Source organism: Lygodium microphyllum, chromosome 13 (genome assembly GCF_053477565.2).
Source record: "Lygodium microphyllum isolate KBCC chromosome 13, Lygodium_microphyllum_v1.1.10, whole genome shotgun sequence".
In the NCBI taxonomy this organism is placed as follows: Eukaryota; Viridiplantae; Streptophyta; class Polypodiopsida; order Schizaeales; family Lygodiaceae; genus Lygodium; species Lygodium microphyllum.
In genome coordinates, this window is record NC_141147.1 from 92,548,402 (window position 1) to 92,620,490 (window position 72,089).

The 72,089-nt window shown below is 43.5% G+C and overlaps 1 protein-coding gene across 2 annotated transcripts; it reads left to right on the forward strand.

The window, feature by feature from the left end:
* Nucleotides 1-10,580: 10,580 nt before the first annotated feature.
* Nucleotides 10,581-48,765, forward strand: LOC148026903 (RmlC-type cupin). Of its 2 annotated transcripts, none has more exons than XM_087691427.1 (4): nt 10,581-10,904; nt 36,271-36,395; nt 47,270-47,625; nt 47,756-48,765. In XM_087691427.1, exons 1-3 carry the CDS (start codon nt 10,646-10,648, stop codon nt 47,471-47,473), a joined length of 588 nt encoding a protein of 195 aa, XP_087547553.1. In that variant the 5' UTR covers nt 10,581-10,645; the 3' UTR covers nt 47,474-47,625; nt 47,756-48,765. The 2 variants fall into 2 exon arrangements, with proteins under 2 accessions (XP_087547553.1, XP_087547554.1); XM_087691428.1 differs by having other exon boundaries at nt 36,277-36,395.
* Nucleotides 48,766-72,089: the final 23,324 nt, after the last annotated feature.

The following is a 72,089-nucleotide window of genomic DNA, read 5'->3' on the forward strand; positions in this document are numbered from 1 at the left end:
TGCATTACAATGTGGTTGAGGAAGCACAAAGTGCTTGGCAGCTTTAGAATAAGATCAAGAACCTCTATGACAAGAAAAGTCCAGCAAGTCAGATGTATTGGCTAAAGCAACTTATGGACCTGTGCATGAAGGAGAATATGACAATGTCTACTCATTTGAGCCAGTTCCATGCTATTCTCAAGAACTTGACTTCACAGGGCATTACCTTCAATGTTGAGGTTACTCCATTGTTTTTGCTTGGGACTCTGAGTGAGTCATGGGATGTATTCCGCACTGCCTTATGTGCTCCTGCTACTATTTTGAACTTACCTGATGTAAAGAGTGTTCTTCTACAGGAAGAGATCAACTGTAAGAACTTGGATGCCTCCCATGTGTCGCGTGTTTTAACTGTTAGAGGCAAAGATGGTAATGGAAAGAATGATCGTGGGTATGGATGTGGCAAAGACTCGCAGAAGTCTAGGTCTAAGTTGCATGGTAAGTCATGCAACAAGTCTCATGGGAGAAATACGAATGTGACATGTCATCATTGCGACAAGAAGGGTCATATATGCCCACAATGTCATGAGTTGCGCAATGAGAAGCACAAAGAGAAGGGGAAAGACAAAGTACAGGAAAAGTCCTATGATCATAGCAGTATGCCTATGAAGTCTAGTGTGAAAATCAAGGAGATAAATGTCATGCAGTTTGATGATTCCGATGGGGAGTACGTACTTGCAACTAGTTCTTGTGATGCTACGCCATTGACTAAGGTTCACTCTATGTATATGCAATGTTGACCTTTGGATTCTGGTGCTTCATTTCATGTTACACCATGCCATGAGTGGTTCCATTCCTACCGCACTATCTCTGGTTTAGTTCACTTGTGTGATGACATATCACTTGCTATTGTTGGCATTGGGGATGTACGGCTGCAATTCTCTACTAGCAGTACTTTTCTGTTACAAGATGTATGTCATGTACCTACGCTTACACGCAGTCTTATGTCTACATGGTAGCTTGATGATGCTGAGTTTCATGTTTTATTTGGGGATTCTGCATGGAAGATCACACGTGGCAAACTTATGCTTAGTAGAGGTGCCAAGGCTGGCAGCCTTTATCCTCTTGTAGTTGATGGGTCCTCTTTTGACCATGTTTTGTCAGTGGGTTCCATCCCACGTGTATTTCTTTGGCATGCCCGTTTGGGCCATATGTCTTTGAAGGGAATGAAAATGCTTTCTGCTTTGCATTATTTACCGCCTCTTGACTATTCATGTTTTGATTCATGTGAGCATTGTCTTTATGGCAGACAGACTAGGAATACGCATAAGAAGTTTGGTCGGACATGCATGGGTGAGCCCTTGGCATTAGTACATTTGGATGTCTATGGGCCCATGCCCTATCAATCTATGGGTGGTGCAAAGAATTTTGTGACATTTATTAATGATTTTTTGCATAAAGTCTAGGCTTATCCCATTAAGCTTAAGTAGATGTCTTGGTTGTGTTTAATAGATCACCTTCTAGTGGTTTGGATTTCTAGGTTGTAGAGGAGGTATGGACTACGAAACCTTCGTCTTATGCGCATCTACGAGTCTTTGGATGTGAGGCATTCTGCCATGTGCCCAAGGACAAGCGAACTAAGTTGGATCCTAAGAGTGTCAAATGCATTTTCCTTGGCTATGGAGATGCAAGTAAGATGGGTTACCACCTCTTGGATCTGCAGGCGCAAAAAGTCATCCGCAGCCATGATGTAGTCTTCCATGAAGACAAGATGCATAGGCAGCCTGAGAAGATGGTAGAGATACGCAAGGTTATATTCTAGGAGGAACCACATGTCTCCGCCACAGCTAGTTGGAGAGCTTGCAATAGCAGTTGGTACACATGGCCAAGGTGTTGGACATGATGTTAGACATGCAGCAAAGCTTGCAGTGAGACGATCTACTAGAGCTAGACATCCACCTGATCGATTTGAGCCCTTGATGCACTATGTCTTGGTTACAGATGCAAGAGAGCCTCTCACCTGTGATGAGGCTATGCGCAGGGGTGACAGTCTCTCTTGGGATAGAGCTATGTAGTCTGAGATGGACTCCTTGCATAAGAATATGACTTGGGATTCGATTGCATTGCCTAATAGCAAGAAGGCTTTGCCATGCAAATGGGTGTACAAGCTGAAAAGTACCCCTGGGTACCCCAACCTGTCTTATAAGGCAAGACTTGTTGCCAATGGTTTTAAATAGGAGCATGGAGTTGACTTTGATGAAGTCTCCCTTCTTGTGGTCAAGATGACCACCCTACACTTGGTTTTGGCCTTAGTCACACAGCTTGACTTAGACATATATCATATGGATATCAAGATTGCATTCTTGCATGGGGATTTGCATGATGAGATTTACATGTAGCCTAAGGGATTTGCAGAACTTGGCGAGGAGCACCTAGTGTGCAAGCTGAAGAAAAGTCTTCATGGCTTGAAGCAGGCACCTAAGGAGTGGTATCATAAGTTTGATGCCTTTATGTAGTCATAGGGTTATAGCAAGAGTGTTATGGATCAGTGTCTTTACACGAAGAAAGCCCGTGATGGCTCATTGCTTATTTTGGTACTTTATGTGGATGATATGCTGATAGCAGGGAAAGCTCACGACGAGCTAGATGCTCTTAAAACTTAACTGAAGAAGATCTTTGAGGTAAAGGATTTGGGACGACAAGCCTCTCACATTCTTGATATGCGCATTAAGCGCAACAGGCATCAATGACTACTCTACCTCTTACAGAGGGAGTACATTCATAAAGTCCTTAAGCATTTCCTCATGCAAGACGTCAAGCCTATTGGCTGTCCATTACCTTCTTATGTGAAGGTTTCACAAGTTGATTGTCCGCAAACAGATGAGTAGAGGGCCGAGATGGCCAATATCTCTTATGCATCAGCCGTGGGTAGTTTGATGTATGCCATGATAGCCACTCATCCAGATATTGCATTTGTAGTTGGTGTTGTGGCATGCTATATGGCTGCACCTGGCAAGAAACATTGGGATGCTGTGAAGGGTATCATGAGATACCTAAAGGGCACAACAGAGATGTGTATTTGCTATGGCAGCAAGGATATAGGAGTTGTGGGGTACACAGACTCCGATTATGCAGGACATGTAGATAGTAGAAAGTCCACTTCTGGCTTTGTATTCACCTATGCTAGAGGTGCTGTCTCTTGGATGTCCAGGGTTCAGAAGTGTACAGCTCTCTCTACCACTGAGGCCGAGGATATTGCAACCACTGAGGCTTGCAAGGAGGCCATATGGTTGGGCTGTTTGGTTCATGACCTTGGGATTGATTCTATACCTATGTTGCATTCGCATTCTATGAGTGCTATTCAACTAGCCAAGAATCTGGTCTTCCATGTGAAGACGAAACACATTGAGGTGAGGTATCACTTCATGTGTGGGGTCATGGAGGACAAGTCTATTGACCTTGTCAAGATCTCCACTAATCTTGCAGATTTGCTCACGAGAAGCCTCACTACTGAGCACTTTGCCTTCCTCATGAGATTGATGGGCATTGGATGAGATGATGTTTTTCCTCATCTTATTGTACATGTGCACATTGTATTGTCTTTTCTTTTTCTTTTTCACTCCTAACTGGGGCAGATTCACCTTTCAGTGGGAGGTTGTTGGGGGTAAATGCACCTTTGCCTAGTCACTCGTGTATTACTACATTGACAGTACCCACCACTGCACACTGCAGGTGGCAGGTGCCCATCACCATCACTTTATTCTTTATTATTTAGTGATAGTTTGAATAAAGGAAGGCCCGATCACACATTGTGACTATTGGAGTTCCCATTTGGTCTCTCTCTCTTTCTTGCTCTTGCTCTCCCACCATAGCTCTTCCAAGCAAGCTTTGATATTTCTCACCTTTCATCAAACACTCCAAACAATACTCAAGATGGAAGTCTTCAATGCCAAGGAGGGTGCCAAGCAAGTGACCATGCATTCAAAAGATCAATAGGAGCTAGAGGATATTAACAATGTTAGCAAGAGGGGTATCCAAATTGACGCAATTCATGCTAGTTGCTCCTTAGGTCCTATAGGCTATGGCCGAGCTTAAGGCTCACTTGGCAAGGCTTAAACTAATGTCCAAAAGGTCCTCAACGAGTCTAGAAGGTGTAGAGTTGATCAGTGAAGCAACATGGCTGATGCATACCTCAATGAGTGGCTACCATGAATATTGAAAGCTCTCTTCCCATGCTGAAGTGAATGTTGGTGAAGCTCCTTGAATGTCTACTCTGATACCAATTGAAAGGTGGAGCAAGAGTGAGAGCACAAGCAAAATCAAGAGCTATGGAGGTTCAAGCAAGAGAGAACATGATGGTATGTGGGAACTCCAATAGTCACAATGTGTGATATGCCTTTCCTTATTCTATTGTCATAGAAAGAATAAAAAATAAAGTGACAGTGATGGGTGGTCGCCATCTATAGTATACATGTGTGCAGACACTATATACAAAGTAAATGTAGGTGGCTAAGCACATGCATCCTTTAACCCCCGATGGTTTTGTCCTCAAAACTAAAATTTATAAAAAAATATAATGGAAGCTCTCTACAAGATGTAAACCTTATTGAAGAAGCATCTAAATGACTATGATGAAGACCACTCTTTAAAGAAGCACAAAGAGAAGATCATCATTGAATGTCTCGCAAACTATGATAAATAGGAAGGATGGTAGTAAAATGGTCATAACTTTGCATAGATAGCTCCAAATTGCATAAATGAAGTATTGTGATGAAGTGTACAAAAGTAACATCTCCTTAAAGTATAAAAATCCAAATTTGATTGAGTTATGGCAACACAATTTCTTGTAAAAATTTAATGCAACAACCTATTCTTCTCACTAAATTCAATCTTCCTCCTACAAAAGCCATGGGAAAGAATCATGCTAGGATGATGGTTGGCAAGTTGACTCCTCTACACCCCCATCCAAGCATAGTGAGAAATAACATATAAAACCCCACCCAGGTCAAATGGAAAACCATCTATGGGGTCAAAAGATTCATCATGGCTATTATCATACATATCATGTGACTCTTCATAGTAGGAAGGACTGACTTCAATTTGCAACAAAATGCCCTCATAAATCTCTTCATCATCTAAATCTTTGATGAGGATCATAAAGCTTTGGAATTTTAGCCTTGCACTTTTTCTTGTGATTGAGGGTCCATTTTCTCCCACATTTGTAGAACAATCCTTTTGCAGTGCATGTCACAAAGTTTATCACTTGACAATAGCTTTAGATGAAGATTTGGCTCGAATTTCATCCCTTTAAACTCGCTTTTTACCTCAACATTAGACCTACAATAATCCCTCTATTTTGAAGAGTATATAATAAGAAAAATAGGCACACTACTATAGGTATTGTTGAAGGTATTTGAACCCATGTTTTCTTGCATTATTCCCTCACTTGATTAACTAAAATATTGCCATGGTCTTATGGATTGATTTGATTAGGAAACTCCCACTATGTTAGGACGAAAACTTAACAAATCCCTCTTATACTTTTGCCTATATCTTTCAACAAGTTGAATGGCCTCACGGATGATGGTAGACTTCATAGCTAAACTTCGATGATAAGGCAGGATCAAGACCGAAGATGTATTTATTTAATTTGGCTACATTCGACATACCTTCAATATGCATGGAAAGATTCAAGAATAAGCTAGAATAATCTCTAACTAATAGGTCCCTTTGTTGAAGTCTATACCACTATCTTTCTAGCTTTTTCTTTTCCATCAGTGAAATGAAAACTTCAACCATATCTCTTTTAAATACTTCCCTTGTTGGAAAAAGTTTGCCCGATCTTCCTAGTGTACCTCCACCATGTGTATGAATATCCCTCAAAATAGAGTGGAGCATAATAGATCTTAGCTTCCTTTGTATGAAGATACAAGTCGAAGTACATTTCTAACTTGTTGACCCACTCCTCCAACTCCACACAGGGGATATGTTATCACCCTTGAAGTTTGGGATATCAATTTTCTCTTCGTACTCGTTATCAACATGATATGGCTACTTGTTACCATATTGCTGTTCATAAGAGTGTTGCCTATGTGGTTCTTGATTCCATGAATTTTGCCTATGCATTTACAAGGCATTTGCTGCCCAAAAAAACCATTTCCATGAGTTGATGGTTGTCCAAAAGAATGGTATTACACATTTGCTTGATCGTGCGATGATCATGTCTCATCATGGTTGTCTTCATGAGTGGGATGATTATTGACTTCAACTCCTATGCATGCTTGTGGGCTATGGATAGAAAGACTTGTAAAATGGATCACATCCATGAAAATCTTCATCTTGCCTATAGTTGAAATGAACTCCCTCATGCTCATCATTATCATCGAAGTAAATTGAGGTCTTGCCTTGTACTTAACTTGCATTTGAGGTGGCTAATAATAATATCTCAACCTTAGTGGCTCACTTATCTCAAAATTAGGTCCATGATACTGATTTATTTGTCTTAACAATGTAGGCTCAATTGGGGCTAAATTTAAAATATTGGGATTGATGTAGAAGTAACCCACTACGCAAAGTGAATGTAGAAATTAGCTTGTCAAGCTTTAGTTCATACTCCTATTAACTTGTTGAATCCCTTTATTCATGTGCTTTATTTTGTTGGACAAATATTGGTAGTCACTAGAATCTTGATATGTATTATTGCCCTTACCTAAGTGACAACCATTTTTCACATAAGACATATTAATTCCCACATCTTCTTGCCCATGATTGAAAGCATAATTAGAGGGATTTTTCTTATTATGATATGCCCACAAATCCTCAAATAACATTTCCTTGTTCTTGGCCATACATGTTAAAGTGCTAACTATGTGATCCACTGTTTATGTTTCAGCTATAACTTTTGATTTGGGTGTCCAAATGACAAGCTTTTTTATTCTAAATGGAGAGTATAATGTCCCCTTCAAGTTAATTATTTTAGCTTTCTATTAGAGTTAACCTACAAATTTCTATAGCCACTTTTCCAAATCTATCCAAAACAGGATAACAACCAAATTGGACCTTGTTTGACACATGTAATCCCTATTTTACACCTATAAAAACATGGGAAACAATGCAAGCACTTGTATGGACTATATGGCACATGCTTGAACTAATAGAAACTTGTGGAGATTAAAATAATTATAAAAATACAATGTGATAATCCTTGTAGCACCTATAAGCACTTGTAAACACCTGTAGGATTGTAGCACTCTTTAAAACCCTATAACTCCACTATTTGAACATGTAATAAATCCGTGATTGCTTCAAAACTGCCTTCAACTACTATGGATCTTTAAAAGGTCTTCATTGTCCACTCGAGTACTTGTGGTGAGGCATATATTAGTAGTCAAGGCTCCCTAAATGGGCTCATGATCATTGGGGAGTGTGAAAAGTTCCACCTTGGGCATAGTTGTGCATCCCTTCAGAGTCTTTAGTAGTAGGGGAGGGTTACCTCACTATTGTCCTACTACCTTGTTTGACATCTAACCTTTTCCTCGTTTGGAAAATTAGTATGGTAGCTCAATGCTAAATTAATCAAACATGGATAGCATGAATTGATTGGGAAATAGACTTTCAACCTTTTGTGAGATGTAATAGGAATAGAATGGAGAGGTTAAATGGATAGGAAAAAAGGATTACCATAGGCAATTAATGACTTGCTACATTATCACTTACCCTTCTTACAATAAATTTTAGTTTATCAATGATCAAGCACAATAAATCAATGAAGGTTATGGATTAGAGTAAAAGGCTCAACTATAAGGAAGTCCCTAAGCAAGATTTCAATCAAAAGTACATTACAAGAAGTAAATAGGCCATTGATTTGATCAAAGAATGCATTCTAACAAAGGGAATAGCTATAATCCAATGAAAGACTCAATTCTTAGGTCTCCTTAGCAAGTGGACCAAGGCTATAGCCAACAAGTGGTTTATGAATGAGAGATTAATAATCAAGAAAATACATGGTTATAAGCTTGTAGTAGACTTGATGCTCGATTCCACACACATTCAACGCAATAGAAGCTCAAAGCTTGATGCAATTCTCTTATTGAATAGCCCTCAATGCATCTCAATGCTCAAGAATGAGAAATTGAGCCACTTGATATAAATTCCTCAAATGAGAGTGACATAATAGCTTCATGGCTCCAATATTACTTCCATGCTTTGTCTCTTGCCAAATGCTTGAAGTATGATTGTTGTAATAAACTCATTGATTGAAATTGAAGGCTTTCTTTAGTAATCTTTAAGATTCATGAATATATGTGAATTGTCTTGCTGTCCTTAGAGCTTGGAAGAAGAATGTGGCTCAAGATAAGAGGAAAAACGCTAAATCTTAGCATATAGACTTGCCATGAGTGGTATAGAGTAATGATATGATTGAAAATTGGATTAATTTGTGAGAATCTATAAGCTTTGAACAAGGCTTCATGGTGGCATGGGTACCCTTCTTGTTGTCCATAGTTAGTATTTATGAGAGTGCTAGAATGGCAAGAGAGTAGAGAAAAGCCTTCAATATTAGTTAAGGTAGCTCTCCAAAGTAAGAACCATGCATAAGAACTCAACAAGGCTTGAAATCGTGATCGAGCTTGAGGTTGTGTTGCTGAAAACGCTGCTTGGACTCAATGCATTTTGTGCTCAATGGTATGACACTCTCCTTGCTTCAAACCTCCACACAATGGTTATAAGTAGGTTCCATTATGCAAATAGAATAGCTAAAGAAGGCCCTAAAGCCATAGATGCCTAGAAGAAGAGAGTTGTATCGAAACTCACCATGAGAGCTCAAGGAAAAGCTTGAAAAGGGAAGAAGAAAGCCTTGCTTCAAAAAGTAGAAGAGAGATAGTCTTTTCCAAGTCTAGTGGGTCAAAAAATGGATTGTAAAGTAGTAATGACTTGCCAAACTTGTCAAATCACCACATTTTTTCTCTAGATCTTATCTAAGAGCTCTAAAATAACCACAGTTTGCTATAGGGAAGCTTGACTATCACAATTATGGTGTATAGCTAGATAGTGACTAAATCTTTAACTCGTGCACCTTGTCTTCAATGCTTGGAACTAGATAATGACTTGACAATGACCTTCCAGTTAGGCTCTAATACCACTAAAAATAATCATAGTTCTACAGTAGAAAACTAGAAGAATTTCATAAATACGCATAGATACCAAACCATAGCCATGGCATGGAGCATTCTTATTGCTATAAATCATGACACAAGGAAGCCATGGCTACAAATGCAAATGAAGGTTTACAATGAAAGGAGTATGAAACACACCTCATGTTGGTGGACATGGATACTCACCTCTATGTATGGTGGGAGGTCCCAAGGAGATTCTTGAGAAGATGGTCTTTAGTTTAATAATGACAAAAGATACACAAAATGCTACATTTCTACTATTTATACCTAACCCTAGTTCTCATGACTTAGGTTCATTCTCCTAGAGCTAAGGTTAAGGTAAGTGTGCTACATGACAGGAGATATTATCCTTTTCTATTGGCTTGGCAAGGACTTCAACTTTGCTATCCATCCATTGAGAGAGCCCATGGACCAAAACCTAAGCATGCCATTTGTGCACAAGCATGTCTCCTCTATAGTAGCCAAATGTGCTAAGAATTCAAAACTCTTGCCTTGTTTATTTTGAAGATAGTAAGTTAAAATCCTTTCCTAACATAACTATAATTGCCACAACATGACATATGCTTGGTAGCTGCTTTACAAGAAGTTTTTACATGAAAAAGTAGAGACTAGCTAGGGAAAAATCAATGTGCTTGAGATGAGATAGTGAGAAGGCCATCAAGACTTTGAGGATCCTCCTTCCTTCAACCATCTTAGATTGTCTTGCATCATTATGGAGTAGAAGGTTATTTCGAAGCTACTCTTCAGTGCACTCCATATTGACAATGTGAGCATATCAAGGTCCTTAACGTCCCTTGACTTAGCTTGCTTCCTAGAACCATTGAGCCCCTCCCATGGATCAATTACGATCGGTCAAGTGGGTGCTTACTAGCAATTGATTGAATGAATATAAGGAGATGGAGGGCCAAGTGGCACCCTCATGAGAGTATTGGCTCATTAACGTACACCAACCCACCAAATGGCATTCATGGACATTTAAGTTTTGCAATGCTCATAAAAGTTAGGTTGGTTACACACCACGTGATGGACACCCACTTTGCAAGTTGTTAACCAATCAAACTATTGATTTAGGGGTTAGGTGTTCACTCTCCTTTACACAATGGAGAGGGCATGACTTGATGAGTACCAACTGGTAATTTCCCCGTCCACTTCTGGGCAAAGAGTCTCCTTCGTCATGTTACAAATCGATAGACAAGAGTATACTTATGCATATGCATTTAAGTTTAAAAAGAGTTTACTATTCTTAATTATTTTTAAAAAATGTATCCTTGTGATGTGTAAAAGTGTTGTGATCATGCCCCCATCCACTTTCAAAAATTGCACTCCCACACTCTTAGGAGGGGTTGGGACAACTTTGGGAGTTTTTATAGTGCGAAATATATTTAAAGTGATATATTTTCTTAGTATATTAATGTCACTTTGTCATCCGCCCCCCTTAGCTTGGGTGAACCGCTCGCTCTGGCAACACCTACGACTTGGCGAGTCGACAGTCCGTAATGTCGCGACCATTGATGCTTCTACTTGGTATGGGTCTGCTGGCCTCTGGCGCTTGCATTGTGGCCTACTTCGCAGTCACTGGGACTTCTCACAACCTTCTCCTCCTCCTCAACAACAGAAAGCTCCTCATCCCTCCGGCCAGGACCTCGCACCTCTCTTCGGATTGCTGTGTCAAGTACAAGGCCTCCCTTCTCTCACCAGATAACCGGGGCTGGCTTCTCGACCCCGTCGCTGCAGCTCTTCGTGCAGGCATTCATGGTGAATCCATCTGCTTCTGTACCTGTCTTTTGTTAGTTCATCAGATAAGCAGCGCTAAGGAATTTGGAAACGTTGTCTTGTGTTTTCAATTAAACCTAAGAGCAGAAAAACGAACACTTCAGGCGATTTTGAAGCAACCACTGAAGGGTAGAGGATATGGTAGAGGAGGATGAGGCTGCCTTCACATTCTTGACTCCTGGCGTGGAATTAGAGTCCTTCTTGTCCAGCTTCTCAGGTTAATGCTTGGCAATACAGTACTTGAATAGAGTCCTCCTTGTCCATCCTCTTAAATCTGATTAAGTTGCACATTGAGGAGAGACCTCTCATCTACATAGCTGGCCCAAGCACTTGTGACGGAACGAGTTCTTGGTGCTGGATCTCAACGCACTATGCTTGGGGATAGCCACACTCACTCTCAATCTAAATTCACCTCGTAAGCCGGCGATGGAGGTGGAAGAGGGGCTGCACTCTTTGTCGCAGCTGCTTGCTCTGCTATGGTTGTGGCTGGGACTTGCTTTGCTACGATTACACTCTTTCTTTTTGGGACCATTGTATTGTAACAGGATAGAGTGGATGGTAGAGGATTTGGTTAGGAGAAGGTGACAAGAAGGGTTGGTAGGGGATTAGAGGGTAAGGTGTAGGAAGTTGAAAAACAAGCGTATCGCCGTAGAAGAATTCATCGGAGAGCTACATCCAAGGCAAGGGAGCTTTATCCAAAGTGGGGGATGATTGTAGGTAGTTTTGTTGAAATCAAGGTGTCTTCTTTTATTCGTCTGTTGTGTCTATGTGATGCTCTACCCCTCTTTATATACTAGTCGAGGGAGGGGGCTGTGCTCACTTTTAGTGTTTTAGCTTACATTATCAATGATGTCAGGAGGAGAGAGTTTGTTTTGGAACACTAGGGTAAAAAGCATGGTGGTACTTTATATGTCTTGAAAAAGTGAAAAATAAGCTTCTAATTCGTTTGGAAACCAAAAAGAGATGTAGCATCACCTCATCGTAATGGTTGTATGGCAGACATATATCCCATTGCATCCCTCTTACTATTCATGACTAAGGCAGTGACTAAGGCATAGACCTTGATATCTTGGTCTTGGCATACTTGGAAATGGGCTACAAAGACTTTGTTGGCACCATTGGCTGCAAGGAGTATTTTATTGCATGAAATTTTGGTATATTACACCAAGAGTTTGTTAGTAGGCATGTTTGTCATGCTTTGTCATCTCCTATCTGTGAGCCGCAGTCTGAGTCAGATGAGGACTTTAGGAGCTTTGACATGTTTGTTAGGTGTTTTGATGGAGGAGGTAGCTCACTCTAGAGTAGCCATTGTGTTGGCCCAGGCATGGAGTAATTGTGCAATTAGTTTAATGAAAAATGAATGAGAATGAAATAATTAATTGATGCATAATGATACTTGATCATGAATGAGAAGCAGTGTATTAATGAGGCGCAAAGTGTCTTTTTAAAATAAATAAAAATCCTAATGGCTTAATCGTCATAGGAAATCCTAATCCTAGTGTCACTTAGTACCTAGAATCCTAGTGTCACTTAGTGCCTAGGACACTAGGGGCAACAACTGCATTTAATGATAGTGGTAATGAACTTCTATATGTTTTGGGTGGGCATGGAACATTGGGTTCCACGCAATGGCCAAAGCACTCTAGTTGTTAGTGTAGATAAGTGTTGGAGCGGTTTGGTGCATATGAAGATCTATAAGTAACTTGTGAGCCAAACACTTTTCATTGTGGTTGTGAAGGCTACTCTGTACTTAGCTTCACAATTGGAAGTGGCAACTGTAGTTTGTTTCTTGTTGAACCAAGAAACAAGAGATGTACCCAAGAAGAAGCAATTGCCATTATGAGAGACATGAGAATGTGAACATCTAGCCTAATCACTGTCAGAATATCCATGCGAAGAGAGTGAAGAATCAGCCTTGTAGAAAAGGCCAAGATTCTAGGTGCCTTTAAGATAGTGAAAGACATGTTTCACTACTTGCCAATGAGGTACTGAAGGACTGTGTATAAATATGCTCGATTGGGAGACAACAAATTGAAGATCGGGCCTCGTGTGACATGGATAAATTAAGCATCCAATAGCTTGTTGACATAAGGTAGTATCAAAGGATATGTTACCATAGTCGGAAGTGAATTTGAAACTAGGCTCCAAGGGAATAGACATGGGGTTGTGATCCTCAAACCGAAAGTGCTGAAAAAGTTGGCCAATATATATGGACTGTCATGATGATGCCCCCCTCAATGGTAGCAAATTGGATATCCAAATAATAGTGAAGTAGATCAAGATCTGTCATGGCAAAGGCTGAAGGGGGGAGTGAGCAATGGAAGTGCAAGACAGAAGCACGAGCAACAATGTTGAGAGTAAGAGAGATTGTGATGGTACACAAAGAATAAAGAATATATTTATATGTAGGGCATAATAAGGGTGTGTTTACCCGTAAAACTTTATACAAGGAGATGAAGTTATATGGGTGTGTTCACACATGTATAACTTTATGCATGGAGACGAAGGGACTTTACACTTCACACACCTGTATAACTTTATACACGGAGACAAAGGGACTTTACACGCAACAACCTCCCACTTAAAGGCCCGAAGTGATACCTTTAAGCTAATCAACTCCCACTAATTGAATGCAATGCTCATGCTGAGCCTTTGTAAGACTCTTAGTGAGAACATCTACAGGGTTATCTTGGGTTTTGATTGTAGTCAGTGTGACAAGACTATCATCCAAGGCCTATCGAATGAAGTGGTACGGAACATCTATGTGTTTGGTATGTGCATTGAATATGGCATTCTTAGCTAGACATATTGCACTTTGGCTATTGCAACCAGGCACTGGAGTATGTGAAGAAAGACCAAAATCCTTGACCAAATGGGCATGCCAAATAGCTTCCTTAGAAGCTTCTGTGGCTGAAATATATTCAGCCTCTGTAGTGCTTAGTGCCACAATTTTCTGCAACCGTGAATACCAAGAGATAGCCCCACTAGTCAAAGTAAAGACATACACACTGGTAGATTTCCTAGTGTCAAGATCTCTTGCCATGTTTGAATCACAAAATCCCTGCAACGCTAGTGTACCCTTTCTATAGCATATACACTTCTCTTGTGCACCTTTTAAGTATTTGAAGATACATTTCACTGCTTCCCAATGTGGTTTGCTAGGGTTAACATGAATCTACTAACAACTCCACTGCATGAGCAATGTCAAGGCGAGTTGCAACCATAGCATACATCAAAGATCCACAAGCTGGTGCACAAGGCATGCCCTCGTAGCACTAGCAATTGCAGCATCCTTTGGGCAATAAGCTTTGCTAAGCTTTGTATGTGGCGGTCAAGGCACACCAAGAGGCTTAGCATCAGCCATATTAAACCTATCAAGAACTTTGCTAATGTACTTGTGTTGTGCGAGAAACAACAAGTGCTGCGCTCTATCTTTTTTAATGCGCATATCCAAAATGTGTTAAGTTGCTCCCAAATCTTTCATTGAGAAGGGTGAACTTAGCTGCCTTTTAAGAGCATTCAAAGTACTCATGCTTTCTTCCAATTAGCATGTTATCCACATATAAGACCAGCACAATAAGACTTCCATCATTAGCCTGTTTAGTGTATAATTATTGATTTGCATGACTGCGTTTAAATCCATGGCTGAGCATGAAGGTATCAAACTTTTTGTACCATTGTCTAGGGGCTCATTTCAGCCCATATAAGCTATGTTTCAGAGTACAAACCAAATGCTCTTTCCCTAGAATAGCTAAACCTTCTAGCTATTTCATATACAACTCTTCATCCAGGTCACTAGGAAGAAAAGCAATCTTCACATCCATTTGATCTAACTCTAAATCCAAGGATATAGTGAGAGCAAACAAAACATGGAGCGTAGTCATCTTCACCACTAGTGATAAGACCTCCTGGAAGTCTATGCCTTCCTTTTGTGTATAGCCCTTAACAACCAATCGTGCCTTGTACTTGGGCTTCCCATCAATACATTTCACTTTGTAAATTCATTTATTAGGGATAGCTTTTCTATCCTTGGGCAAAGATACAAGTCCCATGTGTTATTTGCATACAGAGACTTCATCTCTTCTTGCATATCAAGCTCCCATCTTCTCTTGTTTTCACATGATTGTGCCTCTCTAAATGTCAAAGGCTCACCCTCATTAGTTAACAAAATGCAATCCAAGGATGGCTGAAACCTCTGTGGCTGCCTTTTGACACATGTAGACCTTCTTACCCAATGATTTGTATTGTCAGGTAATGGGCCTACATCCTCAGGTATGTGCACACCATGACTAGGTTGCTGATTTTCAGCATTTCCTTGCTGCTGTAACCTGTTTTCAGCATGTTCTTCTTGCTGTCCTATTCCATCTTGTGCATCTATTTGCTGTCCATTATCTTTTGGCTATAGCACAATGGGTTGTTGCTAATTTTCAACATAAAAAAAAAGAGCAGCAAAAGGAATAGAATCTTCAGCTAATGGCTGCTGAATGGCTGGCTATTAATGTTGAAATTTGACCTTCTTTTTGTCAAAGTCATCTAGTGTAGCTTGTTTTAGCACCTTTGCCTCATTAAATACTATGTCTCAGCTATGTACTATCTTCCTGCCCTGAGGAAGCCAAATTCTATAATCTATCTCTCCCTCATCTCCATATCCCATGAAGATGCCCTTGATGGATTTCATGTCTAGTTTGGTCCTTTGATTTACAGGTACATGCACAAAGGCATCACAACCAAAGACACAAATGGTCATATAAAGCAAGTTTGCTCTTCATCAGGAATACCTTTTTCCAATGCATGATTTGGAGAGCGATTGCATACATGAATTGTAGTTTTAAGAGCCTCTTCCCAGAATTGTTGTGGGAGATTAGCTTTTGATAGCATACATCTGACTCTTTCACAAAGTGTGCAATTATATCTTTTAACCACGCCATTTGATGTAGGATTATAAGTGTCTGTCAACTCCCTCTTAATGCCATGCATCTCACAAAACTTTTTGAACTCATTAGAAACATACTTGTCCCCATTATCTGTTCTTATAGCTTTTAACTTAAGCCCTTTTTGTGTGGTAACAAAAGCATAAAACCTTTTAAAAGCATCCAACACTTCCTTTTTACTCTTTAACACATACACCCATGACTTTCTCTTGAAATCATCAATAAAAGTGACAAAGTACCGTGCACCCCTATATGAATTAACAGGCATAGTGCACAGATTAGAGTGTACTAAATCAAGAGCATTGGACTTCTTAACAACACCAGAGTAATAAGGAGACTTCACATGTTTTTCATTTATGTAATCATTACAAAATTCGAGACCAGAGCCTTTTACGTCAAATCTCCCTAAAGAGGAGTGAACTTGAAGGGCTTTTTGGTTCATGTGAATGAACTTTAGCTAGAGCCAAGAGCTTGCTAGGTAATGCTTTACAATGCAATTAATATCAAGTCCCTCTTTTGCTGCCTTTAACAATCAGCATAGATCCCTTGTGGACCTTCCAAGATTCACCACTAAAGGTAGTAACATGTCCTCTTGCATCAAGTTGCCTAATTGATAGTAGACTTTTCTTTATGCTAGGTATATATTTGACATCCTGTAAAATCAGCTCTTGGCCGTTTTCAAGGACCAAGTGAATGGTACCTACACCCCCTATCTCACATGCATAGTTGTTGCCCAAGTAAATCTTGCCTAGGCAACTTGCAGTGTATTCAAAAAATGGCTCCAAAGAGGGAGTAACACGAAAAGAGACACCGTTGTCGACTGTTCATGATTGGGACAGCCCATCATGAGCTGAAAGTAAGGCATCAATCACCTTCTTTTTGGTGATGTGCATATCACTTGTTGTTGCCATAATATCTACATCATTGCATGAGGCTGCAACAAGTATCTCTCCAGTGTTAGGAAGCTCTTTAACGACCACACTAGATGCAACATTTGCCTTTGCAACTTCTTTCGAGGAAGAGTTGTCATTATCTTTTTTGTCATCCTTCTTTTTCTTTCCCTATTGTTTCTTTCTTTCTCACTCTTTCTTGTAGTACCGATAATCAAGCTTTTTATGCACTTTACACCCATATTGATAGCAAGTAATATCCTGTTGTTTGCCCTTGCTTTTACTTGTACTTTTGCCTCTATTTGTTGCATTGCTCCTCTTCTTTGACCTACCTCTAAGATGATAGGCGGAACCACTACTTTCTTTATTGGACACTTTTGATCTTCTCATTGAGGATAGAGCCCCTAATACCATCAAAGGTTAAAGCAGTGTTGTTGCTAAGGGAAACAACCAAAGCCTCTTAGCTGTTGGGCGAAGTCATCAACAAGAAAATAGCCTTCAATTTATCACTAAAGGACTACAAACCGAGGTCTTGCAATTGACTCAAAATCTCTATGAAATCACTCAAATGCTCAGATGTTGGCTTAGACTCATCCAACTTCATGTTCACAAGCTTGCGCATGAGATGCACTTGATTCATTGGAGTTGTATTTTCATAAGTATCCATTAACTTTTTCCATATAGCATAAGCCGTATCAAGACACTTAATGTTTGTAAGTGCATCATCAGATACAACCATTTTAATGTATGCAATGGTCTTCTTGTTGAGTCCAACCCAATCCTCATTTGCCGTAGCTGCAAGCTTAGTTTCGAAGAGAGCATCATCATAGTCCTTAAGAAACAAAATGCTTTGCATCCTATCCTTCCACACATCAAAGCTAGTGCCATCAAACCTCTTGATTTCAAGGAGGGATTTAGTGTCATTGTTGCTAGAAGCATCAGCGGTCATTTTTCACCAATGCACCAAAAACAAATACTGTAATTTATAATAGCAAACAACAAGCTGAATATTCAGCTAATTTCAGCCCAAAATTTCAGGAAATAAGAGCAAGATTTAGTGTCATTGTATGGCTGATTGTGCCCAAATACATGTACAGCAGTAGAATGGATGACATTTAGCAATATAACTAAAATTTCAACATACATTACATGCATACATCATTGCCAAGTGACTCCCACTTCAGCAATATCACCAAAAATACATCTGCAATACCAAATCTGGAAATGATATCTAAGATTGCTACACCCTGAATATTCAGCAATACATCAACTGAATAGGAGCTGCCTAACATGTATATTGCATACATATGTGCCCAAATCAACTTTTGATACATAAAAAACACAAAAAATTCTCTGCTATTTCTCCAAAATCTCACAAGTGGGAGATAAAAGAAAAAACAAATCACACTCTTACAACACCAAGATTGCTTCAGCATTGTCCCCAAAGTGCATTTCACATATTAATTTTACCAAAATCCGCAAATTTTAGCAAAAAACCCCAAAATTTCACTAGCCAATTTGCGCCAATTGCATTAATACATGTTTCCGAGAGCATAAAACGAGTAAATTTAGCAAGATTTCACAAAATTTTGCAAAAGCCCTAAACTTCTTGGGTCCAAATGTGCACCAATGTTAGTGAACTTGGTTCAGTCGAGCAAAATTTCACCAACACATGAAAAACCCCAAATTTTCCAAGGCCAATGTTTGCAATTTCTGGGTCAAATGTCATTGTTATGCATGAACATCATCAAATCTGGGAAAAACCCTAAATTTCAGCTATGAAATTGCTGAAAAAACTCAACTGTGCTTCCACTGTGAACTGGGGCTTGCATAAATGTGCCAAGTCACATATAAATGTCAAATTGACTGTCTGCTGATTGCTGTGACCTCTCGCTTGTGTCTCACTGGTCAAAATGGATTGCCGCCTGATTACGTGAGTTGTCACATGCACTTACGCTGAACTGTTGCCTGCACTCATGCTGACTTGTTACCAATTTGTCTAGTATACACACGTGCTTGATGTTTCTTCACGCGGATGAGCTAGAGCTGACTCGCACAGACTTCGGGAAGCGTGCACACCTTAGCCGTGGCTATGATACCAAGTTAGAAACTAGGTGGGGGTTCTTTTACCTCCCCTTCTCGGGAGGCTACCTATCCTAGTATTGTTCATGCCGGTGCGTGCTTATTTGGAAGTTTCCCATAATTGGGCTAGCCATCTAGCTCCCGAAACCTTAAGGTGATGGATGACCTTCGGTCTAACCAATTATAGAAACCTTCCTTCATTTGGCCTAGGATTCAAACCTAGTCTTAACACATCATCTCTGCATTGATAGTGAGCTAGTTTTCTCTGGTAAGTGTGGATTGCATTTCCAACACCCCCTCTCAAGCCAGACCTTGGTTGAGGTCCTAGTGCCACCCAAGCTATGCAAATTGAGCTTTGATACCATTTGCTGTGGGTCTTTTGGCAGGGTTCATGAGTGAACCTAAATAAGTGCCTTGATAGGCTGCTGTGAGGATTCTTGGGTATTTGAGGGGGACCTCTGACTTAGGGCTTTCGTATCCTGGAGGTACAGATGTTTCAGATCTTGTTCTTGCCAGTTGGAGTGATTCGGATTGGGCTGGCGATGTGGACCACCGGCGGTCTACTACAGGCTACTGGTTTACCTTGGGTACAGGTGTTATCTCTTGGAGTAGCAAGAAGCAGTCCACGGTAGCCCTTTCTTCTAGTGAGGCGGAGTATCACTCCGCATCTTCCACCACATGTGAGGTTGTGTGGCTTCAGAGATTGTTGGAGGAGCTTGGCTGCCCCTAGCCTCGTCCTACTCTTCTGTGGTGCGACAATGAGAGTTGCATTGCCTTGATACGGAATCTTGTATTCCATGCCCGGACGAAGCACATTGAGATCCAGTATCACTTTATTTGGAAGAAGCTTTTGGATGGGACCATTGATGTGGAGTACTACAAGACGGAGGATAATCTTGCAGATTTGTTTACGGAGGCGCTTCCCTAGGCTCTTCTTCGGAGACATGTCAGATTCCTCAATCTTTTGACGTGTCGAGGCTTTGAGAGGGGGTGTAAGTGAGTCATTTCCTGGACAACGCAGAGTGCCACATCAGCACGGAGTACAATACAGATAGCGCAGAGTGCCACGTCAGCTGACTGATCAGTCAGACAGCAGTTTGGTCAATCAGACAGTTTTTGCGTTATTTTATGCAGTCGGCTGCATTTCCTGCAGCCAACCTGTTGAGAATCTGCCAATCACACCCTATGCCCCTTTGTATGGAACAACTAGGCTAGGAAGATGCGATTCATTCTAAGAAGTGTCAGAGTGCAGCGGTGCGGAAGCGTAGGACTGAGAGAGAGAGAACGCAGAGAGAAAAGGGAGAGAGAGACAGTGTACAATGAAGATCTGCTGTATAAAGAATGCTGAATACAAAATATACACGGGCGCAGTGCGCTGGACTGCGTGTCTCCACCTCGATGATGCGACCTGCTGTCCACCTCGAAGTCTGCTGCAGTCTGCACTGTCTGCTGTCTGAAATCTGTGAACAAACAGAGACAGAAATCTGCACGGCACCGGTCTGTAATCTGCGACAGAGAATAGTGGGCAGACTGCTGGAGTCGTCGGCAATAAATAGACGAAAACTGCCACGAATTGGGGCGCAAAATAGGGCGCAGCCAGGAATAAATCAGCTGCAGGCAGTCGGACTGCCACAGTCCGACTGCACAGTCCGACTGCAGCTGCTGGTCCGACTGCAGCTGCTGACTGTGCAGCTGCCTAACAGGCTATGATCTTAGATACCCCCTCTCAGAGCCTGGATAGGGCAGAAGCCTGAGGGATCTAGAATGTTGCCGAAGTAGAGCCTGAGGAAGCGCCTTCGTAAACAAATCCGCAAGATTATCCTCCGTCTTGCAATACTCCACAGTGATGGTCTCATCCAGAAGCTTTTCTCGGATGAAGTGGTACTGGATCTCAATGTGCTTCGTCCGGGCATGAAAAACAGGGTTCCTTGCCAAGGCAATGCAACTTTCATTGTCACATCGCAGCAATGTAGGACGAGTCTGGGGGCACCCAAGCTCCTCCAACAATCTCCGAAGCCACACAACCTCGCATGTGGTGGAAGACGCGGCCCGATACTCCGCCTCAGTAGACGAAAGGGCTACCGTGGGCTGCTTCTTGCTACTCTATGAAATAACACCTGCACCCAAAGTAAAGCAGTAACCTGTTGTAGACCGCCTGTGGTCCACGTCACCGGCCCAATCCGAGTCGCTCCAACCTGCAAGTACAAGATCTGACCCATCTGTCCCTGCGGGGTAATGAATCCCCAAATCAGACGTCCCCCTCAGATACCGAAGTATCCTCTGAGCAGCCTGCCAATGCACCGTCTTAGGTTCACTCATGAACCCTGCCAAGAGCCCAACAGCAAAACATAGATCAACCCTGGTGTTGAGAAGCCAAATCAAGGACCCTATCAACTGTCGATAGTGGGAAGCATCCGCCAAAGGAGAAGCTGAGTGGGAAGTGGCCTTCCAGTTCGGATCCATAGGAGTAGAGAGGGCCTGACTATCTTCCATCTCAAAAGTCACCAAGAGCTCCTGTACATATCTCTGTTGGGAGAGAAAGATCCCCCTCTGAGACTGATAAATCTCATGGCCTAAAAAGAAATGGAGTAGCCCCAAATCCGTCATCTCGAACGTCCGATGTAAAGCTGACTTTGTCTCCTGGACCTGCTGTGCATCATCACCTGTGACAATCAAATCATCAACATATAATACAAACAGCACACAACCTTCCCCAGAAGTGTGAACATACAGCTGCGGATCGGCCTTGGACCACCGATATCCCAACTGAGTCTGGAGGAACGAATCAATCTTCTCGTTCCAAGCTCGCGGGGCCTGCTTGAGACCATACAGGGCCTTCTTCAACCTGTAGACTTTCCCATTTGAAGAACCAAAGCCAGGAGGCTGCTCAACGTTGATCTCCTCCTTCAAATCACCATTCAGGAAGGCCGACTTCACATCCAGCTGATAAACAGGCCATCTCCTATGGCCAGCCAAAGCAAGAACAGCTCTAATGGTTGCCATACGAGCTGTAGGGGCAAAGGTGTCATGACAGTCAATCCCTGGGCGCTGGGCAAAACCCTTAGCAACAAGGCGAGCCTTGTGCTTATCCAAAGTACCATCACTGAGATATTTGGTCTTGAAGACCCACTTGACTCCAATCACCTTCTTCTTCGGGGGGCGTGGCACAAGTGACCTAGTGCCATTCCTCTCAATAGCCTTCAACTCAGCTTCCATAGCTTTCTTCCATGGGGCGGACTGTAAAGCCTCCTTCACGGAGGTGGGCTCTCGATCCTGCATAACTCGGGACATCAAACAATAATTGGAGCACACAAGCTCCGAAGAATGCGCCTGGTGCCTCGGTGACCGCCGCGGACCATCCTGTGGTCCCCACTCCTCAGGAACCCCCTCGATCCCTGAATCACGGAGTGTGTCACGGGCCCAGCGAGGAGGAGGCCGAACCTCCCCTCGTCGTTCTCCATCAGTAGAAGACTCTGGAATGTCCACCGGTGGTAACTCCTCAGAAGGATTCGGTGGAACAGTAGACTCTGTGTCAGAAACAGAATCATAATCAAACGGCACAGGCTCCAGTGGAACTGTAGAAGGAGCCAAACTCTCCCCTGGATCGCCAAGAACGGGATGCTCCTCACCCGTTGAAGAAGTCGGAATCTCCACAAACCGCACATCACGGCTAGTATATACATCCCGCTTGACGGGATAATACAGTCGGTAGCCTTGGGACTGGGAGCTGTAGCCAACAAATACCTGTTTTCGGGAAGCCGCTTCAAATTTGTCACGGTGAGCCTTGGGAATGTGAACATAGGCATCACACCTAAAGACCCGAAAGTAAGAAACATCTGGCTTCGTCCCAAAATAAGCCTCAAATGAAGTCATCCCTTCCACGGCCGAAGTAGGGGATCGATTAAGGATGTGGACTGCAGTAGCCACAGCCTCGGCCCACAGAACCTGAGGGGTCTGTCGGTGCTCCATCATGGTGCGCGCCATCTCGATCACACTGCGGTTCTTCCGTTCTAGAATACCATTTTCTTGAGGAGTATTGGTATTGGCAAACTCCTGGTGAATTCCTCTATCTGCACAAAACCGAGCAAATTCATTAGACACAAATTCACCTCCCTTGTCGGATCGCAAGGTCTTCAACTTTCGGCCTGATCGGTTCTCCTCAAAGAGAAGCCAATCCTTGAAGTGCGAGAAAGCTTCTGACTTTAGTGCCAAAAAGTAGGCCCATGTCATCTTGCTGTAGTCATCCACGATCAGCATGAAGTACGAGCTTCCACGCAGGGACTCATTCCTCATAGGGCCACATAGATCCATAGATACTAGCTCCATCGGTGAAGTAGACCGCCGCGAAGCTGTGTGGGGAATGGCATCCCGATGCTGCCTCCCCCGTATGCAGGAGATACATGGCTGCTGGCTCACCACTATATCCGGCAACCCTCGAACAAGCTGTCCATGTGACGCCTGCCGAAGATAGTCATAGTTCAGGTGACCAAACCGAGCATGCCATAATTCAGACTGTGACTGTGAGGTAAGAAGAAGAGTAGAGAGGGCAGTGGAAGACTTCAGTTTGTAAATGCCGTTCTCCTCATATCCAGATGATAGAACCTTCCTCGATTCACGATCAAGGACTCGCACTGTAGAACTGTCAAACTCCACCAGAAGACCAAGGGAGCAAATCTTATGAACTGAAAGGAGATGGTACCCCAATCTTGGTACATGCAAAACCTCTGAGGTATGGGTGCCACCTCGTCCATCTGGAATAAGCTGCATCTTACCCCGACCTGCAATAGAAACTGAAGAGCTGTCTCCAATGAGAACCTGCCCACGCGAAGGTCGTAGCTGGGCAACACCATCTGATGAAGGAGTCATGTGCCGTGAGGCACCACTATCAATAATCCACTCTCGAGATTGGGGAGCCGCCATCGCAGCATCAGAAGCATTCGGTGAAGCGTCCTCAATGACAACTAAATGTAGAAATGCAGCTGATGAGGGTGCAGCCACCACTCGAGAATCCTTGGTTTCCTTCTTCTTGGTGTCCTTCGAGTCTTTGTCAGGGCAATCCTTCTTCCAATGGCCAGTCTTTCCACAAATATGGCATGTGGAGTCTTTGTCCTTGTCCTTGTCCTTGTCCTTCTTGGACTTGTTATCCCCCTTCTTCTTCTTTTGGTCTTTCCCCTTCTTCTGAGAGGCTTGACCTGTCAACGTCTCCGTCTTGGAAGCATTCTGTCCCTTTAGCTGTTCCTCTTGGTCCAAGACCATAGGAACCAACTCTTCCCACCGAAGAGTAGACTCTCGCCCCGAAGCAATAAGGGCAGAGTAAAATGTACCGAATTGTGGCGGCAACTGGGACAAGAGTGTAATTGCCATATCTTCGGAGGAAATTGGCTTCCCCGCATTCTGAACCTGCATCTGTAGCTGCCTTAGCTTGTTAATGTGTTCCCTTAGCGAAGAAGACTTATTGACGGACAAGGTCCGCATTTGTACCTCCAAAGAAACCCTCTTCATCAGGGTCATCGGATTGTACATTTGATCAAGCTCCAGCCATATCTCACGAGCCACCGTCAAGTGCTCGATGTGAGCGATCACGGCTGTAGTGCATGATAGAAAGAGAAAGGATCGAATCCTGGCATTCAGTTTGTCCCAATGAGACTGGGCCCTGGCCAACTCCGCACGAGCATCGGAAGAGAGTTTGGACTCATCTCTTACCGAAGGCCGGTCAATATCTTCTTGTACCAACTCCGCCAAATCATAGGACTCCAGAATGGCCAACATCATAACGCGCCAAATGCGGTAGTTGTCGCCGTCGAGCTTCTGATCTGTAGGAAGAGCCGGTAGGACAGGCACCTTCCGGTCCATAATCGCCTGGAACTCCAAGTCCATCTCTGTAGACATCTTCACCTGCAATGCCTTCTCAAACGCAAAAGCAGCCCCCTCTGATTGGGTAAACTCAGCCTGCTAAGGCTCTTCCGTGTCCCGAAGCTTCTTCACCCGCCGGAGGCGATGAAAAAGCAAAACCTGCACTTTTAGGTTGAAAACTCAAACTTTCTCCGCGTAAAACAGCAGTAAACAGCAGCAAATCCACCACCTGTACTCCTTTCTTGTGCGCCCACACTCGTTTCAGCCTTGTTCCAAGGCGCAGCCCTCCTGTCTGCCCTTAAACGCAAAAAACGCAAATTTGTGTCGCGATGGAAACTCCACTTCAGGTTGATTCTGCGCTCAGTCAGCCCTCAAACACTGCTCTGATACCATGTCAGAGTGCAGCGGTGCGGAAGCGTAGGACTGAGAGAGAGAACGCAGAGAGAAAAGGGAGAGAGAGACAGTGTACAATGAAGATCTGCTGTATAAAGAATGCTGAATACAAAGATATACACGGGCGCAGTGCGCTGGACTGCGTGTCTCCACCTCGACGATGCGACCTGCTGTCCACCTCGAAGTCTGCTGCAGTCTGCACTGTCTGCTGTCTGAAATCTGTGAACAGAGACAGAAATCTGCACGGCACCGGTCTGTAATCTGCGACAGAGAATAGTGGGCAGACTGCTGGAGTCGTCGGCAATAAATAGACGAAAACTGCCACGAATTGGGGCGCAAAATAGGGCGCAGCCAGGAATAAATCAGCTGCAGGCAGTCGGACTGCCACGTGGCAGTCCGACTGCACAGTCCGACTGCAGCTGCTGGTCCGACTGCAGCTGCTGACTGTGCAGCTGCCTAACAGGCTATGATCTCAGACAAGAAGAGAGACAGATCCCATAGGCACAGTGATGAAGTGTGCTACCAAGCATTCTATATAATGATGTACTTGACTATCACTTTCATATGATGATATGGCAATAGTACTTGTCTCTTTGTGTCAGGTCCCTGTGTCATTGTCAGTCCTACACAAGATTGTGTTTATGAGTTCAAATCTCAATCTTGAAACCTAATTCACTTGTGTAACAGTTGTCTTCTTTGTCAATGTCAACATGAGTAGTATCTTCATCTTCCATCCTCCATAGCACTCCAGCTACCTTGGCCATCATGAAGAATGAGATGTCTTTGCTTGAGGGGGACAAAGACATGGACATGAAGACTAAAGCTGCAAGCAAAGTCCATGGGGAACCAGACCAAGAAGACCATAAATAAGATCAAAGAGCAAAGGAAGAAGGACAATAAGAAGATCAGCCATATCTTAAGTCGATTTCTTCTATGAATATCTCCCCTAGGCAAGGGCGTTGCTCCTCATCATGACAAACACCAACATTGACCAACCATAGCTCCAGCATTGCAAGATTTCGTGGTCGCTGTTCAAATCTGCGCTGTTTCTTGTCGTACTGCTGGATCTCCACGCACAAGCCACGATTCATCCTGCAACCATAGGGCATTTAAAGGTTGACCCATGAACCTACTCCTCCCTGAATATCGCGCATGATCATTGCGTCTACGAGCTGCGCCAGGTCGAAAACCAGTCGGGAGTTGTAATCCCTAAAAGCTCCACCATAGCTATTTTGTTTGAAGCTTTCATTTCACTTGATTTTCCTCATTGGCTTGAGTCAAGCTAAACCCTGCCACTTTGACTCATTGATTTGATTAGTCTCCAACAACATTTGTCCATCAAATCAAGGAGGGGAGATCTCTGAAGCACTTAAAGACCCATTGAAGATTTGAAGACCTCTCATAGACTTGAGCTCCAAAGCTTCAACTTCACTTCAAGTTCCAAGTTTCTCAAGTTAACCAAGTCATTGATTGTCAAATCTACTTAGTGCCTCTTTCAAATCAGCAAGGGAAGGGAGAAATAAAGCAGCTCAAGCTCCTTTTCTGCTTCATTTTCTTACTCTTTTCACTCAACTGAAGGTTTTGCTAATCTGATTTGAGTATTTACTCAGTGTTCAGCAAGATTTTACCAGCAAGGAGGGGACTCAAACAACGGGTTCGTCAAGCAAAGGATCGGCATCAAGAATCACCATCTTCAACTCTAGTATCCCTTGATACTTAAGAGTGTTGATTTAACACTACCTTCACTTGTGTTTTTTGACACATTGAAGATCAACTTGGTTGCCACTTACTCACAGATTTGAAGCAGATTCTTGGTCATATCTATGATAACCAAGAAGATTTCTATGTGGATGCACTTCATGAAAAGTAACATGACCTATGTTGCTTATCTACACTACATAGAAGATTTTTGTGATCTACTTGCAGAGAGACATGGAGTTGCTCATACTAAAGTGCAATCAATGATTCCATCTAAAGTTTTTGAAGACACTCCAGCTACCTTGGCCATCATGAAGAATGAGATGTCTTTGCTTGAGGGGGACAAAGACATGGACATGAAGACTAAAGCTGCAAGCAAAGTCCATGGGGAACCAGACCAAGAAGACCATAAGATCAAAGAGCAAAGGAAGAAGGACAATAAGAAGATCAGCCATGAAGACCAAAAGACCACATCATTCAAAGTTGAAGAACCAAAGATGAAAGACAAGAAGATTTTCCATGCTGACAAAGAGAAATCATATACTGAAAAAGACCACAAGGGCCTATCGGTCCTTGTCTCTCATTTTCTGTTTTAAAAGCATTGTACTTGCCTTAATGTTCCTTTCATAAGCTTGAAAAAAAACTCCTCATGTAGCCTTGTACTACAGCCTCTGTACACTTTGTGAGGCCCTTGTTACAGCCTCTGGATGTCCACCATGTTTATGGTATCCACACTTAGCCTTTTCTGCGACAGCCTCTGGTGTTTTGCCATGTTTGTGGTATGCCCACACTTTGCAGGTGCTGCTCTCACTAAAGCCTCTACACACTTTGTACTTTCAGGTTGTGATTGAGGAGGGGTGTTGAGAATGTGCCAATCACACCCTATGTCCCTTTGTATGGAACAACTAGGCTAGGAAGATGCAGTTCATTCTAAGAAGAGAGACAGATCCCATAGGCACAGTGATGAAGTGTGCTACCAAGCATTCTATATAATGATGTACTTGACTATCACTTTCATATGATGATAATGCAATAGTACTTGTCTCTTTGTGTCAAGTCCCTGTGTCATTGTCAGTCCTACACAAGATTGTGTTTATGAGTTCAAGTCTCAATCTTGAAACCTAATTCACTTGTGTAACAGTTGTCTTCTTACTCAATGTCAACATGAGTAGTATCTTCATCTTCCATCCTCCATAGCTTCCGCCTTTGCCATGCTCTAGATCCTGCATTTCTCACACGACCTGGTGCTAGGCACTATTTTTTTCTTGGCTATTTATAGTCAGTTTCTGGCACACCCTCAGACATTTTGATCTGACATCTGACAGAGTTGGCCTGCTGAGCCAGATTGTGCGCGGGCTGACGAAGATCGAGGTTGTCAAGGCAGAGACACACGCAGATATTTTCTTTGCACCCATGTATATTTCTGCACTCCTATACAGCATACTGTGAGAGTGCGCTGCGGAAGAGGAAATATGAACACGGAGGGAGAGAGAGAGAGAAAGCAGAAAATAAAGAAGAGAAATCTGCATTGACTGAAATGAATGCTGAATACACTGAAATGGACTGATCAGTCCCTGCACGCAGCCCACAGCGTCAGTGAGGGCACCAGATTAGGCTGATGATGATGGCAGCACCACCACGGGGGAGGAGTGTCGGAATCTGCAAGAAGACAAGTGATCAAGTGGGGAGGGGGGCTGCCAATAAATAGGCAAAAGGACAAACCCTAACCCTAACCCTAAAATGGGCGCAAACCCTAAAATGGGCGCAAACCGTAAAAATGCCCTAAAATGGGCGCCCCACAACAGTGACCAAAAAGTGGCCGGGCAGCCAGTGGCTGCCCACTAAAAGAGGCCAAAAAGAAATACACATCCTAAGACAGCCAGTCGAGAGTGACTAGCCTCCCCCATCATAACACATGACAGACATGTCAGAGCTCCTAATGTCCTCGTTTGACTCAGACTGAGGCTCACAGGCAGGAGATGACAAGGCATGACAAACATGACTGCTAACACCCCCTCTCAAATCCTGGATGTGGCTGAAGGCCAAGGGAGAAACAGATCCTGGGGTCGCAAGAGGAATGCCAAGGTCGATGAAGTCCGTCGATGTAGACTGCCGCTGAAGGAGCTCCTCACGATCCTGGGAATCCCCCTCTAAAACACTAGGGGCCAGGGAATCCACAGCCGCATCATCACCGAGATCGTCCCCCTCGGAAAGGGATGGGGGGTACGAGGGAACCACCGGAGGAGAAGGTGGGGGATGGGAAGGAACCTGTGGAATAGAAGGTGCACAAGCGGGAACGGGTGTAGCAATAGACTGCCTCGGAGGACCTTGCATCAAAGAAGGGGAATGGAGCGTGTAAAGCCCGCTCTCCTGCCAACCTGTAGATAAGACAGCTCCTGTAAAAGAATCCTCAATAACAACGGCATGCTCGGTGAAGATCACTCGTGTGCCAAGCCTCGTAAGGCCATAAACTGAGAGGAGGGGAAGGCCCAAATCCGGAACATGTAGGGCTTGTGAAAAGGAGCTCAAAGGTCGGTTGGTAAACAAAGGCAATGTGTCAACACCACTAATAGGCACCAATAAAATGTAACCAACAGTGACTGAACCCTCTGATGGACGGAGATCCTCTAACAAATCACCTCGAGGAGTCATATGACTCGAAGCACCATTGTCCACTAACCAAGGCTGCGCAGAAGACACTGCAGCCACGGAAGAAGGATCCTCCTTCAAAGCATGGATATGAAGGAACGCTGACTCATGGGTAACAGCGGGTGTAGAGGTAGAAGAAGGCTCCGATGTAGATCCACCCTTCGCTCCCGGACGAAGGTGAGGGTACTTCTTCCAGCATTTCTCCTCGGGATGTGTCCCTTTCCCACAGTGTGGGCACTTCGGGCTCTCTGAATCGGAGTCAGAGCCTGAAGAGCTGTCCTTCTTCTTAGCCTTTGATTTCTTCTTCTTCTTATGTCCTCCCAAACCTGCAACAAAGGCTCTAGTGGAGTCGGATCCACTAGCACTGACCTCTCTAAGTCGCTCGTCATGCTCCAAGACAAGCGGGGATAGCTCCTCCCATAGAAGCTTCTCACGGGTCCTCGATGTAAGAAGGTTGGTGTAGAAGACATCAAACCGAGGCGATGGCAGCTGAGTCAAAAGAATCATAGCCATGTCTTCAGAAGATATCGTCCGATCGAGGGATGTAAGCTCATCCCTCATATCTTGTAATCTGTTGATGTGGTCCTTCATGGAAGGACTATCATCAATAGCGAGCATCCGCAACTTCTTTTCAAGAGATATCTGGTGGGCAAACGTCTTCTGTTGATAGAGAGACGCGAGCTTTCTCCACACGTCCGTTGCAGTCTTCAACCTGTGAACATGAACAAGGACAGAATCCTGCAAACTCAGAAAGAGGAAAGATCGGGCTCTAGAATTGAGCCGATCCCATAAGGCTGTACGATCCATGGATATCCCATCTGCGGGATCCACCTTAGGCCGGGGAATAGGAACAGAAACAAGCTCCCAAAGATCGAAGGAGTCCAAGATACACTCCACCTTGCAGGACCATAGAGAAAAGTTGGAGCCATCCAACCGGTCCTCTTTGGGCAGCTGAGGAAGTACGGGTACTTGTACAGGGGGTACCAAAGGCTGCATCGTTGGCCCACTGGAAGGGGATCGCCGAGATACATGAATAGAAGGGGGACGGGTAAGAGGAATAGACTCCGGACAACGGTCCTTGTGATAGAAATCATACCTCCGTTCAAATGAGTGTCGAGACAAAAGCTCGTCATCTGAGTCATCAAAGCTCGTAAACTGATGAGAAGATGGAACAACAGCCAGAACAGCAAGGCGCAGGCTGTAGGAGTGTCGGCCAGTTGGAGGAGGGCCGCCCAGGCTGAAAACGCAAGCAGGAAGAGGTTGGTGATGACGTGGCAGCCATTGGAGAAGGCGCCAGCAGCAAACGCAAATATGTGACACCAAAACAGACCGCCTTGATCAAGGAGATGGTGCAGAAGGTGACGCCTCAGTTGTTGGAGACGTCTTGACCAGCAAACGCAAAGTTGTGGGTGTTCTCCCGCGTAAAACTCAGCTCCGTGTACTCTCCTTCGGCTCTGATACCATGTGAGAGTGTGCTGCGGAAGAGGAAATACGAACACGGAGGGAGAGAGAGAGAGAAAGCAGAAAACAAAGAAGAGAAATCTGCACTGACTGAAATGAATGCTGAATACACTGAAATGGACTAATCAGTCCCTGCACGCAGCTCACAGCGTCAGTGAGGGCACCAGATCAGGCTGATGATGATGGCAGCACCACCACGGGGGAGAAGGAGTGTCGGAATCTGCAAGAAGACAAGTGATCAAGTGGGGAGGGGGGCTGGCAATAAATAGGCAAAAGGACAAACCCTAACCCTAATCCTAAAATGGGCGCAAACCCTAAAAATGCCCTAAAATGGGCACCCCACAACAGTGACCAAAAAGTGGCCGGGCAGCCAGTGGCTACCCACTAAAAGAGGCCAAAAAGAAATACACATCCTAAGACAACCAGTTGAGAGTGACTAGCCTCCCCCATCATAACACATGACAGACATGTCAGAGCTCCTAATGTCCTCGTCTGACTTAGACTGAGGCTCACAGGCAGGAGATGACAAGGCATGACAAACATGACTGCTAACACATACTACACTGCAGATTTTCTGCATTTTCGCGAAGGGTCCGAATGCGAAAGGTTGCTTTGGTTTTCCATCATGGCAATAAAAGTCCTGAAGCAAGAGAAGGCTTCAGACTTAGATTTCAGCCCATATATCTTGGTGAATCGGGATTTGTCATCAATGAATGTGACAAATTGTAGGAATCTACCAATGGATTCGGTCCACATAGGACGACAAACATCATTGTGAAGGAGATGCAAAATAGATGGTGAATGAACATGAGAATCCTTAGGAAAGGAAAATCGATGCATCTCACCAAGTAAACATCTTTAACAAATATGATTCGATGGCAAGTGAAGTTTTGAAAGATCTTTGACCATATCCTTGTTGAGAAACCCTTCACCATTCACCCTTCACCCGCAGTTTGCGTTTTTGCGTCTTTGCGTTTTGGGTTTGCAACCCCAAAAAAGGGTGCCATCCTAGATCGACTGTGCCTATCTATTAGCCACTCTCTCATTCATTCCTCACGGCTGATTCATTCAGTCTGTTAGCTCTTCTCTCCAGCCTCTCCACTATCCTCACACCCCTTCAGGAGGACATTGCGGTTCATGGTTCGCGGCTGTCTTCATCATCTTCCTTGTGCTACGGCACCCTGGTTTCCTTGTATCACATTTACTCCATGATTCAGAACTTCATCATTTCATTCATCAGAGTTTCGTCTCTCTTCTCTTCTCTTCTCCATGTTTGCCGAGTTTACTCCGTGTTCCTCCCCGCCAACCCTATTGTCTGGCTGATATGCCATCTTTTGACATGGTATGAGAGTTGGATCTGCTCAAATAATGGCAAAGATCCTCCACTCCAATGAAGGCAAAGATCGGTGGTGGGTTCGGCATCCACTTCTCTTCTTCTTCCGTTGCATCAAAATCTCGTTTTTGTAGATTCCAGGTGTTTTAGCTTGCTACCCACACCTCGTTTGCAGAGGACATCTCAGCCGGAGCTTTCCATTGTTGTCTCCATCAGTTGGCGCCTGATTTCCAGTTCTCTTCATGCAGTTTGGAGGTGATTCGAGCTAGGCGACTATTGCTCTTGTGCAGATCTACTGCCGTACAGTCTGCCATGTCATCTTAGTCCTGCTGCTTGCGTTTTTAGTCTTTCTCTCTCTTGCAAGCTATCCTGTCTGCGTTTTTAGTTTTTCTCTCTCCTCACCTGCGTTTTTCCACTAACCTGCCTTTCCACTATCAGCCTTTCCACTATCCTCCCACCCCTTGAGGCGGACATTGCGGTTCGTGCTTTGCATCGCCTTCACACCCCTTGAGGCAGACATTGCGGTTCATGGTTCGTGACTAACCTCTTCCACCTCTTCCTTCTTCAGCAAGGCACACTGGTATCCATGGTTTCTTTACCAACAGATGACCAGACTACTGGGTGCTCCTACTGTGGCATCACCCCTTGAGGCGGACATTGCGGTTCGTGCTTTGCATCGCCTTCACACCCCTTGAGGCAAACATTGCGGTTCATGGTTCGTGACTAACCTCTTCCACCTCTTCCTTCTTCAGCAAGGCACACTGATATCCATGGTTTCTTTACCAACAGATGACCAGACTACTGGGTGCTCCTACTGTGGCATCACCCCTTGAGGCGGACATTGCGGTTCGTGCTTTGCATCGCCTTCACACCCCTTGAGGCAGACATTGCGGTTCATGGTTCGTGACTAACCCCTTCCACCTCTTCCTTCTTCAGCAAGGCACACTGGTATCCATGGTTTCTTTACCAACAGATGACCAGACTACTGGGTGCTCCTACTGTGGCATCACCGAACACACCGCCAATGCTTGCCGACTTCGACCCTTGCTCCCCACCCCTCCGGAGTATATGCATCTTCCACCAGGTACTCCTTGTGCCACCTTTCCTTTCTGGGCCACAAAGATCGTTCTACATCGGCTATCAGAGTACCATGCTCAAGGCAATAAGACGCATCCGATGCCCACTAAGTCCTTTGGAGCACGTGGAGGATCGATTGGCGCTATGACCTCCTGGAGATCGTCCCAATGCCAGCGGGAGTCTTCTCCCACTTATTTTCAGGTACAGTGGCTTCCATGACCTACAGTTCTGTAGTCCGCTCCATCAAGAGACAGTGATTGTTTAATACCGTCTCCTCATCAGTCTACTCCTTCGAGAGATAGTGGCTGCTCGACTCCTTCCTCTTCTTCGGCTACCTAGTCTGCTCCATTGAGAGATAGCGACTGTTTCCCACCTCTTGCTCATTCTGAGCCCCACCCGTCCCCACCCTCGACTACTCAGGTTCTAGAGGCTACCTTTGGGAGCTCTTCGGCACCTCAGATACCTTCTTCAGTTCGATTGGTGGCACTTCCTTCGTCATCAGGCATTTCGGAGTCCGTGATCCATGAGTTTTTGGATTTCCTATCTACTTCAGAGGGGGAAGTTATTTCTTGCCCTTAGAGGAGGACATCTACTTCTTCTTCGGCTTCAGCGGGGGCCCCTCCATCTCCCACCTCAGAGGGGGAACCTACTCCACATGAAGTTCTTCACCCATCCTCTACTTTCTTGGGGTGGTTGTCTTCGACCAATCATCTCTTCTACTGATACTCATGAACTTCACGTACCACCTAGATCGGGACCTCGGAGATTCAGCCGCGACTTGGTGACGAGGCCTTCATATTCCTTCCAGCACGGATGCACTGAGCTAGTGGCTTCTCTCCGGAGGTTGTGTTTTGGTTTCTCCAGTTCACTCTGTCTATTGGTCTTTACTGTAGGTTTCCTTTCTGGTGGAAATCTTGGATCTTAGGGCTCCTCTACATCTTCTTCCTCCTCTTCTCTTCTTGCCTTGGTCCCTTGGTCAGCATGGAGCCACCTCCCGAGATCGAGTAGAGGCATATCCTTATGGTTCTCGGCACCACACAAAGTCCGATATTTCTCCTATGCATTGCTTGATCTCATCATCTATGTACTAGGGCGCTTGGGCAAGTGAACAATTTCCCCACGAGGGACACTGTCCAAGTGGCACTTGCTGCATGAGCATTCTTCAACATGTAGCATTGCATCTCCACCTCACACTTCTCTTGTTTCCCTTTTTGGGCCTGAGAGGGGGTGTTGAGAAACCCTTCACCCTTCACTTGCAGTTTGCATTTTTGCGTTTGTGTGTTTTGCGTTTAGGGTTTGCAGCCCCAAAAAGAGGCGCCATCCTAGACTAACAATGCCTATTTATAGGCCACTCTCTCATTTATTCCTCACGGCTGATTCATTCAGTCTGTCACCTCTTCTCTCTAGCCTCCCCATTACCCTTACACCCTTTCAGGAGGACATCGCGGTTCGTGGTTCGTGGCTGTCTTCATCATCTTCCTTGTGCTACGGCACCCTTGTTCCCTTGTATCACATTCACTCCAGAACTTCATCATTTCATTCATCAGAGTTTCGTCTCTCTTCTCTTCTGTTCTCCATGTTTGTCGAGTTCACTCCGTGTTCCTCCCCACCAACCCTACTGTCTCGCTAGTATGTCATCTTTTGACAATCCTTTGACCGGGGCTTCATCAATGCTCAATAGTTAATGTGGCCAAGCCTTTGGTGCCATAAATGTGTATCATGAAAAGATTCCTTTGTTAATAAGGCACTATCAATGGGATATTCAGCAAGGTGCTGATCATATGTATTGAGACGATAGAGACCTTTAGTGAGGGTGCTTGTCAAGACGATGAAAGAAGAAGCAACTTGATCATCATATATTGCACATTGGGGGCCATAAAATGATGCGAAACCCTGAAGTTGCGGTGGCAGAAATGGAAATAAGATTCTTATTGATGTTGGGCACATAGAGAACATCGTGCAATGTCAAAGGAGTGCCCAAAATGGAGACAACCTATATATGTCCAATGCCTTTTAACTACATAAGAGACATTGTTAGCACATATGACTATACCCTCCTTAGGTACATCGAAGAGAGATGAAAATAATGCTTGGCAAGAGGTGATATGCTTAGATGCACCACTATTGAAATACCAAGTAGAAGCTGTATCAGTAATAGAAAAACAAGCATCATGAATAGAATGATTATATTGACATTGAATGAAAAAAGTAAAATCCCTGAGCTGAGAATAGTTTGTGGTCTCATGTGTGAGAACAAGTCCAGACTCCTTTTTCTTCTTTTTCGATGCAATGCGCTTACGACATTCAGTAATGTCGTCCCCCGTCTTTCAGCAATAATTATACCTCTTAGTTTTGTTGATTGTACCCTTTGAAGGGTTGAAAGAGGATGGACTTGCATGGAAGGTTGTCTTCGATGGAAAAGGGGTGGATGTAGAAGGATGATTAGCATGAAAGTTTGCTGATTTTTGACGAGAAGCCTTGTTTTTACTTTCGGTTTAGGTTTTCCACGATGATGGGTGGAAAAGGCTTGTTCGGTCGCTATGGTAGCTTTGCAGTTGAGTTGGTTTTGTTCTTCTTGCAAGAAAAGGGAGACAAATTGATTGAAACTATAATTAACTTGGTTACCGGTAGTTATGAATTGCAAGGTGATCTAATGTATTTACTATTCTGCTGACTCAGTAGTATTATTTGTTTGTGGGGCTTCTAGAATTGGTGCCCTTTGCAATTTTTGAGGGTGTTTATTAGCATATCTTTTAGTTCTAAATGAGATTCAAACTTCTCTGGTTGATGTTTTTGCATGGTGATTACTTTCTCATGTGAGCTGTGCCAATTTGATACCGAGATGGTGATGATCATTAGTTAAAGTGTCAGGATTCAAAACCAAGTGTGTGCATTGTTGCTGTTGCTTTAGACTGAAGATATTTATCATGACTATCACCAAGTTGAATGATGCTCAAGATTTTCGTTTTTTTAATTGTCAGGTGCAGCCACAACATGCAAATCAATGCATATAGGTCAGATTAAGCCACATTCGTTGCGAGGGAATCATCGACATCACTTTTGCAATGAGACTTTTATTATTTGGGGTGCAAGAACCAAGTTTAGGGTAACATATTGACACTTACGAAGTGGTGGAATTTTTTTGCATGCAAAATGATTCTTCATGTTTGTTTGGTGATTCATTCTGGGTATTTACACTTGAGAGTTTAATGGCATAAGATTGATGTCACTATATGTGATTGTGTGTGAATTCAAGAAAAGAAGGTGCCCATTTGAAATGTTCAAAGTTTTAGACAAGCTTTGAATTGCTGGAGATGATATGTTTTAGGATTTTAATTGTTGAGAAGGCTCAAAATTTTCTCTATAAGTGCTCATGTGAGTGTCCTTTACAAGTGTTAGCAGTGGATATCCATTGCTTCTTCCTTACATAAAGTCCCCCCTATAGCACTCCAGTGAAGCATCGCCATAAGAAAGATCCTTGCTTAAAGATCAATTCTTACTTCCAAGTTCTTTGGAGGGATTTTCTTCAGTATGTCTTTCTAGAAACTTATTTGCTGAGCTTTAAACCTACGGCAGGATGAGCAGTTTGTTGCAGCAGTCATGTTAGTCAAAGGATGGCAGGTGCTTGGTTCGGTTGAAGAACCCTATCACATACGTGAAAGTATGGTTGGATTCTCCCATTGTGAGCAATTGAGCACCTGACTTTCAATTTCCACAGCTATGTCAATGACCTTGTGAAAATTATCCTCAAGTACATGCCAGTTCTAAGTGGATAGAGTAGAAATCAGGTTACACATGAGTGGGTCTCAAGTTGCCTTTTGTTGTTGCTTTCTGGGAATATCTATGTAAATCTGTCAAACATGTTACGATCATGATTCTAGAAAACATGCACAACCTTAATTTGTTATAGTTTAGACAGTAGCTTTGTTGTCTTGAAGTATAGTTTGAAAACATTAGAACCTTTAGATACTATTATTGAGTTGCATCTAGGAGGATGGAGATGTGTGCAATTTTCATTTTGATACAGCCTGCTCCTCTTTTGGGGGAGGGAGAGGTTATATGGCCATTGCTCCAGATCCAAAACAAGAACTAACGATCTTTTCCCTTCTCTCATAGATACATTTCATCAGTGTGGCATCTCTCCTGCACATTTATAATAACACTTTAGGGGTAGGGGTATTAGCATCCATAATATGCCGTATGATGTATCTGTATGTATTTCTACATTTGAGGTGGGCAAACCACCTTGCCAAGTGTGTGAGTCACAAGAAAATAAATTACAAAGTAGATTGACAATATAAAGGGACATTGGGTACCTCCTTTGTCCCTGATGAGACCTTGATAGATTTTTGTTGGAGATTGTGGGTATACATGCACTGCTTGCTGGCCTTAATGTGGAAGGGATTTCTTTAATTGGAATTGTTTGTATTTCGCAAGATGACTTAATGAAATCCACGACCCATTTTGTAACACACACCAAACAGCCTTTCAACTTCACCTTTACCATTAGCTTTTTCCATACACGTACAGAAAAATGCAAGAGCTGGTAATGGAATGAAAGATCATACGTATCTATAAAGTGCTGTTAGCTGGCTCTTATTTTGATGTTCTTAACCTTTATCCTTATTCTTTTGTGGAGGAAGAGGATATGGGAGACGAATAGAAAGAAGATTAACACTGAGAGGTAATAGTTAAAGCTAGAGTCTTGTGAATATATCCACATTTTGTAAGCTGAGGGCTTCTTCGCCTTGTGGTTCACAACCTTATCTCTTTTCCGTTTGAAAATTTTAGCTTTGATAGTTGGAAGTTGGAAGTCTTTTCATTTCTTAAGCCTTAGAAGCTTTAATTATTGATGTGTTTGACATTTGAATCCTGAAAGTCTTGCAATGTCTGTGGATCTGTGCAAGATGTACTTTTAACTAGTATAACTTGTTTATTTACATGCAACTTGTTCATTGCAAGTCTGGATAATCTTGAGCTATGTATGAGAGCGAACCATATTACAAGATGATGCAATGGGTATATATATATAAATTTTGACTCAAGTGAGTTGTAGTACTCTTGTTTAGGTCATATAAATCTTCACAGTTTTGTCAGTTTACAAAGACATGACATCGTTGTTGACTTACGCAAGTTAACGATCTCTCAAAAGTATGTACATGAGGGCAAGTCTGGCTGGAAATTACAGTTAGTACACACTAGTGTTTGTATGCACGTGAAGGCAAGGCTGGCTGGAAATTACAGCTAATACATACTAGTTTTTGCGGTTCTATGTGAGTTGCATCTATTGTGGGTTATTGCTGCTTTGTGACTTTCGTTGATGTTACATATCATGTCATAGTTCTTTCCATAGTTGGATGCAGACGTCTATAGTTGGCTGAACTAGACATCTGAAGTCTGATTCCAAAGCCATATGGAAGAGGGGAAACATATTTACACAAAGTTCAGAAAATCATCAAATGTGGTGCAAGCTTGTGATTTTGCCTTTAATAAATATACCTTGTATCATAGAAGAGTGATTATCTATTAAAAAGGAAATTAGAAATGCCTTGCTTTTCAATGAGATGGCACATTCACAGGACTTGCAATGTCCATGAGAATCAGTTCCAGAAGATTCTTTGCTTGATAATCAGCTTCTTTTGGGAATGGTTCTTGATTGTGCATGCCTTCAAGACCAGTGTGAAATCTATCTGAAGAGCTGGGAATTCAGGAAACTGTTGACGGTATTCTTCACATCTGAGGTGTGTTGAGAGGCTGCTGAACCAACCTTGTGTGCCATATGTTTGTAATTTCAGTTGCAATAGCTAGCTCATTTACATATTCCAGATGCTGGAATCCTTCTGAGCTGGAGGACCATTAATATTTAAACCTTCAAGGTTCCTCTTGCTTCACAACTCTGGAAAATCTCCTGAAAGACTGACTTCTTGTGAAACAACGATAATGCTTTTGGCTGGATTCCCAAATTGAAGCGTCGAAGTGTTTTCTAGTTGCTGTTGTTAGTGGTCCCTTGTGACATTAATGTGAATGTGATATTTAATGTGACATTAAGGTCACAAACATTGAATGTGACATTAAAGTGACATTTAATGTGACATTAAGGTAAATCAAGGGGAACATGCACGAGGATGACCGTCCGGGCTCTTGGGCGCCTGAACGGGGTTTAGGGGAGCCTAGAACCAAAGAGAGTCCAGGAATAGTAGGACTCACCAAGGTTTGACGGCTGGCAATCGGATCACGATGGTCTGGCCAGCAATATACTAGGCAAGGCTTGGAGGTGAAGGAGGACTCGTGCTCATTTTCCTGACTGCTTTTCCTCTGGCTTCTATGGTCTTCTCAGAGTTATCTGTCATTGGTATCAGAGCCGACAGGTCTTGTCTTGTGGATCCGTGAAGCTGTTCGAAGAGAAGATGGAGCGACGGGTTTTGCCCAGTTGACCGTGAAGTCGTTTGTTTTAGGCGCCCTGGTAACAAGTCGACGGATTTCGCTTCGTCGATTCACCCGTGAAGCCGTTGGTCTAAGGCGTCTTGGTAACACGTCATATTAATTGACGTAAGGCTTATCTTCGCCACGTCACGTATTTTATGGCGGGGGAGCTATCTTTTACATCGAACGTTGTATGCTGGATCGCGCGACGAATTCTGGCTGGAGCCCGTCTGTAAACGCATCAACGGACCTGATGTCTTGTTCACCTTTCCGCAGGCTGGTCCAAAATTGAAGCTTTTTCCTTTGAAATGTGACATTAATGTGATATTTAATGTGACATTAAGGTCACAAACATCAACGGACCTGATGTCTTGTTCACCTTTTTGCAGGCTGGTCCAAAATTGAAGCTTTTTCCTTTGAAATGTGACATTAATGTGATATTTAATGTGACATTAAGGTCACAAACATTGAATGTGACATTAAAGTGACATTTAATGTGACATTAAGGTAAATCAAGGGGAACATGCACGAGGATGACCGTTCGGGCTCTTGGGCGCCCGAACGGGGTTTAGGGGAGCCTAGAACCAAAGAGAGTCCAGGAATAGTAGGACTCACCAAGGTTTGACGGCTGGCAATCGGATCACGATGGTCTGGCCAGCAATATACTAGGCAAGGCTGGGAGGTGAAGGAGGACTCGTGCTCATTTTCCTGACTGCTTTTCCTCTGGCTTCTATGGTCTTCTCAGAGTTATCTGTCATCCCTCTTCTTCTTATTGCAGTTTTGTGCCATGTGACCCTTCTTCCAGTAGTTGTGGAGAAGAATTTCCACCACCAAAATGTTATCTTTAGGTTGAAAACATGCCTTCACCTTTTGAAGAAAATATGCCTTCACCTGCATACCATTGATCTTGGCAGCATGAGATGCTTGCTTAAAGGCTGCAAAATTGGAATAAAGCTTAACTAAAACCTTGGAACACATTTCATTAACCTCTTTTTCTTTCCTTAACCTTTTGAAGAAAATATGCCTTCACTTGCATACCATTGATCATGGCAGCATGAGATGCTTGCTTAAAAGCTACAAAATTGGAATAAAGCTTAACTAAAACCTTGGAACACATTTCATTATATGACATGCCTTACTAGTAGGTGTCCGTCTTATTGTTGAAAGAAATTATTTCTCCATTCTGAGGTTGATAGAATGTCCCCTTATCTTAAGTTCATTGAATTGTGGCTCTAGGAAAACTTGCTTTTGATTGAGGTAGGCTTGTAATAAGCTTGATACCATGCTAAAAATCTTTCTAACTAAAACCAGCCTTTCTCCTTGGATAGGGTGGTAAATACCCTGAATAAGCACTAATTACAGCAAGCATAAAATTCAATAAACCAAAAAAGCATGTTTTATCACTTTAATCTTGGACATTGGACACTTGGTTGGCCCTAAAACTGGTATCCCTTGCGGTATTTTTAAATCTTATATTGCACATGGAAGGAGTACAATTGAGATCCTCTGATCTCCTTTGCTAATCCAAGTGACTCTTGTTGTCCCCAAATCTCATATTGGTTAGCTGGCCTTTTGAATCTCTCTAAAATTCTTCAATTTCAGCTGTTGGAATTCAAGTCCTAAGCCCTCAATTTTGAGTATGCATCTGGAGGTAGCTGTCAAAATCCTAATTTTTGTTATAAATTAGGGTTTACAACAAAGATTGATCGAAACCTCTTCCTTTGATGGCTCAAATTGTTGGAAAATACCGAGATAACTTGAGAGATGGTCGGGGGGTGAGAGAGAATGCTGTAGAGAGAGAAATTTCAGAGTTTCATCGCGAGAAATACTGGAAAGCTATTGTTGCCCTGCTCAAACAGCTATGAAAGTTGTCACCTATAGCTTAGGACCACCAGAAAGATTGCTGCCCCCTCTTGTATGCTGTCATTTGTACCAGAAGGACCTTGAGCTGCTGTCAGCTCCTCCTGGAGGGCTCAAAACTTTTGTCACTTGTTGTAGGATTGATCCCTGGTGATTGCAAATCACATCAGTATTCTCTCCAGTGCTCTCCAACAGCTTTATTATCTCTCACAATGCTGAAATAGACTTGCACAAGTCCCTAAAAACGTTTTTCCCACTTGCATGGGCAAGTTTTGCTAAGTGGTAGTCTGAATTGTGAAACAACCCTCACCTAGTCTCCAAACAGCCTTCTTTCAGCTTGATTGGGTAATGTTGACAAGTGTCAATCTTTGGCCTCTTGGCGGTCTTCTAATCGTAGTTTTCAGCTTTAATTAATTAATTTTTAGTATTCAAATTTTGAGACTTAATTATTTATTCGTTTGAACCTTCCTAAGAATTGGCTAGTGCATATTCATAAGTAATGTGCTAATCCTCGTGGGATATTTAATGGTCCCTACGTTAATTGGCCTTGGATTAGCATTAATTTATTAATTAATGCCTAGTCCACAATGTCACCATTGGATATTTAATGACCCAATTAATGGCCTAAACCTCAAATCGACACCAAGTATCCACAATTACCTACCTAGCATAACTATAACTTTTGACAACATCGTGCGCTATTCACTTGGCTTACTTAAGCCATCACCATGGCTTAATTGACTTGCATTTCACATGTGCATCTCACATATGCACAACTTAATAATGCCAAAGCCAAGCATTAAAAAATATAGGTCCTTGTGATAGACCTCCCCCTTGAAATCCTTGCAATCATTCTCGATTGCATTTCTGTAAGGTGACAAAAGCAAAGCAATACTGAACTGGAAAAAGTACATGCAACATGGTCAAAGAACATTGGCTGGCTGCTATTCACGCTATGCTTTGGCCAAACTTATATTAAAATTTTCAATCAATATAACTAAGTCATAATTGGCAAAAAATGAATAATAATTGTTGCCAGAATCACATGAGATGCATCCATTAACTTTAAACCAGAAGCATTCTAACCAAATAACCATAATAAAGCATATAATAAGCATAAACCATGGTTGTTGAACTCAATCTGTGATGATCATAATTTGATGCAAACGGATAGTTTTAGAGCCATTGTAAAAGCTATATCCATTTGTATACCAACTGCAATGACTAGTACATTGAGTAGTGACCTCTTGGCAAACATACTATTAGTAAATAGTAACTTGGACGCATGCTGAATACATGTGAGATTGACTATACACTAGAGCTGTCCATTACTAGAAGAGTGGAAGTGCTGCCTTAAACCTTTGGCTGAATTTTAGCAAATACACCCGTTGGCACATCATCATGAAAAGGCCTCAACAAATTAATATAAAAGGCATTATATATTTGCCGGTGTGGAGGCAATTTCAGTCTATAAGCAACATCACTGATCTTCTCCAATACCTAGAAGGGTCCATCATTTACACATATTCAACTTTGGATACAATATCTCTACCTTTCATCTTTTTCAGCCTTGCCTTTTCAAAATGTAGCAATACATAACCGCCCTTTGAAAATTGTTAAGCATGTATATGGTGATCAACTGCCCTCTTTTGCTTTTCTTATAATCTTTGAAGTGGAGAGGATGATGATTATGTTGATAAGGAAGATGAGGATGAGGATGAGGACATTGAAGAGGATAAGGAGGGTGCTTGTATTTTTTTTTCCATATAGTTTGCTTTAGCCTTCTACTATAGTTTAGACTCTAAACTCTATTGTTATACAACCCTTTGTCTTTTATGATAGTCTTTTTGGATCTATATATCCTTTTTTGGTTTTCTTTCACTTGTGGGCCTTAGTCATTAGTGCTTTAATTGTGTCTGGACTCAACCCTTTGCCTTTTGTGGTAGTCTTTTTGGATCTATATATCCTTTTCTGGGTTTCTTTTACTTGTAGGCTGCAATCATCAATGCTTTAATTGTGTGTGGAGTCTCGACTCCAATGATTGGAAACGAGAATTTGAATGTTTTTTGGTAAATCAATGTTTTGTCTTGATCATTGAATGCTTTGTTGGTATACAAAAGTTGTTGAAAGAGTGAAATTCTAGTTTTCATTTAGCTTGTTATCTTGCTTACTCAATTTAGTACAAAATACGAGATCTAGATACATTTTTGCTGTTTTTAAAAATTAAAATTAGGGCAATGTATGATTTAGTCCTAGGGTGTGAATCGTGCTCCAATCATACTTTTATATTTGTCTGTATATGACATATGATTGCGGTATGAAAAACTATGATGTCGATCATGCTAGCTCTTGAAAATAGAGAAGAACCATAGCAATTCTCTACGACTATCACAACAGTGTCTCCCAGTAGCATATGTGATTATCTTGTTAGCAATGCCGTTGAGCATACATGACCATGGATTCCCTGCCTTTGTCTAGATTGCCAAAGTGTCTCCTCATGTAACCTCAAACTAGGAACCAATCCCACTCTTTGTTAAGAAACAGCCCATCATGAACTTGGATATCCATTCCCAACTCTGAAATTTCAAAACTTGCTAGACTTTAGTCGATGTAAAAGGGAAGTCCCTCTCACACTCCTTTGGCATTGGAGAGTCACGAGGGATGACCGCATCACTAGCACTAGAAAAGAGTACGAGGGGCAGCCAAGCCCTTCCCCTTCTTTGCAAAAGATGATTCCTTCTGTGCCTTGGCCCATGCCTTGGTTGGAGGATTTGAATCGGAGTTGGAGGAGGATGAGTGTGATTGTCGGAGGAGTTTGTATCTTGCTTCTTTTTCTGCTGCTTCTTTCGCGAAGCCACTAACTTCTTATAATCCTTTTGTAGGTGCCCCTTTTTTCCACAGTGATAGCACTATGACTTTGGCTACTTCTTCCTATCTCCCCTCTTGAAGCTGCAAATGCCTCATCGTGGCCACCATGTCAAGATGGAAGCCTCCCTTGTAATCTCAAGGATGTCTTGTGCTCAAGCAACGTTGAGGACATACGAGTGAAACTCACTAGTTAGAGAGATGTTTGGGCCTGCAAAGCATTGGCTACTCCTTCAAACTCCAAAAGGAGCTTATAGAGCATAGTGCCACAGTCTCCACTAGGTGAACCTTTGGAAGCGCAGACTGTATATGCCGAAGCTGATCTTGGACCTCGTACTTCATCTGCTAGAACTGCCCATAGAGGGTCACTACATGCATAATCAATGGAGCCTCGTACAATATCTACTTCTTCTTCCACATTTGTGAAGCTGTCCTGTAGGAGCCTAGAGGTACTTGTTGGTAGAACCTCTTTGGAAATGCATTGGACAAGAGCGGAATGTGCATATGCACGAGTTTCATTTGTATCCCATGTAAGCATAGCTCCTCATAGTTGTCGTAGTCCCAATCATTAGGAAGCAACACACCATAATCACTTCTGCATAAACCATGCTTTCACGGCAGTAATCCATGTGAGAGAGATAGCTCCATGAAGTTTATCAGCAGTAGAGCAATAGGGAGGTGCCATTTGGAGAGGATAGAATGAGAAGATAAAGCAAAGAAGAGAACCAGAAAGAGAGTATAGCCAGAATACGGTAGATATTGCACTTAGCACAGGTTCATAGGCAATGTAAAGATAGCTGATCACAAAGCTGACTGCTGAATACAGGGAAAACCTGATCAAATATAGCAAACAGAGACTCAGCAGGAAGAAAACAGTCAAGAATCACTGTGAGAATCCTGAAAATTCTGTTGCCCAGCTGGAAGGAGCAGTAAATTCTCAAAATGCAGCAGCTGTATGGTAAAACAGAGACTGGTCAGGCATTAAATGCAGGCAATCAGCAATAAAATGTCAATGTAGGCAGCTGAGCACATATGGAAACAAGCCAGTTTGCACTAGAATCAAGTCGCCTGGGATGTAGTAGTCAGGGAAGATCAGAATCAGCAGTGGGCAGATCTGCAACAGCAAAAACAACACACCAGGACCTAACATGGATGTCTGATACCATGTCAGAAGTGGGCGCACTGATATAAGCACAGAAGACTGCTGTAAGAGATTGCATAACACAAGAGAGGAGAAACAGAGCATACTGACATGGAGTGGCCATTTTTGAGCTTCCCATCCCAGTTTTAGCCTATCCTCAAACTCATCCCAATTCCATCCCCTTGTTAGAGCCCCCTTTGATGGTGACAGGGAATGGCAATTCTCTCTTCCCTTTCCCAAAACCTGCCGTCCCATGTCATATGAGAACTTAGAAGAGAGAACATAGGAATATTGCAAAGAGAGAAATTAGAGATATGCTCGGGAAATGAATCCATATACCAAACATGGGAGTTGTGTACAAAAGTGAGTCACCAATTGTGTGGGCATTGGCATTGGTTCCCTCTCTCCAGTAGGACTTACTCTGAAAGATTGCAAGTGAATGAATGACTCAGGAGGAGGGAGCTTAGGAATAATTATGCAAGAAATATGCCAAAGATTGGATCAGGTCGGCTAGCATCAAAATGGCAAAAAATAGCAGTCGGCCAGCTAAATAATGCTAGGTGGCCAAAATTATGGGCCAATAAATTAGTGCCCGTTGACAAGCGCACAAAAAGAAATGCACAGCCCACAAATACGCACCCAGACTCACTTGTTTGTCTAAGCTGCTAACAGAGGTGGCCACTATTGATTGTTTCTTGCTAAGTGATGATACACATGCATCGCCAAGGAACAACTGCCACTAGTGGACACGTGTGTCAAATTATCTTGCCCAATTACTAACAATGGATGCATGCAAGGTAGTAGATAAGCCATGTGGATAAAACAGCCCTGCTGCAATATTTTGCTCATTGCCCCTAGTTAGCAGCATATCATGAACATACAAGATAAAAATGACAAGACTCTATCCATCTTATCTGATGTAGAGGGTGTTTTTTGTCAGACTATTCTAGAAACTAAGGTCAATCAAGTAAGAATGTACCTTTTCATATGAAGCTCCTCGAGGGGGTTCCCATTCAAAAAAAGCTTTTTTAATGTCCAATTTTCTTCATAGTCAACCCATTGCTTCTGGGCATACCCTTTTGCAACTAACCAAACTTTGTAGTGATCAATGCTACCATCTGCACAATGCGTCAGCTTGAAAACTGACTTTGTGCTGATGGCATGCTTGCCATGTGGATTCAAAGTGGCTGTTGTACTCTGCAGCCATATTGATTAGGTGCTGCTAAGAACAGATCAAATTTTTGATCACCACTTGGATTCACAGTGCACACTGCCATTAGCTTCTTTATTTTGTGATCATTTCAGTCCTTAATGACTCTTCATAACATGGAGAGGCCAACTATGCAAAATTCTGTAAAATGTCTGATTCCAAGTGGCTGTTGTACTCTGCAGCCATATTGATTAGCTGCTGCTGAGAAGGGATCAAATTTTTGATCACCACTTAGATTGTCACTGCCATTAGCTTCTTTATTTTGTGACCATGAAATAATTACTTGCAAATGTTATGTCCAATGTGTTAGGAGTCAAAACAAAATGAGAATTGCACCCACAAGTTTGTATGGTTTGCTGATGACTGTAATACTGTGTTGGAACTAATAGTCATTGTTGTGATGACGTTCACTTGCAATTCAATTATCATTGCTTGTTTTGGAAATGTTGTGGAGTTTAATGCTTCTAAACCATGCTTGCAGGTAGAGCTTTCATTGGCCAACCAGGAGTTTTTTGAAATAGAAATTGATGCGAATGAGGTCGGCATCTTTGGTGGTCCTGCAGGACGTGCCCATGCTCTGCTCAATGTTGATAATGAGAATAGTACTTATTTTCTTGGCTGCCAGGATGCTTTCAACAATGACAAGGGTTCTGGCACAGATTATAATGTTTGGAAGAACTGGTAAATTGGAGCATTTTGTCATTCACTTCAGAGAAACATTCACCACGGTGATGCACGGACTGCATGGACACCTGGGGTGGGATGCGTTTAATATTCTGGCCAAGGTGTCTAGGTGTTCTTCATCTACCAGGGGACAGTCACTTACCTTAAATCCAGGTATTTTTCATCTACTGGGGAATAGTTGCACAAAGATGCTCCTTCACTTTCATGCTGACTGCAGATCATAGGAGGTTGGTCAAATCATAATGATTTAGTTAATCAAATGAGGTTGCTCGTGTCACTGCAGGATCTGCTAGGTTGGAAAAATGTGCTGACAATTGAAGGCTGCTCCTTACACGCTGGAAGAAAGCAGAAAGAGGCGCATGGAAGTAGACATGAGACAAGTGAAGCATTATTTCCTGCCTTTATTTTTTCCAAGGCTCCACCACAAATCTGTGGGTTGTGTTTAGAACAGAATAACATCCAAAACTTCTTTCCCACATCTATCTCTATTGCGAAGCCATTCATGCAGGTGGGCTGCTCTCCCACAGTAAATTTTGAGGTAATAATGGGAGGCCTGATAGATGCCATTGAATGGGCCCCCTAACCCTATGAGGAGGCAGATGGCTGTCACTTTTGACAGAGAATTGAAGAAATTGGTGTTGGAGGAGCCCTTTGAAGTATCTTCATGTTTAAGAAGCCACCTCCAAGTAGTCTACAGTTTCACAGGGGCGTGGTTGACATGTTTCTTCGTCAATATGTTACTCTTTTGTTCAGGATTCTCTGGAATCTCAAGGAGTCAGAGATGTACTCGTGTTTGATTCCATGCTTTGGCCGCTTGTGTAAATCATCATCCAGGGATGGTATTCTAGGCCAATAGCTCTGTCATACTTCAAGGCTTTGCCTATTGGCTTTGGAAAAGTTTCTATCTGACTTAATGGCCTGTTAGCATGGTTTACATGAAGATATCGGTGCTTGGCTGGCCACTTTACCATCAATGGCCTCTCCTTAATATGCACACAATTATTATACTAAATAAACTAGGTTGGGCTGACTCAACAAGACTAAGAATGGATGGCAAGAACATTCATAGACTCTGTTTCCTCTTCATCTCCACCTTTTATGTTACAGCTGTATGATGTGTCTGTCAGATAGTTAACATTATATTACTTGAATGATGGGTGGCAGCCCCCCTCAGTGCTCTCAACACATTGTTGGGGAGAAAATGACTGCCTGGTTAGAAGGTCTTACTATGTGGTTTGGTGTTCTCTTTCTCCCACCAAAGACATTAAAAAATCGCCATATTATCTTACATTATATTTAGAGTGATTTGCATTTCATTCATTTTAGCAGGAATTAGAAGCTGGTAAGGTCTATGATAGTTTAGAATCTATTCTTATCTTCTTTTATATTTTAAGATTCATTATTACCTTGTGGAGTCAAATGTATGTGACTACAAAGTGGGCCCATCTCTATTTATATAAAAACCTATCCATAATAACGGGCCTGCCTTTATTTCTAGTTGGATACCTTTTCAAAGGATTTTACTAGCTTCTCTCTTTATCATGATTGTGCTTGTTAAGAAAGGAGCTTCCTTCCCCCTATGAGGTGTTTTTCTCCTGAAGATAATACAGGGATGTGCACGATCTCAAAGCACAATCAGGTTTGAACTAGTAAAATCACATAGGGGATGCGCCTGGCCTTTGATGGTACCCAAGGTTGGCATTATGCAAATTTTTCTTCATAGTTCTGTAGTAGTTTGAAGTTTTTAAGGTTACTTTGTGCATATGCTATAGTAATATTTCATGTGAAACGCCAGGAATTGGTATTATGCAACTTTTTCATAATTAATGAATAATTTAGTAGTTTTTCAAGGTTATCTTATGCATATATTGTGGTATAGTGTATATTTTGTTGCTCTCATCACTCTTGTGGGTGAATGCGAGATTGTATTTAGTGTGCTTTCATTGCCAATACTTGTAACAATACTAGCATCAATACTTCATTTGGAGTGGTTCTTTGCTATGATTACAAGCGCCTTGCCTTTCACTAACTTATAGCTTTGCTTTCAACCATGCAAGTGTTCACATTGAAGATCTTGTTGTGAACCTGAATTACCAAGTGCTGTCAGAGAACATCGTGTTATGGTCCCAAAGGTGAGAGGGCCTAGCAGTTAACATTTGGGTTCATAATTGTGGGATTGTGTGTTAAGTCTTGCCAAGTGTGTCAATTGGTTGGATAGCTATGTTCACACAGTGTGTTTGTGTAAGTTTGGGGGCTTGTCTACTCCGGCACTCAGTCGTCCTCCTTGTTAGGGTTACTAAGGAGGATTCCATTGGGTGACCAAGCTTAATTGCTCATCTGGCTTTGTAGGACATGTTATTGCGCATAATAAATGTGTGTATCCTATCTCAGAATTAAAATAAAAACAAATCTGATAGTGCATGGTTATGCTTGGTGGGGTCCATATTCAGTCGTGAAAACTCAGCCATGAATTGAGAGTATATATCTGCCAAGGTAAATGCAAACAATGGATGAAGGCTAGGTGGAGTAGATTTGTTAGAGCTGGTTAGCTGATCATTCTGGACAGGAGCAGCAGGTACAACAGCTGGGTAGTAGCAAGCGACAGGTGCACGAGGCGTGCCACGTGGCAGCTGATGTGGCACACGCAGTTGGGGACAGCAGTTGTGCCAACCTGCATTATTTGTTGTGTTTTTCCTGGCATATTTATCGGCCCTGGTTTCAGCAGTCTTGATCAGTTGGTTTTCACAGTTTTCAGGCTGCAGACCGTGGAGACTGCTCTCGGGGCTGATGGAGACTGAGATTTTCGAGGTGGAGACATGCTGATATTCTCTTTACACCCGTGTATATTTCTGCATTCTTATACAGCATTCTTCACTGTAGATTTTTTGCGTTTCAGTCTCTTTCTCTCTCTCTCTCTCTCTCTTTGTTCACCCTTTGTCTTGGTCATTCGCTTCTGCATTGCTTCACTCTGACATGGTATTAGGGCATTGAAGGACTTCCGACCCATTTGAAGAGATTTCAGCGTGACACAAGGCTGTGTTTTGAGCATTCAAGTGCGAGTAGGAGAGCTGTGCATCAGGACAAGGTTAAGGAGCATATGCGCGTGAGAAAGGAGAAGATTTGCTGAAGCTGCTGTTGGTTTTTGCTATTAGAGAAGGAAGAAGGTTGCGTTTTGGGCCTTCATGTGCAGATTTTACATTTTTCATCACCTTCAGTGGGTGAAGGAGTGGGACGAGCAATCAAGAGCCCTAGTAGGTTGTATTTCCATAGTTAGAGGGGGTTACTTTTTGTGTTTTGTGCATGCATTGTAGGTAAAGATGTCTTCTAAGGCCGAGACCGAGTTTCAGGCGAGCATGGACCGGAAGGTGTCCATCTTATCGGCTCTTCCATCAGATCAAAAGCTCGATGGCAAGAATTATCACATCTGGTGGGTCATGATGTTTGCAATTCTGGAGTCGTATGATTTGGTGGAGCTTGTTATGGAGGCTAGTCATCATCCTTCTTTGCGAGAGGAGTCTAGACTCTCTTCAAGTGTTAAGGTGGAGTTGGCAAAGGCTCAGGCACATTGGGATAAACTCAATGCTTGCATTCGCTTGTTTTTATTTCTTTCATGTACTACAACTATTCTCTCTCATATTGAGCATTTGATGGTGGCTCGGGTGATATGGCTGGAGCTTAATTAGATGTACAATCAGATGACCGTCATGAAGCGAGTGTCTTTGGAAGTGTAGATGGGACAATGAATGTCAATAAGTCATCTTCTATGCAAGAGCATATTAATAAGTTGAGACAGCTTCAGATGCACGTTCAAAACGCAGGGAAGGTGATCACTTTTGAAGACATGATGATAACTCTTCTTTCATAGATACCGCCCCGTTTCAATGGTTTTTATTTCACCTTGATTTCCTCAGGGCAGTTTGAGACTTTGGTGAAAAGAGTTTGTTTCTATGGTCTTGGACCAAGAGGAGCAATGGAAAGGTACAAATGCTTTGAAATTTGACGCTTTGGTTGGTCAGTCCTCTCAAAAGGAGGACCAAAAGACGTGGGAGGAAAAATCTAAGAAGGGCAAAGAAAAGGAGTCTACTTGTCATATTTGTGGCAAAACTGGTCATTGGAAGAAGGATTGCTCCGACAAGGAGAAGAAGAAATCTTCAAAGGATTCTGAAGCGATGGCTGCTCCCTCATTAGTTGCCTTTCTCCATTTGGAGGTGGTTGAGGATTCGCCCTTGATGGTCTCTGATGCTGTGTTGACAGCCCCATACACTCAGAAGTGGATTGTTAATAGTGGTGTCTTCCAACACATGACGACTCCTTCAACGGGTGTTGCTCATTTGCGGCCTTCGCATGGCCAGATCTCATTGGTAACAGTTGGTCTATTCCTATACAGGATGAGGAAACATGCATTTGATTTTAGATGGACGTGGTGGTGTCCATACATCTGAGGTACTTTATGTGCCGGCCTTGGGATACCATCTACTTTCAGTACACAAGATTTGTGCCCTCGGTCTTTTGGTCGAATTTGATGAGGATTCTTTTTGGATTCTTGATCGTGCATTGAGGCAGGTTTTTTCTTCAGGTCATGAGGAGAATGGAGTCTACAAGTTGTGGTCTTCTTTTGCCTTGACTTGTCTTCTTTTTACCTCCCAAACTCAGTTTGAGCTTTGGCATGCTCGGTTTGGCCACCTTAATTATGATTACCTTTGGAAGGCATCAAAGAGGCAGTTTGTTTGACGTTTGTCAGATATTGTGGTGAGCTAGCAGCCTTGTGTATCATGCATCCATGGAAAGCAGACTGATGATGCTGTTCCTAGCAAGGCTTCGAGGCGGTCTTCAGCACCCTTGGAGCTTGTTTCTACCGATCTTTGTGGACTGATGAGTATGGAGTCTCTTCGAGGGAGATTGTATTTCATGCTAATTGTGGATGATTACAGCAGGATGACATGGGCTTATTTCTTGAAGCTAAAGTTAGAGGCTTTCTACAACTTTAAGGATTGGTTGCTCTTTGAGGAGAACCAATCAGGTCGGACGTTGAAAATCTTACGATCAGATAAGGGTGGAGAATTGGTTTCTTATGAGTTTGCTCGTTTTTGTGCAGATCGTAAAATTCACCAGGAGTTTGCCAATACAAACACCCCTCAGGAGAATGGTATCTTGGAGCGAAAGAATTGCATTGTGATCGAGATGGCCCGTACCATGATGAGCATTGTCAAACACCTCAGTGTCTATGCGTTGAGGTTGTGGCTACTGTAGTTCACATCCGTAATCGTTTCCCCTACTTCCGTTGTTGGTTTGACTCCATATGAGGCATACTTTGGGTCTAAGCCAGTATTTCAGGGTTTTTGGGTGTGGTGCCTATCTTCACATCTCGAAGACACACCGTGACAAATTAGAAGCGGCTTCCAAAAGATAGGTGTTTGTGGGCTATTGCTCGTAGTCTCAAGGCTACTGATTGTATGATCCTATTAAGTGGGATGTCTACACGAGCCGTGATGTTCGATTCATGGAAGTTCCAGCCTTAGAGGGGGGTGAGGAACACCTTGTTCTCGGAGATCCCGGTGATAACTGAGCGCCTGCGAGTATTCCTCTAGAGCGTGTGCCCCTTGAGGATTTTTCTTCGGATGAGGATATTAGTTCTTAGCTACCAGATCCACTGATTGCTTCCTTGCCGTCGGTGGACCTGTCAGAAACTTTAGCAGATGGAGAGCAACAAGGTGAGATACGGCCGCCTTCTCGTTGGGCTCGTGACACTCTTCGTGATGCAGGGATTGAGGGGATCCCTGAGGAGTGGCAATTGTAGGATGGCTCGTGACGTTCTCAAAGGAACCAAGCACACCACATTGAGCTTGTTTACACTAATTATTGTTTGATGACTCGTATCATGTATGATCGGGAGTTGACTTCTGTAAAGGAGGCTTGACAGTACGATCATTGGCGGAAAGCAATGGAGTAGGAGTTGGAGTCGATTGAGAGGAATGACACTTGGTTTCTGGTGTCGAAGCCTCATAAGAAGATCATTGAAGTCAAATGGGTCTTCAAGCCCAAGTACCACAATGATGGCACATTGGACAAGCACAAGGCTTGCCTTGTTGCTAAAGGTTTTGCATAACACCCATGCATTGATTTCCATGATACTTTGCCTCTATTGCTCAGATGGCCACTATTCTCGTAGTTCTTGCCTTGGCTAGCTATAGGAGATGGTCGGTCTATCAGTTGGATGTGAAGTTTGCCTTCTTGAATGGGGAGTTGAAGGAGGAGATCTATGTTGAGCAGCCTCTCGGCTTCGATTTTTCTAATGGTAAGGTGTACAGGTTGCGGAAGGCTCTTTATGGCCTTAAGCAAGCTCCTCGTGCTTGGAATGAGAAGATTGACTCGTTCCTCCAAGAGAAATTAGGTGTCCACACCTCAGGTGGAGGTGGTGTGTTGTTTGTCCTTGATGTGGACGACTTGACTGTGGTAGGTGACCATACTCAGATGGTCGAGCAGATGAAGCTAGCACTTCATGAGAAGTTTGAGATGACGGATATAGGATTTCTTCACTTCTTTCTAGGTCATGAGATCTATCAGACTCTGAGGAGGATCTTTATTTCCCAGCAGTGATATGTATAAGAGCTCTTGGCCACAAGTGAGATGGAGGAATGCAAGTCTCTTACGACTTCTATGGACGCGATTTGGAAGGCTACAACTGATTTCGATTCTCCTTTGGCAGATGCTAGCCATTATAGGTAGTTGGTTGGTTCCTTGATCTGGCTTCTTAATACCTGTGTTGACTTATGTTGTTGTAGGTGTGCTGGTCGGCTTCATGAGTGAACCCAAGATGGCACATTGGCAGGCTGCTCAGAGGATTTTGCGGTTCCTATGGGGGACTCTTGATCTTGGGATCTATTATCCTGTTGGTACAGGTGCTCTAGACTTGGTACTTACAGGTTGGAGCGATTCAGATTGGGCTGGTGATGTGGATCATCAGAGGTCCACTACTGGTTATTGCTTTACCTTGGGTGTTGGTGTTGTTTCTTGGAGCAACAAAAAGCAACCCACGGTTGGCCTCTCTCCGAACTGAGGCAGAGTATCGAGTAGCATCTTCTACTACATGTGAGACAGTGTGGCTTTGCAAGCTTTAGGAGAAGCTTGGCTGCGTGCAAACAGGTTCTACTGTTTTCTAGTGTGACAATGAGAGTTGTATTGCCTTGGCCAGGAATCCTGTGTTTCACGCTCTGACAAAGCATATTATGATGGTTTTTTGAGCAAGTCCTAGTCAACAAAGATGGGAGGCATGTGTTGACTTCTCTAACTATTTCTTTCTTAGTGACTCATTCTTTCCCTTCTTTTTGAAGCCCTTTCGTTAGCATGCCTATTTTAGCATGCCAGTCTATCATCTCCTGGTTGTGAGCTCCTATCAGAGTTTGGTAGGAGACAGAGGAGCTCTGTCAGCTCATTTAGCATGTGTGTGGTCGGCTAGATTTTGGGCCAGTCGACCATTTTGGCCTGGTTGCTGGTAGGTCGGCCAGATTTGGGGGGTGGGGGCTATATATATCAACCCCTCCAATCACTCACATGCACTCTCTTCTGTAGATTTCAGCACTCTATCTCCTGTTTCCTCTCTGACATTGGTGTTGCCATTCATTTCAGCCTGATTTGGTGCCCTCATTGACTCTCTGGGCTGTTTGCAGGGACTGATCAATCCACATCATTGTATTCAGCATTCATTTCAGTCAGTGCAGTATTTCTTCTCTCATTTTCTGCTTTCTGTGTGTGTGTGTGTGTTCATGTTCCTTCTTCTGTTGCGCACTCTCACATGGTATCATCGCCTACTTGAGAGCATGGAGGAGAGATTTCTTACAAAGGAGGACACTAGCCATCAGCCCCCAACCTTCCACCATCAAACGTAGCTGAGGCGACCATATCCAAACAATCTCCACCTTGCATTTTGCTGAGGTAGCATCATCTGGACAAGGCAACCGCATCAGACATTGCGTTTGGCTGTAGGTGGCATCCTCAGGAGGAAACGACCTCATTTGGCTGTAGGAGGCATCTCTTGGGCCAAGGCGGCAGCATCTGTGGTGGTTGGCAACAGTTTTTTTTGCAGTCGGCACATTCTCTTTCTGTCTTGTGTTGTCGATTGCTTGGTGATTGTAGATTTGGAAGATGTCTTACCAGTTCTCAGGCTTTGATGACTCGGAGGAGGAGCTCCTTTCTTGACATTCCTCTAAGCGGAGATGTGAATGTCAGGAGTTTCATGATTGATGACGGGAGGAGTCTCCTCGAACCCATCCTTCTTTTGTCCATGTATCTTAGAGGGTTTCATCTATAGTGAAGGCTCGGTCGCAGAAGTCTACATCAAATGCTCGTATGCCTTCTCTGATTCCCTCTAACCAAGTGCCTATACTCCCTTCTTTACCCAAGGAAGACAAATTGGATGGTTTCAACTATTCATTATGGTCTTGTAAGGTGGAGTGTATCCTTGACACCTTCGATCTATGGGAGCTTGTTTCTTCATTGATTGCTCGTCCCAAGGAGGACCTTGATGATGGGGCCTCCATGGACCATGCAACCTTATGGGATTGGCTCAACTCTTGAGCCCCCAATCCTTTCTCTTCATGAGTCTACATGATTTTGTTCTTATACATGTTCGCACATTAATGACTGCAGCGAAAGTGTGGAAAAAGCTTACGCAAGTCTTTGTATCGTCACAATATGTTTTTCCACAAGATTTTCCTTGGGAAGAAATTGTGGATGCTCAGTCTTGATGATTCTTCTTACATGAAGGAGCACACCACGAAGATGGAGGATATGAGAGATGAGCTTGCCTCTCTTGGACGGACGATCTCTTCTGACAATATGGCGACGATTCTCAAGACTCAGCTGCCATCTCCCCGGTTTGAGGTTTTGTACACCAGCCTCATCACCTCGAGGACCTATGAGAAACTTTATGGGAGGAGCTTTCTCTGCTTGTCTTGGAGCATGACGAGTAACTCAGAGAGGTGGGGGACCAATGATCTGGCTCCACAAGGCTTTTACTGCAGGTATAGGTGGCGGGAAGAAGAAGCAGAAGGAAGGCCAAGGACAAGAAGAAAGAGGACACGAAGGATTCGAAGGAGAAGCCCAAGTGCCCACACTGTGGGAAGGGTACTCATCCTGAGGACAAGTATTGGCAGAATTATCTCCATTTGAAGTCCAAGAAGAAAGATTCGAAGGTGACCCTAGCCATGTCAGAGTCCGTCTTTGTGCATGTATTTGTCGAGGAGGATACAGTTCCTTGCTTCTACCACTTAGGAGAAGCCTTGGCTCGTGGATAGTGACACTTCTTTACATATGACCTTTAGGAAGGATTGGCTTCAAGACATTTGTTCTAGAGGGGGCATAGTCACCATTGGTGACAACTCTACTATTCCTGTTCGGGGCATGGGAACTTTACCTTTATTCTCTTGCAGGTAGTCTTCTTCCGCCAAAGTTCTTTATGTATCGGATTTGGGCTTTAACCTATTGTCTGTCCATGGTCTTACACAACTAGGTATCTAAGTCATTTTTTCCCAGGATGCAATTACCGTGGAGGATGCTTCTACAAATGCAGCTCTTTGGATAGGTACAAAGGAGAGTGGGCTCTACAAGCTCACAGCCTTTGCTGCGCGGTATTCCCATGAGCTTGGGCTGCTTTGGCATGCTCGTTATGGGCATCTTCATCTTGATGTGATACAACGGGCTTCTCGGAAGAAGATGGTGGAGGGACTTCTTGATTTCCTTCCTCTTCACACTTTATGCCCTAGTTGCTTGAGGGGCAAGCACCATGGACAGTCTCATCCATAGGTTGCCTATAGGAGGGCTTCTTTACCTGCTGAAGTTTGTGCATATGGATCTTTGCGGACCTATGGGCATGGCCTCCCTTGGGAAGGCCAAGCATTTGATGTTGATTGTTGACGACTTCAATTGTTATGTGTGGCCTTACTTTCTAGAGTACAAGAGCGAGGCGCACTCCCGACTTTGTGAGTGGAAGGTGTTTGCGGAGATGCAAACTATTTTTGAAGTCCGTGGCGTACGAATAGCTCATGGTGGCAAGTTTATTCTCACCTCTTTTCTCAGTTTTGCAAGGACCACGGCATTCGAATGGAGTATTTCCATCTGAATACACCATCAAAGAATGGTGTGGTGGAGCGTGTGAATTAGACTGTGCTGGAGATGACCCATTCGACGCTGGAGCATAGGAGTCTTCCTCATTCTCTTTGGGGTGAGGCGGTGGCTACTGTGGTTCACATTTGCAACCAATCTTTGATTTTTGCTTTATAGGACGTGACTCCATATGAGGCTTTTTTTTGGAAAGAAGCCTTCCGTGTCTCATTTTCGCATCTTCGGATGTGATGCATTTGTCCATGTGGACAAGAAGAAGAGGAAGACAAAGCTCGACTTGAAGTCGAGGAAGCTTATCTTTGTGGGCTATAGCATGACCACGAAGGGATATCGGCTCTACGATCCGACAACACTAAAGATTGAGGTGAGCACGGATGTGATCTTTGATGAGGCTACGAGCTCCGAGGATCCGATTGATGGTTCTCTTCTAGGTGATACTTCGTCATCGATTGACCCTCCCCCATCTTCAGTACCTTTTCTTCCTTCTAGGTTGCCTCTTAGCATCCCTCCTTCATCTTCGGCTTCTCCCCCTCCTATTCCTGCTCCTTCTTTACCCTCTACCCTAGATTCCCTTCCACTTTTGGCGGATATGAATACTTCTTTGTCGAGTTCTTCCACCCCTTTAGCCTCCCCTTAGGAGTCTTCTTGGGACACTTAGTCATCCGAGGGGGAGTCTTCTTCAGATGAGGAGGATATACCTTCCCTTGATGAGCGGGAGCCCCTTCCATACACAAGTGCTTTGCAGGTTCTGGAGGCTACTCAGTCTTCCTCATAGATGAGGAGGAGTTTGTTTAGATTCCTTGGTGGTACATGCAACTTATGAGGATTCAGGTGTCACTCACTATCTTGCTACTCCTTTAGGTCCACGCAGATAAGCCTAAGTACAGACCTTGCGGGATAGTTCACTCTAAGTGCACTATGCTCTTATATCATAGATTCTTCACGATTCCGAGCCTTGTGGGATAGTTCACTCTGTGTGAACTATGCTCTTATATCACAAATTCTTTAGAAGTCCGAGCCTTCTACGATTGAGGAGGCTCTTGCATAGGATGTTTGGAGACAGGTTATGCAAGATGGGCTCGTTTCCATCGAGCAAAATCAGACTTAGGAGCTTGTTCTGCGTCCTAAGAAGTGGAAGGTGATTGGTGTGAAGTGGGTCTATAAGACCAAGTATCTTGTAGATGGTTCCTTGGACAAGCACAAAGCCAGGCTTGTTGCCAAGGGTTTTGCTCAAAGGGCAAGTTTGGACTACTTTGAGTCTTTTGCACCTATGGCTCGGATGTCTACTATTCGGGCTATTTTGGCTCTTGCAACCCACCATTGCTGGCCTGTTTATCAGATGGACATCAAGTTAGCCTTCTTGAATGGCGTCCTTGAGGAGGAGATCTATGTCTCATAGCCTCCAAGTTTTTTTGTGCAGAGGAAGGATGAACATATCTATAGATTGTGGAAGGCCCTTTATCGCTTGAAGCACACTCCTAGAGTCTGGTACCCAAGGATTGACCACTTCTTTGTGCATAGTTGTTTCCATTGCTCCGATCATGACCCCAACCTATACCACAAGGTTGAGGGTGGCTTATGTGTTTTGGTTATTTTGTATGTTGATGATCTTATCATTACAGGGAGTGACACTCAAGAGGTGGATCATACTCAAGCTATTTTGAGGCAGGAGTTTGACATGATGAATCTTGGGATCCTACGCTTTCTTGGATTGGCAGATGGCACATAGCATTTTCATTTCCTAGCACAGGTACATCTCCAAGCTACTTTCTCCCTGAGTCTAAGCTTATGGAAGATAGAGTTCCCCTAACAGATGCTACCTATTACAAGTGTCTTGTTGGCTCCCTTATCTGGCTTATCCACACACGGCCATATATTTCTTTTGTGGTTGCTTTTTGTCTTCTTTCATGAAGACTCCTACACAAGATCATTGGAGGGCCGCCTTGTGTATGCTTTGATATTTACAAGGGACTCGACCCTATGGGATCATGTATGGAGAGGGGTTCACTCTTTCTGGATGGAGTAACTTGGATTGGGTAAGATCCACTACATGATATGCCTTCTCCCTTGGATTGGGAGCTATCTCTTGGAGCAGCAAGAAGCAACCTATTGTGGCCCTTTATTCTACAAAGGCTGAGTATCGAGCCTTATATTCGACTGCTATGGAGGTAGTTTGGCTCCGTCATATGTTGGCGAAGATTGGCTTTCCAAAGACAAGACCTACGAAGCTACACATGGACAACCATAGTGCCCTAGCTCTAGCCAAGAACCTAGTGTTTCGTGCTCCCACGAAGCATATTGATGTTCAGTACCACTATGTTCGAGAGCCGATCGTGGATTTGGAGCTGGCGGTGGCCTATAGTCCCACAAAGGACAATGTGGCTAATCTCTTTGTGAAGCCTTTACCCAAGGTTTCTTTGCTTCATCACATGAGGTTGTTGGGTCCTTAAGACTCTCCTAGGATCTGAGAGGGGGTGTTAGTTTGCCTATTTTAGCATGTTAGTCTATCATCTCCTGGTTGTGAGCTCTTGTTGGAGTTTGGCAGGAGATAGGGGAGCTCTATCGGTTCATTCAGCATTTGTGTGTGTGTGTGCATTTCCTTCTTGGGTGGCAGGCAGTCCATTTTAGGGCATTTTTTGCAGGTTGGCTAGATTAAGGGCCAATCCTTCTAGTTTTGGCTGGTTGCATAGGATCATTGGAGGGTTGCCTTGTGCGTGCTTTGATATTTACAGGGGACTCGATCCTATGGGATCATGTATGGAGAGGGGGTCACTCTTTTTGGATGGAGTGACGCGGATTGGGCAAGTGATGATCCACTACAGGATATGCCTTCTCCCCTTGGATTGGGAGCTATCTCTTGGAGCAGCAAGAAGCAGTCTACTGTGGCCCTTTCTTCTACAAAGGTTGAGTATCGAGCCTTATATTCGATTGCTATGGAGGTAGTTTTGCTCTGTCATATGTTGGCGGAGATTGGCTTTCCACAGACAAGACCTATGGAGCTACGCGTGGACAACTAGAGTGCCCTATCTCTAGCCAAGAACCTAGTATTTCATGCTTCCACGAAGCATATTGATGTTCAGTACCAGTATGTTCGAGAGCCGATCGTCGATTTGGAGCTAACTGTGGCCTACAATCCCACAAAGGACAATGTGGCTGATCTCTTCATGAAGCCTTTGCCCAAGGTTTCTTTGCTTCATCACATGAGGTTGTTGGGTCCTCAGACTCTCCTAGGATCTGAGAGGGGGTGTTAGCCTGCTTATTTTAGCATGTTAGTTTGTCATCTCCTGGTTGTGAGCATTCGAGAGCCGATCGTCGATTTGGAGCTAACTGTGGCCTACAATCCCACAAAGGACAATGTGGTTGATCTCTTCATGAAGCCTTTGCCCAAGGTTTCTTTTCTTCATCACATGAGGTTGTTGGGTCCTCAGACTCTCCTAGGATCTGAGAGGGGGTGTTAGCCTGCTTATTTAAGCATGTTAGTTTGTCATCTCCTGGTTGTGAGCTCTTGTCAGAGTCGGCAAGAGATAGTGGAGCTTTATCGATTCATTCAGCATTTGTGTGTGTGTGCATTTCCTTCTCGGGTGGCAGGCAACCCATTTTAGGACATTTTCTGCAGGTCGGCCAGATTTAGGGCGAGTTGGCCACTTTTGACTGGCTGCCAGCAGGTCAGCCAGATTTTGGGGATAGGGGCTATATGTAGCAGTCCCCCCCCCTATTTGGCTTATCCACACACGACCAGATATTTCTTTTGTGGTTGCTTTTTGTCTTCTTTCATGAAGACTCCTACACAGGATCATTGGAGGGCCGCCTTGTGCGTGCTTTGATATTTACAGAGGACTCGATCCTATGGGATCATCTATGAAGAGGGGGTCACTCTTTTTGGATGGAGTGACTCGGATTGGGCAAGTGATGATCCACTACAGGATATGCCTTCTCCCTTGGATTGGGAGCTATCTCTTGGAGCAGCAAGAAGCAGCCTACTGTGGCCCTTTCTTCTACAAAGGCTGAGTATTGAGCCTTATATTCAACCGCTATGGAGGTAGTTTGGCTCTGTCATATGTTGACGAAGATTGGATTTTCACAGACAAGACCTACGAAGCTACGCGTGGACAACTAGAGTGCGCGAGCTCTAGCCAAGAACCTAGTGTTTCATGCTCCCACGAAGCATATTGATATTCAGTACCACTATGTTTGAGAGCCGATCGTGGATTCAGAGTTGGTGGTGGCCTACAGTCCACAGAGGACAATGTGGTTGATCTCTTTGTGAAGCCTTTGCACAAGGTTTCTTTGCTTCATCACATGAGGTTGTTGGGTCCTCAGACTCTCCTAGGATCTGAGAGGGGGTGTTAGCCTGCCTATTTTAGCATGTTAGTTTGTCATCTCTTGGTTGTGAGCTCCTATCAGAGTCTGGTAGGAGATAATGGAGCTCTGTCGGTTCATTCAGCATTTGTGTGTGTTTGCATTTCCTTCTCGGGTGGTAGGCAGCCCACTTTAGGGCATTTTTTGCAGGTTGGCCAGATTTAGGGCCAGTCGGCCAGTTTTGGCTAGTAACAACGCCTCTAGCAGTGCCCCAAAACCCCCCCCCCCCCCCCGCTCACTCACATGCTCTCTCTTCTGCATATTTCAGCACTCTATCTCCCATTCCTCTTTGACATTGGTGCTGCCATTCATTTCAGCCTGATCTAGTGCCCTCATTGACGCACTCTCACACCTTCTTGTTCCTTATGTTGCGCACTCTCACACCTTGGTTGCTTAGATACTAATTCAATAGGATGCCATCTAAGTTTGTTGGTAAGCACCATTTTTAGGTTATATACAAAACTAGAAGGCTTGACACATTGTATTCATATCCAAGATGACCTTCAATTTACCTCTGTTCTTGGTAGTTACCATGCCTAGTCTTGTGTTAGGGTAGTTATTTTGCATATTCCACACATGTTGCTACATTTGTTTGTCTCTTTGATAATACTCCAATTTATCACCTTGATTTCTTCTTGGATTTGAGGCTAAAAATATTTGGCTATGTGAACAACCACCTTTCATTTCTCACTCGTGGATCTATAGCTTGTTCTTTGATTATAACTCTTATCAATTGCATTTGTAGGTCTTTGCCTATTGCACTTATATTCGAGGTGAATGACTTGGATCCACATGCGATGGAGTTAAAGACCTTTTGAAATCTCTTCAACCTCACTTTGATTTGATAACTACCATTGTTTGTAGTGACTGATCATCATTCAACTAGGTATACTATTAAATATTGGCCCAAGACTAATGGTAGTCATTTGTTATTTGTTTTTCTAGATCTCCTTCATTATTGAATTCGCACCATTTTGTAGTGTTGTAGGTATCATTGGTAGAGGGGCAATTGAGCTTATCACCACGAATGGGAGTCAAGGTTCAAACATGCATAGGGAAAATGAATCTTCATAAGAGAGAGAATTTCAATAGGGACTCATATATGATTGCATGATACAGATGAAGGCATCCAATTGTACTCATCCTTGCATGATACAGTCGAGTTTGAGAAATTTCACCTTATGCAACTACAATTGATCTACTTGGACCCTTAATATCATTGTATGCCCTTGAACTTCTGCAAAGTGATTTATACTTTGGTAGTTGAGCATATGATTCAAAAGAAGTTCTAAGCGAGCAATCCAATTTTTACCTCTTTTCACTCCCATCCAAGACAATTTTAGAGTGATTTCCTTCCATGCATTATTATTTACACTTGTTATGCATCCTTTGCTCTACAACATTGATCAGGCTAGGAGAAAAGGAAGTATCAAACATCTTCCCTTGCCACATGGTAAGTTCTTATGTGCACAAATGTTTGCCAACAATTCTAATGTCATCTTTTTAGATCAAATTTGGCTGACTCTTTGATGCAGATGTATGAAGAATTTGCTTTCATCTCAAGCTCAAAGGTAAGCAAGGCTAAATTTGAACTGCTACCTCTCTGTTGGAATGAGAAGGATTGCTAGATTGGGTACAATATTTTATGTTAAGGCAAACCATACATTATCTTGGCTAGCTAATCGGTGTTGGTATTACCCTCAAACAATGTTTTGATTGCTTTTACGAGAAGATAAGCAAGAGTAGATTGGGCCATCACTTAGGACTGCTAGGTAGAATTGTTTCACTTAAAACAAATTTGACCCTAGCGATTGTCTTTGTACCCATGATAATCCCCTTTTGTTCCCACCAAGCAAAAAGGTTAAAACACTTTTTAAACAATGTTTATGGAGCTATAATGAAGAAAAATGATAGCATGCTATCCCATGGGAACGAATGGCTACCCTAGTCTCTGAAGGAGGGCTTGGTTTTAGGGAGAAAGTTGTTAGGCTTTCCCTCATTATTTTGAAGATAGATGAAGGTCAACCATGGTTGACCTTACTTTCAACACCTATATTAAGGTCTTTGGCAATATGTGGTATAATTGCAAGTGGGAAGACATTATTTTTGGAGGCCAAGACAAGATCAAGATCAAAGACTCAATTTTGTTATTTTTTTTCAAGTAAAATGTGGCTAATTATATTTTACTTAGAAGGCTGATTACAACGAAGTGCACATGCTCAACAGACTAGTTGGAGCTGATGCAAATCACAAATTCATCATGTATACAAGCCTCTCAAGGCGGTTTGGGGGGGATGGGGGCAAGAAGCCATGGAGGAGGGGTGTATCACCATCTGGGGCTGCCCGCCTGCATTGTGAAGAACAAGTCATGGCCGCCCCAAGTGAGCAAAAAGTGAAGACGGATCTCTTGACGAGCTCGAGACTCGCCCCGCACTTGGTCCCAACGGCCGTGGAAGGAGTGGATGATGGAGGTCTAAAGATTTGCCAAAGTCGCATATATTGAAAGGCACTTCCTGCCAAAAACCACTTGATAGCGTGCCTTCCAAATGTGCCATCGTGTAAGACTCCCTACGATCTCCCATACCTCTAAGCGCTTTGCTCTGGGATTCAATATTTGGCGGCTGGGTAAAGTCTCCAAGCCAACCACTACACAAGACCCAACCTCGATGAGAAAAATCGTGTCTTGCATCCCGGCCTCATACAAAAGGTGATGGCCTTGGTTGACTGTTTGCCAGCAAAAATCCCCCACGAGATACATCCAAGGCTGGGTGCCATACGACAGAGAATTCGGCAGGCTCCTCTTTACATGAGCTGTGCCGCCTCGCAAGACCAAAGGTAGTGCTTTGGAGTTTCCAAGTGCTGCTGTGGGCAGCGCTTGCAACCTCCATCATACTACATCTGAGCCAACCAACTCCCAATAGCCAAACCCCCATGTGCCAAAAGCCAAAGGAAATACAACACCCTCCTCGGCCTCCACTTGTCCCATAGGCGACGCTAGAAAGTTCGATGGAAGGCATCCATAATGTTGTGCTCAGCCCAGTATTTGCTATGCGAAGGCGCCCAAGCCATGTCCTCCTACATCAGTACATGTCTACCAATCCTAGCTGTGTACTCCAAGAACCTCAGTGACTTCTTGACGACCGTAGTGGTCGACAGTCTCCAAGGTTCCACTCCAACTCATCAAGTGGCTTGCTCTCCCATATCCAAAGCGCCACTCTTGAAACTCCTTCCAGGGCACATAAGGGTCCAGTCGCTAGGTTTTTCCCTAGAGTCCAACCACACAAATCCTCCTCTAAGGAAGGACAACAATCTCCTCATCTTGCTACTCTCTGTCAAGAACCAACCACCCCCCATCCTGCACGGTGAAGAAAGTCTTGTAGGGGGCACCGCCCGCTCTACTTGCCACTTGTAAGGGGATACTTGCCGGTGAGAATCTAGCAGCCCACACCTCACCAGGCTCCATCGGCTCTTGGATTGGGGGGTCTAGCCACTCCTGAGGGATCGCTGAGTCAATCTCCCTCCTCCTCATCTCAGCTCCTCGCTAACAACCTGATGCCTGCTCAACACCTCCTGATCTGCCATCCTGTACACCTCTTGCCATGTCTTGATAATATGAGCAAGACCAACCTCCTAGCTAGCCCATTGGATGTGGGGGCACTCACCAATCTGTATCTCATGTCCGATGATTCCAAGCCCACACTCAGACCGAAGCCGGACGATGATAGCCCATGCCACCTTGGCTTGGGAATCCCTGGAACCATCCGAGCTGGCCCAGAGAAAATTCTGTACTAGGTGAGGAAGCTGAACCACACAAGATGAGGAGAAGCACTAACAAGAGGCGGTGTACTAAGCCATCGCTAGGAGGACCTGGTTGACCACCAAGGCTTGGCTCGCTAAGGAAAGACAGATTGTGCTCCAGTAGGTTAGCTTCGGCCTAATAGAGTTGAGAATTGGAAGAAATTGCTGGGCAAGAGTGACATTGAGTCCCACTTGGAACCCTACATATCAGATGGTGTCCCATGCTCACCCATTTGAACCCAAAGTGGACACCCTACTTTGTGCTAGAGTCTAGATCTGTAAGAAAACCAACCGACTTTCACTAGCTAATTTTCGCTCTAGCTGTAGTGCAAAATACCTCCAGAGCTAGTCTCACTCTCTCCAACATCAGCTCATCATCCTCTACATAAAGAGCGGCATCATCTGCATACTCTGAGTCCAATAGCTTAGTCTCCTTCCTCAATGGAAGTCGAAGGCCACATAGCGTGCTCACACGTGAGTGGAGAAAGTGGGACATTGCCTCCGCAAAGAGTAAGAAAAGATACAGGACAAGAGGGTAGCCTTGCCAAATAGATCTCTCTAGCATAAACTCCTCTCCCTTCCTACCACCAATGAGAACCCTGCTAGTGGCCGATTTGTAAAGTGCGAAAACCCCACTGATCCATGTCTGGGGGAAGCCCAACTTCGCCATGGTTCCCTCTAAGAAGTCCCAGTTAACCCTATCATAGGCCTTCTCAAAATCCAGGAGTACTACCAATCCTTGACCACTGTGGTGAGCCCACTCGGTCGCCTTGAAGAAAGTGAAGACATTGTCTAGCATGCTATATCATGGACAAAACCTGTTTGGGTGTCATGAATGATGTTTGGAAGCACGGGGCGGAGTCGACTACCGATCATCTTGGCCAATGCCATATAGGCCACTGACAACAAGGTGATCGGTCTTCACTGAGATAGCTCCAACCGGTCTTCACTGTGCACCGATGGAGTACTCCCAGTAGGTGCATGAGCTACTTGGAAGTACCTTCCCCACCCAATGGGCCAAGGAGGGGGTGAGCTTATGCTCCTGAAGAAGTAAGATGTCGATTCGTCTGGCAAGGGCAAGCTGCAACTCCTGCCGAACAATCAATTTCCTGGAACCATGTGCCCCACTATAGTGTAGGCTGTTCACATTCTAGGATGCTAGGTGTAGACTCATGGGAAAACTTGTGACTGACCGAACATGCATCTATTCAATGTGGAAGCTGCTGATGAAGAAGAAGAGCTATGCGGCATGCGAATGCTCTTGGCCGCATAGGCCTGGAGGGTGAACCCCATATCCCCATGGTGGCTCTCGGGCGGACCATGGGGGTGATAGATGCTCTAGGTGGTATGACCAAGGCGTCCATCAGCCAGGCTAAGAGGTGTGACTCTGTGCACTGGTAGAAGCGGGCAGCTTGTGCGAGGGGCCACTTGATCACATCCATCGGTGAGCTCCACTCAGTAGGGGCTTGAAAATAATGCTTAGATGTGGGATCTCGGCTTCACTCCACCAGTTAATGTCCATCATGCACCCTGGCCACCAGTTAATGTCCATCCATGAGGTGGGGGTGGGCAAGGGGGTTGGGGGATCTCAGGTGGGGTGGGTTGTGACACCTCAGTGGCTGGTGGGGGTGGAGGCATGTGATCCTACTGGGTGGGATGGGTGGGGGGGGACTGCTGCGGGGTGCTTTGATGGGGGCCCATCACTCGCCCTCCTGCTCTCTACTGTCGTGATTGTGTTTGAGGGGCTGACTAAGGCCCCCCTACTGTCTACCTTTCTGTCATCGCTGGCCCCATGTAAAACTATCAGCATCCACCTATGGGTTTGTCGGCTGAGCCGCCTTGGCCCCGAAACAGGTGCAATCTATTGCCTGATGCCCAAAGTCATGGCATCCAAGGCACTGACCAGGCTGCCCTGTCACAATAACCTACTGCTTGAAAGAGTGTCTGCGTGCCTCAATCTTAAGAAACTTAGGTATGTTCTTTGTATCTTCCATAGCCACATGTACCTTCGAGACTCCTGCGGCTGTCACTGCATCCACGAAGGAGGGAGGAAGAACTATGCCGAAAAGGTACCCTAAGTCCTCCACTAATTGACGATGCTCTACCACTAGTCCGGGGAATAGAAGGGTGAATGGGTATCTAGGAAACTTGTCGTGGAGCACAAAGTCCTCCACTGTGAAGCCACTATACCAGGGAACCATATAGATGACCCCCTTCGTGGAGGCATAAGGTGAACTATCCACTAGCTCACAGGTTGCATTTGTAGAGGTGAGTCGGACCATGAAGATCCCTTGACCCATGAGAGCTGCCTTCACAATCTACGTTGTGCCAATGCGTAGTGGAGTGAAGCCAATCCCGAAGCTGGTGGGCCCTGAATGGAGAGTGTCCTACGAGCTGTCTAAAGATTGCTATTTCTTTCAATTCCAACTTTGTGGCATGGATGGATAAGAGCTGTTCCTCAAAAAGGACGATGCGCAAGGTGTTTGATTGGGGGGTACTCGCAGAATGCACCGGTGTTTGACCAGAGGTTTCCATTGCGTGTCACTATTAAGGACCTACCAAGCTAGTTGTTGTGATACCGGGGGGAATATTGCTGCAGACGGAGGGAGCAACTATTGAGCTGGTGGCGATTGGAGGAGAATCGTCTTTAGGACTCAATCTTGTTATGTATGAGGTCAGAAGTATGCAAAATCCTATAATCACCCTCACTAGCTCTTTGTATGCACGATCTTGTAGACAATGTTTGACATTTTAAACCCCATTACGACAGATGTTGTAACATGAAAATTTGATTCGTGTTGTCTAGCACACACTAAGTTTTCCTCTCGTCTCTTCATGTGTCACAACCTGATAGCATATATGATATGTATCATTACACCTTAAGCATCACTGTCTAATGCACTTCAACTCAAACCTTCTAGAGTTGTAGCCAGGAATGGAGATTGTGGCTGAAGCATGGGAAAATAGGGTCCATATCATCCTCCAAAACATATATTCTAACCCAAATTCCTCTAAAATAGCTATGACACAACTCCTAGTACATCCTTTGTATACCTTCACAAAATCCATATTCAAAAGGAGAAAATCATATTTCCTAGCTTTTGTCCAGTCTGTCCCAAACACAATATTAAGCATGGGATCGTGGATATTTCTGCCAGTCACAAAGCCGCACTATCTCCTATGAACTGACTCAAAGATTGCTTGCTTGATTTTGACAGCGATAGCTTTGGACATAATTGTGTAAGGCGTGCTAAGCACTGTCAAGGGCCTCTAGTAGCTTGGTTCCTAATAGTAGCCCTTGGAATACATTTCATGATCCCTTCATTAGCAGACACTCAAAGAGCTCCAACTTCCCAAAAATGATTTAGCAATTTGGAGAGATCCAAAGAGCACACAACAGGCCTTGGGGCCTTTTCCTTTCTCACGATTTTGACTACTTCAAAAAGCCCATTTGTTGTAAATGGGCAGCCAAGAGCCAAGGCTACATGTTCATCCACCTTCTCTTGCATCTCAAACAGAAAGTTGCCAATCTCCGTACAGTGATTGCCACCTCCATCGAAGACCATGCTACTATATATGCTAGATGCTTGTGAAGGAACACCTCAAAAATGCCAGCTTTACCAGTGATAGTCCTTCCTTCTTCATTCTCAATCATTACAAGCGCTTTCCACTTGTGTTTCCCACTTGTGCTTCATCTTCAGAGAGGAGAGGAATGTTGAAGTGGGAGCTTCCCCCAGCCCTCAAGCGTGTCTTGACACATGTAACTTGATAAGGCTCCATGTTCCAAATAAAGAATTCAATGTCCTACAAGAGATGAAGGAATATAAGATCAATAGGCATGAGAAGAGGAGCAACAAGAATGTGAATTTGAGATTGCTGAGCAACAGAGTCATTTTCTCCCCAAGTCAGCTTGAGTTCTCCACTAGTTATAGTACCAACAAATGGTTTTTTGCATGAGAAGATCCCAATAAATAGAAGGGTCATATTATGTGTTGGAAGAGACCCAAGCTTTCTTCGCTTGCTTAATAAAGTTGGGGTGCTTAGGGAAATGCAGATCTAGATTAAACAGGGAAGGTCCCTTGGCATTAGGAGTCATGAAGACAATCCTGCAAGTCATCATTACCAAGATATGGTCAGAAGCAAGGATGCCAAAGGAGTAATCATATCTGAGGTTTGGGGCAATCCATGTAGTGTCATGTGACAAAAAAAACCCGTCCAATCACCCTCCTCTCTACATCAGGTCTGTTTATTGTGACAAGTTATTTCTTTGCAGGACTTTTCAATTATCATGGAAACAAAATCAACTAACTTGAGATGACATGTCAAGGAATCCCAAGCTTCTTTTTCTACCTCTATCCTATTGCTCGAGGCATGTGATCTATCATTGGAATCTTCTATCATATTCTAGTCTTCGAAAAGGACAGCTACCTCAGAGGCCAAATTATCTTTAATTCAGCTCCACTTCTCTGCCTGCATATGTGAAGCATTAGAAGCGTATATGGTGACACAATCCAGAGGCTTCCCATCAACTTTCATCCTAACCCCAAGCATTGTACTGACACAGGGTCCCTAATTAGCAAGGATGGATTAGTCTTTTCTTTGATTGCAATCAATAAACGTCCTTTCCTCATGAAGTAGAATTGCAGAATAAGGTGTGGCCAAGGAGATCCACCTCCAACTTGTTAGATGGACCCAGCTTAGTTTCTTACAAACCAAACACATCTGACTTGCATCTCTTAACTAGAGCCATCCTTGCCTCTGTCTAGAGCAGAATCCTCTAGCATTCCAATTAAGGATTGATAATCCGTATGAAGTTTTATCCATAAGAAACAAAAAGCTAAGACTCACAGGCATCAACCAAGGGGGTATAAATGGTGGTAAATTGGAAGCCCCTTGGCATTGTCTTGATGGAAATCTTGCTGCTCTTTTGCTTTTTCGACTTCCCCTTCACATCATATGGAGCTACATTCTCCTTTCCATTCGACTTTATGTCACTTTGATTTTCCTTGGCCCTATTAGAATCAATCGGCTGAAGAGGTTTATTGTCACCAGGCTGAGCCTTCTTATCTTTGTCTTCGCTAGCGTGAGCTACTGGAACTTTGGGAGCAGTAGTAGAGGATGCTGCAGGACTTATAGGAATCGAAGATGACAATATCATAAGATTTTACCAATATAATTTGAATTTGAATTACTTGTGCTTCAAGCAATGATGTCACACACACACTTATAAACAATGGACTTGAAATTGTACATATATAATGTAGGATGTTGTAGAATAAACCAATGGATGATAAAAGTAAAGTCAGTAAACAACCATAATGGTGAGTTAGCGAGATATGTAAGTGAAAAAGCTTATTGATGAATATGAAAGTAATTAGACTGTGCAAAAATTTTAGGAAGCCAAAGATAATGGTTAGGGATTTGTGCAGAAGGCACGAGAACAACATAGTTAGTGGAACCTGATCTTTGATCCATTTGCGCAGGCCTTCATGTCTCATCTGCACAAGGCAAAGGGTTTATAGGTGAGTGGATGAAGAACTAAATAAAAAACAAAATAGGAAATGAGTGAGGCAACTATAAACATAGGTGAGTACATGAAGATCTAATTCCAACAAAAGAAACCCAAGGAAATGGGGTTTTGCCTAATGTTTAGAGAGTCATGCTTATGCAAAAACTATATCAAACAAAAGGATAGAAGATGTGAACCCTTTACCTCTCATTTAGAGGCAATTTATAGTTGGACACAACAAATCAACTACATGTAATTTGGTCAAAGCATTTTATAATCAAATAACTATGCTCCCAAAAAGTGTGCCGATTAGATCCCTCATCCTTCCTTGACCCATTACAACCTTATTCCCCTTTATACCTCTTGTCTCTTTTATGGGTTTAAAAATTATTTTCCTTTGATTATTATGATGAATTAGTATCTCCTAACTTTCATTAGTGTAGTTTAGTTTTTGAAATCGATTGATTATCATTCTTTGTATGTTTCACTAGAGATGTTGTCATACTCAATATCATATGGATATTGCACTTTGTAAGTGTGCAAAGAAAGAGCATGCATGCAAGGGGCACAATTAAAGAGATTGTTTGGATATAGATAGTGTAATTGATGAAATGAGTATATAAGAAGATATACAACTCATGTATTGAGAATGCAACACTATTGGAAGAGGCCAAGGATGATGCATATAGAAGAAGATTTCCGTTTCCTTATATTTGCATTGACAATGTGGTACTTTTGGAGGAGGCTATGGATGACATGGTGAATACATTGGGTGGAATCTTATGCTTGAATATTTTGATTCATACCCCATGAAGGAGATGCATGTCCCATG

Excerpts from the sequence above, each read along its gene's own strand:
- LOC148026903 (XM_087691427.1), top strand. The coding sequence starts at position 10,646 with ATGTCGCGACCATTGATGCTTCTACTTGGTATGGGTCTGCTGGCCTCT. Across the intron at positions 10,905-36,270 it reads TCTTCGTGCAGGCATTCATG|GTGCAGCCACAACATGCAAA; the intron begins GTGAATCCATCT and ends TTTAATTGTCAG. Across the intron at positions 36,396-47,269 it reads GTGCAAGAACCAAGTTTAGG|GTAGAGCTTTCATTGGCCAA; the intron begins GTAACATATTGA and ends CCATGCTTGCAG.